The sequence below is a fragment of the Amblyomma maculatum genome, chromosome 3, assembly GCF_055883805.1.
Source record: "Amblyomma maculatum isolate TAMU_Amacu chromosome 3, ASM5588380v1, whole genome shotgun sequence".
NCBI lineage: Eukaryota > Metazoa > Arthropoda > Arachnida > Ixodida > Ixodidae > Amblyomma > Amblyomma maculatum.
In genome coordinates, this window is record NC_139346.1 from 139,329,343 (window position 1) to 139,401,431 (window position 72,089).

The 72,089-nt window shown below is 42.9% G+C and overlaps 1 protein-coding gene across 1 annotated transcript; it reads left to right on the forward strand.

Annotated features, from left to right (window-relative positions):
- The first annotated feature begins 15,854 nt into the window (after positions 1-15,854).
- Positions 15,855-19,665, forward strand: LOC146196188 (uncharacterized). Its single transcript, XM_084598104.1, has 2 exons — positions 15,855-16,697; positions 17,963-19,665. The coding sequence occupies exons 1-2, from the start codon at positions 15,980-15,982 to the stop codon at positions 19,225-19,227; spliced, it is 1,983 nt and encodes a 660-aa protein (XP_084454230.1). The 5' UTR covers positions 15,855-15,979; the 3' UTR covers positions 19,228-19,665.
- The last annotated feature ends 52,424 nt before the right edge of the window (positions 19,666-72,089 follow it).

Genomic DNA, 72,089 nt, shown 5'->3' on the forward strand with positions numbered 1-72,089 from the left:
TTAAATTGTTACAGATGTCGATATCTAATCAGAACTCAGGGAAGACAACAGATAAGCTAATGAGATAAGACAGTTAATTAGATAAGTATGAATGGCTCAACTGTGGAGGCGGTCGAAGGACGGCTGGGAACTCTCAGTTATATTAAGTATCACAAGACATAAGTCACAGCACTTTGTTCCGACAGTCTTGCAGGCTGGAAGCATCTGTGTGATTAGTCATTCGGTAGCATATGACGCAATCGTCGGTGATGAGACGGATTTCGAACTAAATGTTGTGAAGTAAGTAATTTTTACATATTAGGACCAGACGTGTAACATCGATAGTTGATTGGGGTGCTCCGGAGAGAACGGAAGGCGCATGAGATAAATGTGAGTTGTTGTCAGAAAACTGTAAGTTAACCCGGAATCCTCACAAATATTCCAACACAGGTGTATGGAGATTAAATTTAGAAAGTTTCAGTCATAGGTTGCTCAACAGACAAATGCAAACTTTAAAGTAAGAGAGCAAGATGACCGTCACATCTACAATCTTTGCTAAAAACCGCATTGATGACGATAAAAAATAAACCGGAGATAGAAAATTAGCAGAGCTCACACAATCATCATGTTTTATGTTTCGAAGCAGGCGCAAGTGGTGGAAACCGGTCGAAAAATAAAGGCGACCTGCTGGCTTTGGGAAAGACGGGTATTATTTTACCGATCCGCCCATTTGCTATGCAGTTCTATGCCCCGTTTTTTATGTGGGAAAGAGCGTTGCATATAAAAAGAAATATGCATTTGCAAATCGATGGTTATTAAATAAAACACAGAATCAACCCTTAAAGGTTCATACAAAAGCTCTAGATTCGCGATGTCGGTTGTAGAGACGCTACAGCCTTTATTTACTCTGTAAAGAATAATTACTTGGTTGAAAAAAGTGATACACGTGGCAGAAACAGCTTGAAGATTTAAAACCACAATGCAGGATATGCTCCTAGTTTGTACAAGCTGAAATATTTAAAGCTTTTAAATTCGAAAGCATGCGCCTTGCGCGCAAAAAATTCTCCAAGTCATAACGGGTGCTTTGCGCTCTCAAACCGCGTGCTGGACAAAGGCAAAATCCAGACGAAAAAAAAAAGAAGCATAAAAGCAGACTGCTGACTCAGAATCTCCGCTGTAGCATAATTAGTTTCGGAGAGGAAAAAGAGAAAAAGGAAACGCTGAAGAATGGAGGAGCGCTGGACTGGGCACACGCAACTGTGTTCTCGGTGCGCGTGGGTTTGCTTGAAAAGTTAAATTAAAGAACTATTTAAGCTCCAAAACTAATTTTCAATGCATCAACGATTAGTAAATCAAAAATACCTAATTTTGAGAGCATGAAATATAAAAACGGCAGAAAATTTTACAAGGCTCCGTTTGTTTGTGAATAATGAAACCGGATTACGACACAGTTCTTTGCATTCATTTGACGGAGAGGAGGGAAAAAATTACGTGGGCTTTATGAACGAGCTGGACTGATAGCATTTCAAGCCCTTATATGCATTTAATTTCGTATTTCACGGCTCCGCCTTTTGATTATTAAACTTCATTCGCATATGTTTGTTGGCAGAATACTTTTAACCCGTTAGAGAAACTAGATCAAGAAGGCAGCTTGAAGACCCTAAAGTACTTTTCTAGTAGTAGTAGTAGTAACATGCACACAGATTCATTTTGCCATAACCATATTTTATACGAACTCACCGCACTGAAAAATAACTAATATGCAATCCATAACTACTTACGAAATTATACTTGCTAGCACAGCTATATAGTCGGCAGGATTTTAATGCAGGTTGCTGCTACGTTTCGTGGCTCTGTAAGCTGGTTTATTCTGCAGGAAAACAAGGGATCGATAACTTGTTCAATGTGATACAAAAATTATTTCGCAATTGTACTTATTGCGAACTGCTTCCAATATATCGCTAATATTAATAAATGTCGAAAACATTTTCATTGGTGAAAAATGAATGAAAAAAAAAACGATTTTTTTCTGACGTGATCAGGAAACCTTGGAAAGATGTTCAAGCTCCGCTTCGAGGTCATTATGGGAAAGCATTAAATGTTCTCGCCAGCGGCTTCCATTGTAGATTTTCGGTCGTGTGCGTCCACTATGCTACTGTCTTAAGCAGAAACCACTTATGTTTGGCAATACCTTCCCCGTGCTCATTAGCCTACAGTCATAAACGCCCGCATATGGTTGATACAAACACCAAGGAACAGCGCAAAAGCCAAAAAAGGAAGTCGCTTGAGCTTCACTCTGAGACTACACGCCATAGCGTGCATTCGTTTGCTTCATCTAGTGTTTTAGCTACAACAAAGTGCAACCGATGACGCTGCATTTTAGTAGGTTGGAAAATGGTACAACAAGTAATCACTTTTATTTTTATTTAAAATATTCTACGAAGCAATGACTAATCACAATTTGTTGTTATATTTTTACCTTTAAATGTTTACACTTTAAAAATGAAACACAAATAAAATTTAATGTTTAACCTTTCAAGACAAATTTTATTTATTGATAAAGACACGATCAATTATTGCTCTAATGTTAGCCTCTAATTACTGATCGCATTCCCTAACCATTACTTAGAACATATTTATCAATAACAGGACTGCATTTTTATTGCTAACATTCCTACAACTTCCTGCAGCTGCATGCAACATGTAAACCGAAATTGGGATACGGCGAGAGCTCTTGCACCGAATAATCTGTATACGCTCAACACACAAAAAAAAAGAACATCCGTGTCAGCAGGCTCTCACATTCTTGCTTGACGCTACTACTGGGGACTCTGAAGGTTCCCTTTTTTGGCGCTCACCTAAGGAAGTTCTTTAAGGTGTAATATCCAAGACTACCTGAATTAGAATAAGGGCGGTTTTAACTAAGCTCTACAAACGTGACTGCGTGGTCTAGAGGCAGTGTTTTGACTCGAAATCTAAACTCCAAGCTTTGAGCTTCGATTCATGTCTCAAAGAAGTAACCCGAGCGTGCAGCTTTTGCGAACTCGACCATGTCATGGACCAGTAAGGGCACAGTCATGTAACCCGCCAACTACCACACGTTAACGACATGCCCGTGATTTTAATGCGAGAGCACTGCCACCCGTACTTTGTAATCTCGTCGGGGGGTCCAGGAGCCAGCCTTCGATAAAACGCCCACAGAAACAAAACTTACGCAGGTTTATCCCCATTAACCCTGTTACCCGAGCATCAGCTCTGTTAAGATGACTACGCGCTCATACTGGCTTTTGTTTTTTTATGCGAGCTTCTCTCTCTTCGGCTGATTCTGCTACGAATCAATCACGCTTTCTATTCGTTACGGTTTCTCGCCCAATTATATCGACTGGATGATCAGTCTCATCTTCCAGTCGATATAGTGCACAATCCAGCGAAAGTTAATTGTCAATTAATAGCCGCATGTGTATGCTGGTAGGTGTTCTCGGCGGTGTGCCCAAACACGCGTTTTCAATTCTGCCGGCTCTGCAATGCGAAATGCACGCAAGCAATTGTGCAACTTGAGTCACTGATAAACACATACCATTTAGCAGCTGGCCGCGGCCGGCACCTGGCCAATGACGCTTCACCACTACCGAATATTCCGCGACTAAAACGTGAATAGGACAACCATTCCTTCTTCAGTATGCCAGAGACGATTAGTGGAGTCGTGAAGTGAGGATCTCTAGCACCTGACCGTTTACCTTTGGAAACGAAATGGCTTACATATTTTAAAAATAGGTCAAATATTTTATTTAAATAAAATTTTAATGTTATTTATTGAAAATAACTGAAATATGATATAAGCTAAAATTTAAGTTGACGATTTAGTTTCCACAATAATAATGCAGGGCTGAGCAGCTAAATAAATACATAACTGATTTTTCTCGAATAGAATGCAGCTATTGGTAATGCTCGGCTTCAGCAAGAACAATTTCTGAAGAGTGCTACACAGCAATGTGTGCTTGGTGTACACTGACGAGAAGGCATGAACAGAAAGAATTCAATATGGCTGCGATGATGAAAAATAACCCTCATCATGTGAACAATAACCAGGACTGCTTGGCCAGGCCCTGTAGTCGCTTTCCCTCAAAGGTCCCTTCGCATATCCTTCCAAAGCAGCTATCTAAAAGAGGAACAGTGCGGTACTAAGGACGATTGATTGCGAAGTAACTGCTCCGGACGTGACGCGGACTGCAAACATTGGCATTGGGGAAACAACGTCCTCATGGAGGTCATCGGACCTATAATCGAATTGCAGCACGGACCCCTCAGGCTACGGCAAATGACGAGCTTCATCTCAGGGGTAAACTAAAAAACTTTTTTTTTCTTACTTCAAGCCAATATAAAAAAATATCCTTCGATTGCACCAACGAATACACAAATGCAATTGCTATGAATCAATTCCTCTAATTTTAGGACTTGCATTAGAAGAACATATCTTAGTTTTTACATTATAATAGTGCTTTGCTCACGCTTTCTATCTGTCTGAAGAATTCGAAAGTAAACATCAGCATGGCATCCGTGCTCGTGGTAATGTCTCCAAAGCGTTACAAAATAACTTCTGCGTCTTCTAACATAACATTTGACCTAATAGTAATCTCTAATAAATGCTAGTGGCTTCAATCTATATATATGCAATACAGGAAATCCAGCTCAACCAGATGTTAAATTAGTATTCTTGTAGTGCGATTTTCGAGCCACATTGCCTTTCAGAAAATTATAACCTCGTTATCATTTTATATTGAAGGCCTTCGATTTCGGTACAAAATATTGTCGCCCAAGATAAAAAATTTATCACTTCATTTAAGGGTATTAATCGCCTTGCCAGAACGTTCTGTCTCGTACATGATATATTGCCCGGCTAGTTGCACATCAACCCTTACGGACTGCAGAAGTGTAGACGCATATTTATTTAAGTACAAACGAGAAAACATTAGAAATTAAATCGTATGAGACAAAAGTTTGGCAATAAAAAAATTAACTGCTGTTTTCAACAGTTCCTTGTCATAAGCGTGGTCCGTTGTCACCGGAAATATTTGCAACTGTACAGGTGCAGGTAAGTCAAGAGAATGAGTTTTGATACAATGCCCAATATTATATATATCCTTTAATGCAACTGTCTCTATGTAAACTATTTATTATGGCGGCTAGCTACTGTAAATTTTCAATCACAGATTCGTTATAAGCAAGATGCGGCAGCTACATTTTCCGAACTTTGAATGGTACTGGATGCACTTACTTTATTTTCTCACCTGAAAAGTTTTCAAACAAATTTTCGCTATCAATCACCAGAGCATGACACGTAAGGAGAAAGCCTGCTCTGAGGTGAAATATAAATCTTTGACGTGGTAGTAATTTTTCAAAACAGAGAAACAATTAGCAATTTTTGATGGGCCGAAACGCAAACTTTCCTGAAAATTTCCAAACAATTCCTAAAGGGGCAGTTCACCTTCAAGGATACATGACCTATTGCTGGGTAGGATAATTATAAAATAAAGCTGAGTCAGAGTTCCAGTAACAGGGGCACTCTAATTCAAGTCAAAGCGGTTCAAAAGCTCACCACTGGTCGTGTGTAACAACAGAGCAAACGACGTTGGAGGCAGCTACTGTTCACACGTTATCGGTTTTCCAGCTAAATTTGCGGCATTTTACAGCGTTTGGAGGGCAAAACTATTGTACCCAGAAAGGTGGGATTTTAGCGATTTTTATGCTCTGTTGGCGATGGCTTCAGTTGATTTTCGGTGGTCCTAGATATTCCGCTAAGAAAAGGCCAGGTTTTTGAAAATATATATTTATTTCTGAAAACCAAATTCGCTGTGAGCGAAGGCCGTCAGTGGAGGACATGATGACAAATATACTAGAAACAGGTGAAATACGCCTTTAACTGATTCATGAGGCATTTGTTAATGCACTAGGGGCGTCAGTTGAAGCTGAGCATGGAATGCGGACATCTAGCACCTGTGAAGTATTTGCCGGAGTTAAGTGCGGGGTCATATGTTTCGATGCAGGATTTTGCAAGTTCCAAAATCAAATGAGCGCCCTCCGCTTAGTAAGACGCGTAGGCACCCCTTATAAAATCAACTGGTGCCGCGAGAAATATTCGCTTACATTCAGCTGCGATGGACGAAGCTCACTCTGTTCGGCTGGAAGAAGTGTGGGTGCACAGCGGCACTCTGTGACAATGTGAAGAAACGGGAATGCTTCCGACGAAAATCATTTCGAGCAGGACGAGTTCCTCCTACTCGTGCTTATGCTGCTCCGTCTGAACGCATGTTCATTCATTTAAACATCATAAAGCGTAAACAGGGAGCCCAATGTGAACACTGAATGCGCATTCTATCTAACTATTTGAGCCGCACTTCTAAGGCATAGTGAATACTGCTCAAACTACGGGAGTCTCGCAAATATAACCAAAACGATCAATACGATAGGAATTTGTGCGTTGATAGCATTGCTGAAATCCAGCATAGAACCGGCGATAATAGAGGGTAATCACCCGTAGAGTTCTCGGCAATCCAAGATAACATAGGGCGTCTTTTTGTGCGCGAAAGTACCTGTAATCAGCAGTCTGTTGTAAGGAAAGAAAGGTGTGCTTTTGAAACGTTAATTTAATTTTACAGAAGCCATCTAAAATGGAAGAACGTGCTTTCCTATCATTATCATAATCATCATCAGCCTGACTATACCCACTGCATGGCGAAGGCCTCTCCCATGTTTCTCCAATTAGGCCAGTCCAGTGCTAGCTGCATCCACTTGACCCCTGCGAACTTCTTAACCTTACCCGCCCATCTAACTTTCTGCCGCCCTCAGCTACGCTTTCCTTCCCTTGAAATCCAGTTTGTTACAATAAGCGACCATCAGTTGTCCTCTCTCCGCCCTGCATGTCCTGGTCAAGTCCCTTTCTTCTTCTTGACTCCCACTAGAATATCGTTAACTGGAGTAATTTCTCGTACCCATTCCCCACGCTTCTTATCCCTTAACGCTACACCTACCAATTTTCATTCCATATCCCTCTGGGTTGTCCTCAACTTAAGTAGAACTCTCTTGGTTAGCTTCTACGTTTCAGCCCCATAGGTGAGTACAGGTAAAATCAAACTGTTATATACTTCTATTTTATATGATACCGGTAAGCTGCTATTCATAATCTGCGAGTACATGCCAAATGCGCTCCATAACAACTTATTCTTCTTGTTATTTCCTTTTCATGGTCCGGATCTGCGGTTACTACCTGTCCTAAGTAGACATATTCTTCTATGATTTCCAGTACTTCGCTACTTATTGCAAACAGTTGTTCCTTCCCGAGGCTGTTGAACATTACCTTAGTCTTCTGCATGTCGATTTTAGACCTACCTTTCTGCTTTTTCTGTGTGTGTCATCATGCCCAGAGTTACTTAGCAAAGCAAGGTCATCAGCGAATCGAAGATTACTGAGGTATTCTCCATCGACTCTTATTTCTAACTGCTGACATTCTAAATCTCTGAATACGTTTCCTAAGCAGGCTGTGAATAGCATGGTAGAGATCCTATCTGCTTGCCTAACACCTTTCGTTATTGGAATTTTGTTACTTTCGCTAGGCAATATTGTGGTTGCTGTGCAGCCGCTCAGTGCTGTGCATCCGCTGATATCTTCCAGTACTTTCACATAAGGTTTGTCTATACCCTGAGTTCGCAACGCCTGCATGACTGTCGATGCTTCTACTGAATGAAATGCTTTTTTGTAGTGAATTAATGCTATGTATAAGAGTTAGTTGTATTCCGAGCGCTTTTCTACCACCTGGTTGATCGTATGGATATGATCGATGTAGAGTACCCTTTCCTGAAACTTGTTTCTTTGCTTGATTGAAGTGTAATGTTTTCCTGATTCCATTCAAGATTACCTTAGGAAATACCTAGTACCTAACGGGCAGTAAGTTGATTGTTCTGTAATTTTTCAAGTCTTCAGCGTCCCCTTTTACTTTAAGAAAGGGGCGATTTCTTATATAGTTATAATGTTATTTACATTGATACATGGCAAAAACCAAATTTATATCAGAAAATTACATTCCCGGGAAATACAGAATTGAACACATTTTTAGCGCCTTTTTGGGATGCTCATCGTAGGTGTATTTTTTTACCTTTGACAACAAGTTTTTATTTTTTCATTCTCACAAATATTGTTCTCATCTATATGGCCCAGCGCTGTACCGTGGCCAATGGAAGTATTGAGCGTGGACACTACGTTCGACCACAGGATGAATGTGGAGAAAACCAATCTTTTATCAGTGTTGGCACATTGGCCTAAATGACCCGGTTGGAATAAAAGCTGGGTATAGATGATGAAGCGAAAGTATGGAAGCAACAGTGTTTAAGGACGTTTTTGTAATTCACGCATCTGTCGTTGTCAATATTTTGTAACGGAAAGCTGAGTGCATCCGAGAACATTTCGTAAAATATGAAACGGCGTTTGAGCGGCAATATATTTCTGAAATACTGTAAAATGTGCACATTGAAGACATTCTCGTTTAAGATTACAGGGTGGAAGCACAACCCATAGAAACACGTCCCAGGAAAACTTTGCGAAATAATTTTGCAGTTGCAGAAGGTACCCATGTATGTGGCTCTGCGACAAAAATATAAATACATTGAAGAAAATATGAGAAAACTATCAACGTCATCTACATTCTATCCGTTTAACCAGCAACTTAACTAGACCCCGAATAGAAATTTCTTTAACTGCGCATGTTTCATCATTGCATAGCATCTCATGGAGCCCGTCGTCTTGCGATGGGCACTACATTTGATTACTAACGCGGATTGAGTAACTTGAGATCCTACTAACTCCACCTTGGAAGACGCCTCAAGGATCCCTGAGTGCCCGCTATGTTTTAAACACACCAACCTGGGGCCATTTCTTAGTCACTGAAGCTAACATGTGCTTATCTGAGCAGACAACAGACTAAGGAGCAAATGTTCCAGCGTGTGTCTCTGCCTTGGAAATATGAGCGAATGTCCTAAAGCTACGTACACTCAAGGAAGACACTCCACGCCTGAAAAAGATTTGTTCGCCTCCCGAATACTTAAAGACGAAAAGGAGCTTTTCTACTCTCCTGCGATTAGCATATTTTTTGCAATTTAAACAAAACTTCCGCGGAGCTTTCATTATTATTGGGTACCTTAAACTGAGGCCGATATGCGTAGTGCTGTCGTAATGGCAATTAGATTTCGTATCATGTTTCTAACGTGCGTGTTGGTGCATTTTATATTTCGCCTCTTCTAGCACTTGCTGTTTTGGAGGGCGTGTGTGCGCAATAAGAGGAAGGAGCGTAATGTAATCGCTGGTGTTTTGTCTGCTTACCTAATTGCACAGAGAATATGGCAATAAAATGGAAAGCCAACGTCGTGAAAAACCATCATTCAACAGACCTCATTAGGGCAGCTGCATGGGCTCCAATCCGCAACTATACGCCGCTCGTTTCATGATAAATGGCTAAGAGCGGGTAACTAGATCCAGCATGCGAGCCCGGACCCATACTTTCGCAGTGCTCTGAATTTTATTACAAAAGGTACACTAAACATAGTATCCTGCTCTCGTAATGATGATAGTCAAGGGCCTGTTTTATTATCTGACAAGGTACACTGGGTGCCACACATACTTCTATCTTTTGTTATTTCCTCCAGAAACACTCCCCAGGGGACTGTAAAACACCTGTTATTGTCTTCCAATCTCTTCATTGCAAGAAAACCTGCCTCAAGTGAGGCACCCCATTGTCAGGCCATTTTCTCAGACAGCAATAATTCTCCGGAAACCGAGACAAGCTCTCTCACCCCATAATCTAGTTTGTTCTTCGTTGCTACAGCCGCGTGCTTTTTGCACTTGATAATGATAATTGGTTCACAGTAAGGGAAAGGCACAGTATCTGTCACACTTGTTTCTGTGGACACCTGAACCGCGCCGTAAGAGAAGGGATGAAAGTGGGAGTGAAAGTGGAAAGAGAAAAAGGGGAGCCGTAGTGGGGGGCTGCGAAGTAATTTCGACCACCTGGGGATCTTTAACGTGCGCTGACATCGCACAGCACACGGACGCCACTTCGTTTCGCCTCCATCAAAACGCAGCCGCTGTGGTCGGGTTCGAACCCGGGTACTCCAGCAGAGTAGTCGGCGTCTTACCACTGCACTACCCTGGCGGTGCATGCACTTGCTCTAAATGCTCTTTCTAAATGCCCTTTTCCATAGTCTTTTCCTCAGTTATAAAATTCTCAGACCCTTCAGATTTTTACATCGACTCATTGCATGACATTCATTATATGTAAGCCTCCTTAATTGGAGTTTAATAGTGACAAATCCAAAATGGTCAATAAAATAAGCATTTCATGAACTCTTCGTTCCATTTTCGTTTGACAATAAATAAAGACAACGATAAAGTTCAGCATCAAAAGGTATAAAGTTGCACAACCAAATGGCCCCTTTTTAGCTTTGTGTTCCGTATCAGATACTCGTGGCATTTTACAGCCCTTATCTGGCGGTATGGTAGCTGCAGCTTCCAATTCACTGCACATATTGTTTTTACAAGAATTAGAAACCTTTCATGGTGCTTTTGTTTACCATGCAGTCGCCCATGCATCAGGAACTTTCCGGCAGACATGTTTCGTACATTTCGAGTCGCCTTCCAGCCCCAGCTCTTTTAGCGTGCAATACAACGCTTCTAGCGCCTTCGCAGAAAGCCTTACATGAGTTTTATTTCATTGTCACCTCCTTACAGTTCCTTGTGCATCAGCCAAAACGTCTAAAACAAAATATAATTGGTATAATGAGCGCCAACTAACAATATCATTATCACTGTTTATTCCCAGCATCGTTCGCACGCAGAAAAGCATATAAATATATTTAAGCAAGGTGTTTTAAAATGCGCGGCTCCATAAACAGACTAGCTTCAAAATGAGACAACGGATTCGATAAGAATCTTTCCACCTTGTAGGCTAACATAGCCCCAGATTCAATTATAGTAAAATATACAGACAAATAGTGAGACGCGTATTATGCTTGTTTTGACGCGGGAGTGAAAAAGAAATTTTAATTCCACTAATGGCAAGCGTGGCGTGCTTTTGAAAAACTTCGTATATGTACTATCAATTTAGAGGACAAGAACAACAAATTCAGCACCCTAACTTGGCCCAGTCGGTGCACATTTGGCCGAAGGAGGCATTTTGGGAGGGGGGGGGGGAGGGGAGGGGAGCAGTTCATATTGTGGCACAACACAAAAGAGACAAAGGACTTAGGAAAGACAAGACAACACGGGCGTGATGTAAAACTGCCGCTGAGTAAACAGACCACGTCCGCCTGACTGAGGAGAAAAGCTGTTCCTTCCTGCTTGATTAAAGCTTTCAGGCTTATTGCGCTCTGTATGTAAATCACAGTGTTCTCAGTTTGGGAATCTCTAGTGCAAAAATAAAATTTATAATCTTTATTGCAGAAGGCACGTGGAGCCTTCGACTTCATTCGAAAGTGTCTAATACGTCTGCGAAATTAGTTTCCAGCATTTTCCTCCAGGTCCCACACCAATCAACTTCGAGATCAATTTTTTTGTCGCATTCGTTTGCTGCGCGGTACGTTACAACATAGTCGCTCAGCATACTGATGAGCGGTGGTTTAAACTGGGGCGCATTTCACTTCCTGCCAGGGTTATATGATTTCCCAGAATAAAATGGCGGAGACAATTTCAATAAGAAATCGAGCTAAAATAATGAAATACCTAGCGGATCATGTAGCTTTTCAACATCCCTCGGGTACAGATCAGAAAGGAAATGAAGAGAATGGACAAGAACCATAAGGTGACAGATAATACAGATCTTTAATTTTTTTTTTGCCCCTTCCTAGGTAACTACTCATTTCGGGCAGCGTCATTGCATGTTTCCATGCATGCGGAAAAGAAGGTTTTATTGACAGACTTTGACTCACACTGTTTGTCATAAGAATACGATATTTCAGTAATATGGTTGTGTCGTTCCTCTACTCTTTTCCCCTTCAGTATTCCCTCACTGACATACATGAACCGAAAGGCTTTAGGTGAAACTAAGATCTCAGATGATTGCGTAATTTATTTTAGGCAGGTATACATCCTTTCAAAGGCGCTATGCTGATTGCAAGTGAACAGTGAAATTGTACTTGGTGCGCGGAAAGAAAGAGCAGCTGTTAAATGTTTTTAAGGAAATGAAAAGCGTGAAAAACGTAACCTGTTCCGAGGTATAAAAGCGTAACTTACCTTGATCTGGCATTGTCAACGCTCCCATGACAATGTCAATAATTTCGCAATCTCTTCCTCGCGAAAAGGGCTGAGCATATATATACAGGCTTGCTGAACGTGACGGCCCTGTCAAAAATTCCAACAGCTAATGGTCTGAAGGAACCCGTAATTTGGGCATGTTGGTGACGGCCTGATGGTGATGGCCTGAAGGCGACGGCCTGAAGGCGGCGGCCTGAAGGCAGCGGCCTGAAGGCGGCGGCCTGAAGGCAGCGGCCTGAAGGCAGCGGCCTGAAGGCGGCGGCCTGAAGGCAGCGGCCTGAAGGCAGCGGCCTGAAGGCGACAACCTGAAGGCGATGGCCTGAAGGCAATAGTCTGTTGGTGACGGTCTAGTAGCGATGGCTTGTTGATCCCGTCACTGTTCGGATATTGCTAGGCCTACTTTGAAATACATTATGAGCACCTGAGCAGTGTACTATACAGAAAAGCATGCTATCCCATGAGCCCACGTTGTCATCTGGTCAAGAGGGGTAGAAATGCTCCACGATACACAGACTTTATGCAAATAAACATTTTATTACAGTAAAGCGCAGAGTTCAACATTCGGTGGAAGAAGCAGAGCCCGATCATTGCACAGACACTACAGGGGAATTTTAAGCTTATGTAAATGCAAGCACTGACTATGAGATTTTACATAATACCATCATAATTGTCCAATGCTTCCTGAAATATGCCAGATATGTTCATATAGAACAGGAGCATATGCACCTTCCTTCTCTAATAACAGAGGTTGTTACCATTCGTGACGGTTTGTCTGCATTAGCAGAAAGCCTACATGTTGCACCGCTGACCATTTTGATCTTACATAGAGAATCCACCAAGGACACAATATTGTGCAAGGAAATGTTTGCACAATATTGCAGATATCGATGATGTCAAAAGTATTAGCTATACTCTGTAAGGCTCGGACTGCCTGGGTGGATTCTCTCATCATCATCATCAGCCTGATTATACCCACTGCAGGGTGAAGGCTTCTCCCATATTTCTCCACTTAACCCGGTTCTGTGCTAGCTGCATCCACTTGACCCCTGCAAACTTCTTAATCTCATCCGCCCACCTAACTTTCTGCCGCCCCCTGCTACGCTTTCCTTCCCTTGGAATCCAGTTTGTTACCCTCAGCGACCATCGGTTATCCTCTCTTCGCACTACATGTCCTGCCCATGTCCATTTCTTCTTCTTAATTTCTATTAGAATGTCGGTAACTTGAGTTATTTCTCTGACCCACTCTGTACGCTTTCTATCTCTTAATGTTACCCTTATCATTTTTCGTTCCATAGCCTTCTGGGTTGTCCTCAACTTAAGTAGAACTCTCTTGGTTAGCCTCCACGTTTCAGCCCCATAGGTGAGTACAGGCAAAATGCAACTGTTGTATACTTTCCTCTTGAGCGATACCGGTAAGCTGCTAGTCATAATCTGCGAGTGCTTGCCAAATGCGCTCCATCCCAATCTTATTCTTCTTGTTATTTCCTTTTCATGGTCCGGATCTGCGGTTACTACCTGTCCTAAGTAGACATATTCGCCTACTACTTCCAGTATTTCGCTACCTAATGTAAACTGCTGTTCCTTCCCGAGGCTGTTTAACATTACCTTAGTCTTCTGCATATTGATTTTCAAGCCTACCTTTCTACTTTTCCTGTCTAGGTCATCAATCATTATTTGCAGTTCATCCCCCGAGTTGCTTAGCAAGGCAATGTCATCAGCAAATCGCAGATTACTGAGGTATTCTCCATCTATCCTTATCCCTAACTGCTCCCATTCCAAGTCTCTGAATACTTCCTCTAAACAAGCTGTGAATAGTACTGGGGAGATTGTGTCTCCTTGCCTAACACCTTTCTTTATGGGAATTTTGTTACTTTCTTTATGCAGAACTATGGTTGCTGTGCAGCCACTATATATATCTTCGAGCACTTTCACGTACGGCTCGTCTACCCCCTGATTTCGCAATGCCTGCATCACCGCCGAGGTTTCAACTGAGTCAAATGCTTTTTCGTAATCAATGAATGCTATGTATAAGGGCTGGTTATATTCCGAGCATTTTTCTATCACCTGATTGATGGTATGGATATGATCGATAGTAGAGTACCGTTTCCGAAACCCTGCTTGATCCTTTGCTTGATTACAGTCTAAGGTTGTCCTAATTCTATTAGCGATTAACTATTCTATTAGCGATCGAAAGCCATACTTGCACGATAAAAAAAATTATTACAGCGCCCATTGGCAGTTGCAGCCGCTGGGAGCTATTACGTGTGGGTCCCCTTCCGCTTCATATCACCCAGCTTCTGTGAGAGGTGCTTCCGCACCTGCTTCAGCCTCTTGCTTTTCTCCTCGCCTTCCACGTCGCCCATGTAGACGTGGAAAAGTGCTGCACAGAAGAACAAAAGTCATGGCACATTAGAACATAACTTTGTGAGCAACTAGTTGGAAGAATGATAAAGGCAAACTTTATCTGTCATGTAAAGGTGAGAAATAATCCATGTTTTCGCATTACCTGTGCAAATGATATCAAAATGGGCACTGAGGCTCATATCCAGTACACATGAAAATCAGCTCAAGCTTGTTTTGCTTATTTTTTCAAACATTAAAATGACACCAAAGAGGTACGCTGAGAATGCTATTCTTAATTCAAGAATACAGAACAGCACAGGTGAGGGATGCTCAGCATTACCTTCAAATGAAGCGTGATTCAGTGACCAGCTTAGTCCACACACGACCTGAACCAGTGTTTCATGCAATGCAGCACAGGGTCAAAAGGTGCTACTGAATGCCTTCTTTTGAAAAAAGGTCACATAGCCGGAGAGTCTGTGCCCGCAAAATGCTATTTATACCCACAAGAGGGCCGCCGCACTCCGGTAAGGCTTATACCCTCAACTAGGTAGCTGGCAAATCGAGCAAACAAAAAACATAACCCAAAGGAAAATTCTCAATAATTAGTAGCAGTCAAAATATTTCATAACATATGCTGGACAAATTAAAAGGTGTACCCCATGACCATCAAAACGCATGCACAGTCTTTATATACATATCGCACATCCCAGGCTAACACAGAAAGGATATACAGTAGCCGACGGGTAATTCGGACTCCAATAATTCGGACTTGTAGGATATTTCGGACTTCAGTGAGGCACCGTCAGTCACCCCATAGAAGCGCATACATATTCGCGACGGATATTTCGGACTTTAAAAATCCAAAAGTTCGATTTTTAGGACTAATTTCAGTCCCCTGCAGGCCAAAATCTGCCATCTTATCGGCTTTTCGCCGGCGCAACAAGTGGATTGGCTCTGCAGTTGGATTGGCTTGACATGGTTTCGGTGCCCCATTTTTGCCAGGAGAGGCCCCTGCAATCTCTGCCACTTCGAGGTGGCAGTCGGATTGTCATCGCCGTCAACCTGCTTTTGTCGCCAACGCTGACGCGGGCAGCTATCTCTTTGTGCTTTGTCTCATACGTCCGCCGTGTTGTCACACGAGTCTCTCCGACCGCGTCAACCGAGTGGCGCGCCGTCAATCCTTTGGCCGTTTTGTTTCCTTTCAAAGGAAACATTGCCACATCAGCCAACTACTAAAGCACAAGCACTGCTGTTGATTTTGTCTTACATTGTCACGGCAGGGCTTACTTGGTCGCAAGTAAAAGGTCTTCTCATACTTTTGAATGCCCTCTTTGGAAAAGAAGTTGTGCCACCTACCCCGTATATGCTGAGAAAGTTATGGAAAGACAAAAAAAAGGCACTGAGGCTACACTTATTCTGCCAGCGCTGCCATGAGTATCATGGAAGCACTCATGAAATATCCAGCAGCAGTGAGGTCACTTGTGGCAACTGTCACATCAAAACTACTGTAAAAAATTTAATAGGAGTTGGAAGCTTCTTTGTGATTTTCGACCTCAAGCAACAGTTATCAGATTTGATCAGGCGTTCTTGCTCCGTTCTTTTTCAAAATCTTCAGAATTTGTCTACACTTATCCGGGAGCCAGGAATATACAGAGATATTACTGATGGTGACCTGTACAGGAGTATTCGCCGTCAACTCAGCATGACATGGAGTGACATCACTCTTACTTTCAACACTGATGGAGCACCTGTTTTTGAGTCATCAAAAAGCTCCATCTGGCCCATTCAAGTGATGGTGAATGAGCTTCCCTTCGAGCTTCGGTGGCGAAATGTGACCCTCACGGGACTTTGGTTCGCAAAGGAACATCCACCAATGCACATTTTTATGCTGAAGTTTGTTGAGGAACTGCAAAATATTGGCACAATTGTGTGGTCCCATACAGGCACCATCGTAAAGTCTTCAGTCCATGCGATTCTGTGCTGTGTGGATTCACCGGCAAGGGCATCCATCCTCAACATGAAACAATTTAATGGTTATTATGGGTGCAGCTGGTGCCTTGAGGAAGGTACATGTGTCGATGGTAAGTTTCATTCATTATTATACTTCATAAGGGCGTTTCATTTCCAATGGGTCCACAGTAATAACAACAATTTGGTGTCATAATGACACTATGAAGCTGCAAACTTATTGGTAAGCAAAAGCAACACAGCAATAAACACCGATATACCAAATAAACCAACCCAATGTATGCCTGCCTACTAACTGTTAGGTACATATAAGTGAAGGAAGTTTATTTTAATTGCATGCTTTTTGAACATAATCAGATGGTGAGGATGAAATCGACGGTTGAAGAGTCAAAATGCACTGCTATATTTCAGGAGTGAAAATTGTAATTTTGCTGTAAAAGAACTGCAGACTGGGCTAGTTGGTGTTGCTTCATAATGGTGGTTTAACAGCGCAGAACAGACACAGACCAAGAAAGAGACAAGCACACGAACCAGCACTAATTTTGCTGCCATTTTCCGAACACTTGTAAAGATTGGAGCCGTGCCTGCTGAAGGATGAACATTTATTGCTACCTTTCTGTGAGGACGTAGCAGTCTGCTTAAAATGACCATTAGCCATGCAGTTTCATGTCTTGATTTTGGTAGTACAACTGGCTGTACCTGGCATGGCACTCTGCTTCCATCAGAGCGGACAAAATTCTCGCATAGTATTCCAAAGTGCAGCTCTCATGGGCCTGTTGCTGTGTTGTGTTGATGGTGAGGGGATAATAGTCACAGTGCATGCGGAGGAAACCACAGGAGTAGGGTACAATGTTAGCATAGGAAAAAAATCGGGGCATTGCATGAGTAGGCAAGAGCAGTGGCGACTCCTAGTTCCCTTGTGTGCAGCCAAAGCCATGACTCAGCATTTGTCTATAGCATTTATGGTTTGAACACAACACTTGAACTCAAATATCACATTGTAGAGAAGCATAGTCATTGACTAGTGTTTTTTTTATTACCTTTATCTTTATTGTGCTACTCTGGGATGTTTTAACAATTTTAGTGATAGGTTCTGTGTTAAAAGTTTTTAGTTTAGGGGAAGCCATAGAATGTGCATTTGTGTTACTTTGTTGAACGGCAGTTTTTGATATTTGACCATACGAAACCATCCAGAGGCAATAAAATTTTAGCTTGCAATCTGGCCTGATGCTTAGCTTAAAATTTTACTTTTGTAACCCCAAAATCTTCAATGGTGGCCTACTTTGTATCATGAGGAATGCTGCATGGCGGTTAGTGCAGACTTGGGTTGTATCTGACTGTAGTAGATGGTAATGTAGCATGTTTTCAATTTTTACAGGCACAGTCAAGTACCTTTACAATGGCCAGCTAGCCTGTGAACGCACGCATAGGGCTGTGCTTCAAGCAATGCGAAATGCAGCACAGTCTGAAGACACCTTTGAAGGCTTCAAGGGGCCATCCCCAGTGTTTAAACTGAAAGGCCTTGACCTCGTATGGGGTCTACCTCCAGACTATATGCACTGTGTACTGGAGGGCGTTACAAAACAGCTGGCTGACCTGTGGCTGTCAGTTACAGGATCACAGTTCTACATCGGGCGACACATCAGACTTTTGGACTCTAGACTACGTGCCATTAAGCCTCCCATAACCTTTTCTAGAACCGGACGACCCCTCTCGGAGCGTGCATATTGGAAGGCAACTGAGTGGCGGTACTGGCTCTTGTTTTATAGTGTCCCTTGCCTATCAGGGCTCCTTCCTCGGGCCTACCTTGTGCATTTTGGACTCCTTGTGAAGGCAGTGTTTTTGTTGCTGAAGGACACTGTGAGTGAAAGTGACATTTGTGCAGCTGAAAAATTATTGTTCTCGTTTGTGCAACAGATGGCTCGGCTGTACAGTCAAACAGCGATGACGTTCAATGTTCACCAGCTGCTACATCTGCCTAAGGCAACGCGCATGTTTGGCCCACTGTGGGGCACATCAACTTTTCCTTTTGAGGATGGAGTTGGCCGTGCACTGCGGCTTGTGTCAGCAGCCAAGCTTGTTCCTATTCAGGTGGCTGAACGATGCATTATGCATCAAACATATCGAGATTTGGAAAGCCAGTTGGAACTTCCTGCTCATTTGGCTTGCGCCAAGAAAAATATTGGGGCTCAGTGTAAAAGGACCTATCAGACATGTGCTCTCGGTATACCGCATTCTATTTCTTTTTCTGAACACCTTGGAAATATTTTCAACTTAAAATTTGGCTGTATACCACAAATGTCAAGGTACTTTCGTGCTCAAATTGGCAGCATTATTGTGCACAGTTCAGATTATTCGACACCAAAGAAGACTTGCTCATGCTATGTCAAAATGATAGATGGGTTTTATTGCTGTATACTTGGAATTTATGTAATCGGAGGCTCTGTGTATTTACACACTCAAAGATTACTTGCCACACCACTAGTGTTTGATGTGCCTCATATTGTGCAATGTCAACATCCACCTGCTGCTCAAAATAATTCTCTGTATTGTTCTGATGATGTGGCTGTGCAGTGTGTGTTTTTTTATGTAGATAATGTTTCGTACTTGTGTGAGGTGCCTAATCAGAAAGAAAGGGACTGATACTGGAGTAATGCATATTTTGTTTATTTTATGGGGTTTGCTGTGCCAAAGTGACCTGGGATATCAGGTGTGAAAGAAGTGAACAAGGGTTCAACAGGGTGTTGACAAGTTCCCTTGTCGAAACTCGAAACATGGCATGGCTTGTCAACTGAAGCTCCCCATCAATCTGTGTTCATTTCTGTTTTGTACTGTATAGCCATCTTCCTCTTGTTCTACCTTGAGATATGAGAGACGTTTAGTTTGGTTTGTGGGGTTTAACGTCCCAAAGCGACTCAGGCTATGAGAGACGACGTAGTGGAGGGCTCAGGAAATTTCGACCACCTAGGATTCGTTAGCATGCCCTGACATCGCACAGCACACAGGCACCTTGCTTTTTCACCTCCATCGAAAAGTGGCCACTGCGGCCGGGCCCGCATCCTTGGGCACAGTAGTTGAGCACCCTAACCACTGCACCACCACGGCGGGACAGGATATGAAAGACATTGTAGTTGTGGGCTGCAGATATTTTCGACCAAATGGGAATTTGTAACATGTGCTGGCATTGCACAATTCATGAGTTCAAATAATGTAAAAATGCTGTTGTGCCCATAGGCTGACATGAAATTCTCTGACGAAACTTAAATGACATGCCTTTTTGCATTCTCATAGGATGATTATGCTTTTCTCTTGTTTCTTTAGTGTTTGAAATGTTTGCTGCATTTAGTATAATGCTAGTTGTAGTAGTAGTATAAAACATTTATTTGGGCTACATAAGTTAAGTGGTGTAGTGTGAGGTTGGTCGGGTCCTCAGTCCAGGACTCCGCTGACTGCTGCCGCTGCCCAAGCTCTCGCTAGCAAGATTCTTTGTGTCGCTAGGTCGGAACTATACAGGGCCACCTCCTAATCTGCCCACGTTGGGTTTTCTTTGCGAGGTATGGCTTGGTTTTCTTGGCAAGCCCATACCATATGGTAAAGGTCTGCTTTCTGGCCGCAAAATGTGCATTCAAGTGACAAAGTACCCGGACTAATTTTGTGCAGTCTAGCTGGGCTATTTTAGGACGTTTGTAAATTCCTTAGGTGACACTCCTCTGATTTATCGAGTCCTTTAGCAGGTGCTGGGCATGTTTGGCTCGCTAAGTGGACATGTTGCAGTATTTTGATATGTGGTCATGTGGGTGGAGTGATGAGGGATCTCGTGAGAAGAATGCTCGGGCTGTGGCATGTGCACACTCGTTTCCCTGTACCCCTTGTTGACCAGGCACCCATATTAACTAATACTTTGTCTCAGGCCTGGTGTTTGGCTCGAGATAGAATTTCACAGGCCATGGGAGCAACCTGGCCTTACATGTGGTTTCTGTAGGTTGTTTTGGAGTCTGTGACGATGTATATAGAATTGGTATGTTTTGCAGCTAATGCAATCACTATCTCCTCCATTTGTGCGACGTCTGAATTTCTAGCCGTCGGCCCCACTGCCGTATGACCTAGACAAATGACGGCTGGTGTTGTGATGCCTTCGCAGGGATCCGCAGCATTCACAAGCATTCACATTTGTCCTTAGAGTAGTTCGTATCCATCGTCCCAGCTCATGCTTTGCGTCGTGCCTCGTGATATTAGGGATGAATATTGTGTGGTAGGGGCATGGTGTGGAGTTTTTCCCTCCATTCATATGGTATGTCCTGTCTCTACTGCATGGTGCAAAGAAGGCTAATGCTGAGCTGTTCAAGTACTTGCAGTCCAGTGACGGTACCAGAGAGACGGAATGTTTGCGTTACAAGATGAGTTTGTTGATGGTATTGTCCACGCAAAGTTTAAGGATCCGGTCGCTAGATGCAGTGAGAGGTAGCCCTAGTCCGCCCACTTGTAGGCCATGTAAAGTATAGTGTCGAGTTACTTGAGGTCGTTCTTTCGTAGCTTGAGGTATGGGGTTACTTACGCGTAGGTTATGCGGCTGATGACAAAGGCCTGGATTAGTTCAGCATGTGGTGTACCATTCTTCTTGGTTGTAATATGTGAGATCATTCTGCTGGTTTGTTCACATGTTGTCCGAAGCTTAGCGATACTGTCACGTTGATCCCTTTGTTGCTAATGTACAGGCTGACGATGTGAATGGTGTCTGCTTAAGGAATGGGTGTATCGTGGATCGTAATTTGGATCGGTTCGTTGTTGCCACGGGGGTGCATGACTAGATGTTTTGACTTAAGTAAAAAAAATGAACAAGTGAAAAAGAACAGCAGGTAATTCCGCAGTCGGTGACACAGTTTTGCACAGTGTTGATGGCTTTCTGGAGGGCATCCTCGACCTGTGCCACATTACCTCTTGGTGCCAGATGGTGATGTCATCTGCATGCAGGGCATGGTGTATGCCTTCTATGGCGTTGAGTCGGTCCGGTACATGCAAAAGGGCCAGGTTAAAAAGAAGCGACGAGAGCACTGCCTTTTGGGGTGTGCCCTTAGTGTCCATGTGGATATGAATGAGGTTGGATCTTGGATCTTGTATATTTGACTATTTTCCTGGAATTCCTTCACTTAGTTGTAGGTGCAGACTCCAGAGTGCATGCTTTGAAGGTTGTCCAAGATTTTGGAGTGTCTGACATTGCGGAATGATCCCTTTAGGTCAAGTGCCAATATGGTGCGAAAGCCTCGTTTACGGGCTGAGTCAACGACATCATGTTTGAGTTGCAGGGGGGACATCTTGAGTTGATAGGTGGCTTCGGAAACCAAACATACTGTGGTGCAGTAAGTTGTCTTCAAAGTAGCTAGGGAAGCGGAGCTGTACTGCTTTCTCCATTAGCTTGCCCATGCATGATGTGAGGGATATCGGGCGGAGATTAAAGATTATGATTTCCTTCTCGTGTTTGGGTATGAAGCTCACGTCTGCGGTTTTCCATTCATGCGATAGCGTCCTGCAATGCATAGTATGCATTACATATTGTCATAATTTTTTTTATTTTTTTTTTTATGTTTATTTCAGCCATTTATTACACCTTCTGCTTTGTTGTTGTGGTCCAACATATGTAATAAATCAGATTGCTGTATGTGACAACCTCAAACTGACATTTCTTTATGCTGTGTATGCTACAGGGGTGTAGCATTACACAGCATAAAGTGTATGCTGTGTATGCTGTGTAGCATAGGGTGTATGCTACAGGAAAGCTGTGAAATAAATTCTTGCCTTTACCCCTACAGTGATACAAATAAATGCTGGAGCAAATGCCTCTTAACGGAGGTCTACCAGCCTGTCAGTGATGACTAGTTATTGTGACAATATAGTTAATACTTTTTTTGAATTGTTTAGATATAGTGATGCACATATCACAGGCTGGAAAGTGAGTGCAAAAATATCCACCACGGATTAACCCAGCATCATGAAAATTGGTGGTTGGGGACCTCCTTCAACAGACATGTGTTACTTTTTTATTCAAAGTGCCTTAAATGCTGCTCTTCTGAATATTCAGTAAGGTAGTAGCAACATCATATGTATACAATTCCAAGTAAACATCATCCCTATTTTCAGCTGGATCATTGAACTAGAAATTACGTCCAGCTGCTGTGTCTGGTTCTTGTTTCCAGCTGGGAAATTTTGCACATCCAGATGGACTCCTGTCCTCATGTAGCATGAAAACAGCACACTAGAAATTCAGCTGTAAAACTGTTTATCCGCCTGAAATAAGTGCCCTTGACAAAAGTCTGCCGATTGTCACTTTTATTTTTGATTTGGTGTTGTGTCCAGTGCTGGATTGAGATGAAGACTAAGGAGGCCGCAGCCTAGAGCCTCGTCTCCAAGGTTAAGAGGAGGGGGCCCATTTATTCTGACCTCCTTCATATATGTGAAAAAAAACAGAGTGAGGAGATGGGCCTCGACATAATCTGATTCTATTTAGCTTTTGGGGATACCTTGTCGAGCTGCAAAAACTAATTCCCCACCATATGAGAGGTTCCTTTCTTCTGACGTGATCTACACTTGCTTGAGAAGGGCTTTTAATGGTTTTCTTTAAAATGTGTTGCCCTGTGGCAGTGGGCAACCTAAACGAATATGTAACTGGAACACCAGATAGCAGGAAAACCTTCCTTTTCAACCTTCATCACTATCACCCTACAGCTCTCAAACAGGCCATCATCCTGCAGATTTAGAAGAGGGACATGTCAAGAGTAAGAAGAGGTTGGAGCCACATAGCGGCTCTGCAGTGGCTACTCTTTTTTTTACCAATTTATAAGAACCACCTGGTCTGACTATCTGAGTGTGTTAAGGCCGGGTATTGCCCCTGTGTTCTGTGTACTGCAAAATGCATCAATTTCACACTATGATCGCATCTTGTTCCTTTTTAGTTATCTGTAGTCAAAATGAAATGGACTATATTGAAGTATAGAAGTGCAGACGGGAATGGGGGAGGGTGTTGCATGTTCATTCCGCCCAGGGCCCCATTTTTATTATTATAGCCCTGCAGTAGTTATCCCAGTGTGTATGTTGTCGATCACGCGGTAAAATTTCAATGATATATGTACAGTTTGGCTTCGCGTGCGGAGTCGCCCAGTGTCACGTACGTGATTAACTTGCTGTACAGGTGTACATGCGCGCACTCGCCTTTCCGGATTGTCTTCAAAGGGCGCTGTTTCGGAAACGACGTCTGCTATACAGCTCGATCGCTCAATTCGCGTACTGCGCAGCCCATTTCCGAGATGGACGATTAACAAAACGGCTGTGGTTGAAGGTATATGTCGGACAGAACCGCGGTACTTTCGATCGGGAACGACTATAGGGAAAACCCAAGTTTACATTGTACAATTAAGTGTGTGTTGCGCTGAGGCTATCTTCCCGCTTACTGTCCGGAAAGGGGCGATTGACGTTCAAGTGCGTGAAAAACAGCATGCCTTTCGGTTATACACTTCTTGCCACAAGTCGCTGGGCTGCAGCGTTGAACTGCAAATTTACTCCTATTTTTGTGCAAATTGGCAATTTGCACGAAGTCCGGCGCCGCATAGCTTCTGCTCCTCCCGGTCCGAAACGGCACGCGTAGCAAGCGGCTTTACGATATATATATATTTAAGCCCATACTGACGTCCGTTGTACGTGCCTTTCCGAGAATCAGTTATGTCTTTAGACACTTTGTTAATCAATACGCACATGAGCAGCAATGTTTACCTCACACGTAAATATGTAAATATGCTAGTGCGCGTCCGTGTCATACATATGCGCACTCAGCTAGGACACGTTTCACATGATTTCGGGCCAAATTCAGTCAATATGAGAGCCTGCAGTTAATCTGCTACAGCATTGGGTATGTCTCCTATACAAACTAGCTGATATATGCACGAATCCGCGCAATTAAACTTCTTGCTAGCAGTATACATGTTATTTCCGCGTCAGAGTGGATACACAAGTGTGGGGCTGACGGAGCCTCAAAGCTGCGCCCACAGGCAGACCGAGCTGCAAGCAGGTTTCTGCAGGATTCCGTCAAAGACACGCCAATAAGAACAGGGCTGCCAACAGACTCCTTCAGCCCCTTCAGACTCACGCCAGTAAAAGCAGAGCTGCAAGTGCCGATTCCTTCAGAACTCTCACAGTCGCGCCGATGCAAACAGGATTGCCCGTAGCGAGGCTGACGGCACCTTCAGAACAGCAGCGATGCGATCAGGCTTACCTTCAGAGTCATTCAAGTGCATGTAGAGGTGCATTCAAGAGCATTCAAAAAATCTACTGGCGCCCTCAAGAATCTTGTTGGTGCCTTCAGAATACTTTGAAGGATTTTTTGACTGGGGGCTAGAGAAATATTTCGCGAAATATATTACCATTCATTTTGAACTACCCAGTGTCATCAAAATGAAAAATTAAACATTCTGTTATACTGCTCTGCTCCTTTCCTGCCCGATTTCCTTCTCTTCCCGCCTGTTCTGATTGTTTTTTTAAGAAATAAAATAAAATTTAAACCACTGAATGTGACCTACATTTAGGCGCTTCTGATTTAGTGGCCCAGCTTCCTTACACTTCTTTTAAATATGCAAAAAAAAAAACGAATTTACATCCTGACGTACCTCATCTTCACGTCACATTGATTGTTTCAATCCTTACGGGTTGTACCACCCTTTGACAGTTACATTTCCAAGGAAATTTCCCATTTACTCTAGACAAGGAAGTAAAACCATTCTCTCCCGTTATAATACGGAAAGTGGCTTGTCACTTTGAGAAGCCAAAGTGTAAAATATCCCAATGCAATGCACAAGTGCGCTCTGAGCAAACGTTTGAAAAAGAAGGCATTTATTTGGACCATTTCAGAGCACTACACAACCTACAATGGAGAATTGCGAAGGCATGAGCGTTGTTTCTGCTGTGGTTGCCACACCACAGGTTTCTTTTTATATTCTACTTCTGTAATTTTCTTGTACAGTTATCCCAATTTAACATATTTAAATGTTCTCTTTGTTTCTTTTCATCAACGCCCTTCATAGTCCTTAATCTTGAAAATGGGAATTATGAACACGTTCACAGGAATGTGGCGTAGACTAGTGGTTAACGTGTTCGGCTGACGAACCGACTCAGCATTTGTATGAATTCATACAGGATCTCTGTATGGTGATGGAGATCTTAGAAGCCATTCATAATTTTTGTTTATTACAGAAGCCTAAAAATATGTCGAAGACGGTTGGCTCAACATCGCAGAAGTTTCTACAAGGTGTAATCAACACGGATATATTGGCACGAAGCACGGACTGAGCACATTATAGCGAGATTGCTATCAGCGTATCTGCCAAACCTCACGAAGGAAGTGCGTGTTGAAATCATTAATATTCCGCTCAGTAATCCGCTTCACCAGAGTTGTTTTCTTGTAGCTTCAACAATAAACAGTTCCACTCCTCTTCACTTACACTTTCCTCTGTTCTTTTACAGTTTGTGTTTTTGTAATACGTAGTAAATGTTTGCACTGTTGATTAGGAGATAGATAGATTAGGATAGATAGGATAGATAGAGGATTAGGATAGATTAGGAGATAAATAGATAAGCACTGTGGCATTGCATCGTGTAAAATAAAGCTATATGGTAAATGCTTCATTAATGCTGATGTACGACAAGTTCGTGATCAAATTAGAACTTAATGAATTCAGTATTCCTTGAAGTTGGTTGGACAAAAGTGAGAAATAAGGAGTAATTGTGCAACATGGACTTATGCAAATTACAAACAGGAAAGTGTGCTGCCGTTTTCTTAGATTAGTATAACTAACAAAGAAAACAATGTGGATTTTTTAGTATTTCGGAATTACTATAAAGTAATTTAAATTACCATATTTACATCTATATTGCCTTGACTATGACCTGAAGACATTTCAACAATTTTTTGGAAGAGGTCCCAGTTTGCATAGTTTGTTTCAAAATAACAAATCCTGGGCGGAAAAATTATACCTGTGGATTCGACAAATATGCACCGACACTGCAAAAGTTTATACGAAGTAGTGAATTAACGCTAACCCTTTTGTTACTAAGTGCTACACAATTTAGTTGCCTCATGGCCTGCTAAAGCAGACGAGGAGCGTATATTTAAGATGAGCAGCACAACAGAAATCAAGAAACGTCATAAGCAGTGCTGCAAGAAACTAATTAGTAGTGAACTACCCGAGCATGCCTTTTCGAAAGGGTATGAAATCGAACAAATGAGGCGAATGTCCGCTCTACTAATTTATGAAATTCGTTGGACGGGCAGTTTCAGTATGAAGGAAAAAAGCGAAACAACAAATTATATATCACTCGTGTCAAATCGATGAACTTCAGGTGTATAATACCACCGGTTAACATCCACTGAACTAAACATAATATAACAATATAAACCGAAAGTTATTCACGATACATAACATCTTGCCAGTGTGTGTAAAGCTTCAAACTGTCGTAATGATCTAATTCAGAATTCTACAACACATAATGCTGAAGTAGCTTCAAAAGTTGCAGGTGTTGTTTCATTATCGCAGTTCGTAAAATTTTAGATGGGCCTTCATTCCGATTGCAGACCTCTCCCTCCTTTACCTGCAGTACTCGCCAGCGCACCCGATCAGTAACGCTCATCCCATGCGCACACACACACACACTTATACACACACACAATCGACTAAGTGAGACGCACACACTGGGCCTTACAACTGGTTGAATTCGCAGGCATTTGGCCGGAAAAGGCTTCTGCGAAACGCGAAAGAAGTCTGAGAAAGAAAGACAAAAACAGAATAACGGAATAGCACGGAGGTTAATTAGACGATACCCAGGAGGTTACTGTACAAATGCATAGGGGGATAAACGCGAAGGAAACGGAAAGAAAGCAAAATATGTCTGAGGAAATCGTGGCATGAAGCAGGGGCGTCGCCGCGTGTACGTATCATTTTCTGTAGGAAAGGTAAAGTGCAGAACAGTAAACAAGATTATTTTCTAGCTATATTAAAAAAACACTTAACACAAAAAGTCACTTAACAACATGATATGAATATAGCCTGTCCTCATGACGTATTCTGGAGTAATTATTTTTGTTCTCTTCAAATATAAGCAAACAGCGAGTCTGCTTGCATATCTGAGCAAAACGTTACCTGAAACACATCACATGTGCCATATGCATGGCCCAAAGATTCCTTTATTAAAAAAGAACCTGTCAGTAATTGTTATCGCTTCTTATATCAAGGCAAGGCTTATTTCATCAACATTGAAGGGAATGCATAGTGCTAGACAAAAAAGGCAATGTTTTGTGCCGATGTTTAAGGCAGCGTTTGATGATTCCTCGCCGCCACACCATATGCGTCCTCAGGTTGTCGCACTCACGAACCATCCAGACAGATAATTCGAAAGCATTGCGATGTTATCTGGAATGCCTAGTTTGAAACAGATGAACCGCCTGCGATAGCAGACCGCCACGGCTGCGCTTGGCAACAACCGCGCGGATGGGTTGTTTCTTTATGAGCGCAAATCGTTTTCAACGTGAGGGCAGCTAGTGCATTCGTGCGGCTGTAAATTTGGGTCTTCATTATTAATCCTCTAAAATCTTACGCAGATAAAAACGTACCGTTATGACTGCGTTTCAGTGCTATATGCAATTATAACAAGACGTCCACGCTTACTTCCCCAGCAAGAGCAGTTGTCTACCAAACTGTGGCAACCATACTCGCCATTTTTTTTTTGCGCTTGCCTCTATGTGGTCCAAAATTAGGCGCCCAACTTTTGCCATTTACTGCAAAGGCAACGTATTCTATATGTCATGAAACATCATTTTGACATCACCATATAATATGTGTGCATGACGCATTAGCTGCTACACAAAGTCAGCTAATCAGATCTCAGGAAACGCTCCTTAATAGCAAGCAGTACATTTGACCCCATTCGTAATACAATGTGTTTAACCAAAGGCAAAAACTGCGCTAAATATTAGACAGAACACACAGAAAGACGAACGGGACACAGACGAACGGACACAGAACGCACAGAAAGAGGAACGGGTGTGTTCTGTCCAATATTTCGCGCTGTTTTTTTCTTTTGGTTAAACACAATGTCAGACCAACTAGCCCAGCAAGAGATACTGTTGTCGTAATACAAGTACAAGTGATTTCCTCTCGCATGCAGAGTGCCTGCCAGCCACATTTCACACCGAACACGTGCCTATATCGACTAGCCGCTATAAAAGAGCACAGCTTCCCTCCATAAACGCTCATTCTCTTCCAACCTGTCTTGACTGTAACATGGTGTCAGAAGTGAGCCGGCTGTTAGCGTTTCAAGCAGTGCCTTGAATTAGAAACAAGAAGACGCCCCTAACCGTCAAGAAGGATGGAGCTAAAGAAGACGCCGAACCAACTTATTCTGTCTGGGAACATATCAAAGAAGTGGACGCTGTTTAGACAGAAGTTCGAGCTCTTCCTGTATGCTACAGCGGCGACCAAAGAACCAAAGACAGAATCCGCTAAGACGTCTCTGCTGCTGAGTGTTGCTGGGGATGAGGTCCTTGAGGTATTTAATAGCTTCACGTTTTCGGAGAGAGAGCAGAGATGGATATGCAACAGTCGTAAAGCAGTTTAAAATTTACTTTCAAGAACAGCAGAATAAAGTTTATGCAAGATATGTGATTCGCACAAGAATCCAGGCAGAAGGCGAACCCTTTGAACGTTTTGTGCGCGACCTGTGAACGCAAGGCCAGAGTTGCAATTTCCCATCTTTGAATGACTCGATGATCCCGGACAAAATTGTGGTCGGCACAAATAGCCCGAAGCCCCTGGAGATAATGCTCAAAGTGAACGACCTTACGTCGTTTAAGGCAGAACAGATCTGTAAAGCTGCTCAAGTGTCAGTCCAACAGAATGAGGCCTGGGGCCAAACAGAAAAGCTAGTGGCTTCAGCTAAACAGCATCCATGATTCCGTTGCAGCAGATGCAATCAGACGCACGAGTGCAACAAGTGTCCAGCGTTTGGAAAGAACATGTGTTGGGGAGCCATGTGATAGCATGTCATTTGCTCGCCGACATGCTATCAAGATCATCGCCAAAGGAGTGAGTGTACATCGCCGACTTCCCAAATGACGTAGAGGTGCATGCAGTTGGACTTGTCACGGATCTGGTGAGCCGCAAAACAATGAACCGACTTGTTGAGGCCACTGCAAGATATCTTGATTTCCAGTCTGTTATATGTTACATATCAGATAGTGGTGACCTTACCCCACCGGGGTGACGCAGTGGCTACGGCGCTCGATTACTGTTCCCAAGGATGCGGGATCGACTCCCGACCTCGGCGGCAGCTTCTCAATGGACGCGAAAAGCAAGGCGCCCGTGTGCTGTGCGATATCAGTGCACGTTAAAAAACTCTAGGTGGCCGAAATTTCCGGAGTCCTCCACTACGGCGCCTCTCATAGCCTGAGTCGCTTTGGGACGTTAAAACCCCACAAACCACAAACCAATAAATAGTGGTGACCTGATTGGCAGCATGAAGCTATTCGCTGCTGAGTTGTCTCTCGTTGAACGAATTGTGTTAAAGGGTTCCAAGGTAGTCATCCCAAAGTCGATGAGGGCGGAAATGCTTCAACGTGTACATGAGGTTCGTTTGGGCTTGAACAAAAGTAAAGCAAGAGCTCAGCAGCTAATGTTCTGGCCTGTACTGAACTCCGATATTGAGTGGATGTTAAACAGTTGCGCTCTCTGCATGAAATACGCGTACTAACAACAAAGCGAGTCGTTCCTAAGACGGCCAACACCCTATGACCCTTGGTACAGAAACAACGTCGATAACTGCCAGCATGGCGGTAGTTCTTACCTGTACGTGTACAATGAATGCCCTGTCCAACTTTCCAGAAATTGAAAAACTTAGCGACCCCACAGCTGGTACTGGTATTGACAAGATGAGCGCAATCATTGCTCGTTATGGTATTCCAGTAGAAATTTACAGCGACAATGGTCCGCAGTTCTTGTCTTATAAATTTACTGCTTTTGCCTCCAGATACGAGTTCAACCACGTACCTTCAAGTCCTGGATTTCCATATTATAACGGACTTGCGGAAAAAGGGGTAAATTGTAAAACAAATCTTTAAAAAAAAAACACGCAGCAGATACAGCAGGACTTCTCGCTGGGACTGCTATTCTACCGTTCGTCTCTGATGGAGGAGGGCCGTTCACCGGGTGAGCTCCTGCAAGGCAGAAGACTGCGCACACTGATTCCTTGCTTTATTTTTTCCTGACTTTATAACTTTAATTCGTTGGATATCCTTTTGTGCGGAATACAGAGAGTTACCTTAAGGCTACCTCGACCTAAGTGGCTGTGCTTGACCTGTTTTAAAGCCTCCACAGCTTTCCTTTTCGTACCTAGGCATTTGAAGCTATGGTTAAGGGCTACCTGTTAATCTCGGCGTATTTAATAGGCATAGCGAAGAACACCTGTCGGGACATCGATTCAATCTAGCAACATTAGTGCGATGCCATCCCGGAAAAAAACGCTATGTTTATTTTTTAATCTTTGTCCATCCTGGCCAGGACAAATTGTATTTCTAAATTTGGTGGCCCATTATATTCAGCCATTTGCTACAAACTGAAGAAAATATGCCTAGTTTGTGTGCCAAGAAGTGCAATACTAATTAACTGCACCGATGAACCTCAAAGAAGTAGGCTTTCCATCCAGAACTGTTTTTTCGTCTTTTTTGATCGCCAACTTAAACTTTTACACAATATGAGAGACAGATAAAAATTATTGTTAGAAGAATAAAAGCAAGCTAAAAATGACAATACTCTGCCTGCACCGCCTAATATACCCCAGACGAGACTACAGAGAGAGAAAGAAATTTGAAGTTAATATTTAAAGAAATATATAAAATAAAACGGAATCAGATATTTGCTCTAGTTACTCAGAAACCATGGTTGGATATGTTTCAGAAAACAATGCAAGCTTAGCGCCACCACTGTTCTTCTACTCCTGTATGCCAATGCGCAAATTTTATAACTGTCTTATTTTCCTACGTTAAAAGGCCAACTACATTTTTGTTCAGTTTATTGAAGCCGCTTCCCGAAATAGTAGGATTTATTACCTGTTCTGAATAAATTTGTTTTCCGTTTCGTTATTTGCGGTTAACAAACAAATCATACGCCTCGCACATCTGACAGAACGATTTTATGTTCTTACCTCTTGCAACGCTTTTCGGCGACGTGCAGAAGCGGTTCTGTATAACTAATGCGCAAACTTTGCCCAGGTTTTGCTCAAACTCGCTTCATTCTTTTTCCAGCAATATGGCGGGACGGTAGAGTTACCAATCGTAAGCTTTGGAATATTGCATAGACTGTTTTCAGATTTTTACGTATTCATCATTGAATGGCTCTATGCAATAAAACTCAATCGAATGTAGAAAATATATAGTGGGAAAGTAGCTGTAAACTACATTTCATTTTATTTAAGAAACTAATGAACCTTCAAGATGGCAGTGCTGCTCTGCGTGCATGGGCAGCCGGGACTCGACATTGGGTACGCATCGATCCCATCTTCAAGAATCTCCTCAGGCGGTGGCCAGCAGCTGGAGTTCCTGGGGAAAGCGGAAGCAAATGGAAGGTAAATAGTTCTTCAACGAGCAGTGGCTCTCTCCTAAGGGAGAACCATCAGAAGCCTCTTAGCAGTGGGAGCCTAAAGACCAACAGAGAAGATAGGAAAAGCTATCAATCAAGCTGATCGACCCGGATCCTCGACGGCAGCGATCTTCATGGAGAACGAGGATTTTCCTGCGCAAGCGAGTCTGTTCATGCAGGGGTCTCAACCCAGAGCTAAACAGCCACAAAGAAGAATGTAGAAAGGAGTGAGGGATCAGCCTAAGTTACCTGACGACCCGGTATATTGCAGGTGCTATGGCAAGGCTGTGGTGTCCTGCCTGATTGAACTTGACTCGCTGGTCTTGTTCTACCTTTCCTTCGCCGATTGAGTTTAACATCCTGGAGATATTAATTGTGATCATATTCATGCTAATGTCGTTTTATGAATTAGAATAAGAATGCTTTGTTATGCGAGTAGAGAAAAATAATAATAATAATAATAATTGGTTCACAAGAAGGGAAAGGCCCAGTATCTGTCACACTTGCTATGTGGACACTTGAACCGCGCCGTAAGGGAAGGGATGAAAGTGGGAGTGAAGGTGGAAAGAGAGAAAGGGGAGCCGTACTGGAGGGCTGCGGAGTAATTTTGACCACCTGGGGATCTTCGCGGCTCACCTCGCCGACACCGCTGGCCGCTATACTCGGATGCGTGCACAGGGTCCATCGACCTCTTTGCGATGATGACCTGACGACTCTGGCGGCGGCTGTTCGAATGAATGAATGAAAAACTTTATTTACACAAAGGGAATTCTCCCGGCGTTGGTGGGGCCCTCAGTCCAGGGCCCCAGTGGCCTTTGCCGTCTTGCGCGCTCTGTCAATCAGCTTGAGCTGGTCGTCAGGCGTCGAGCAGGACAGCGCAGCCTCCCACTGCTCCGGTGTTGGTGTGGTGTTTATTGGCGCTACCTGTGTTTTTTGACAGGCCGATGTAACATGGTAGAGTGTAGGGGGTTCTCCGCATAGTGGGCATTTATTTTCATAAGTAGTGGGGTGGATTTTACTGAGTAGACTCAGATTGGGGTATGTGTTAGTCTGTAGCTGTCTCCAGGCAACCGACTGCTCTCTATTGAGGTCTTCGTGGGGAGGTGGATAGATCCTCCTTAAGTCTCTTTGATGTTCAAGGATGGCTCCATAGCGTCTAGTGACTGCGTCCGGTTCCCCGTCGTTGTGCGCACCCCGGTTGGCGTATGCTCGGGCATTGGCGTCGGCACGTTGGTTACCTTTGACAGTCTCATGGCCTGGTGTCCACGTTATGAAGCATCTCGAAAAGCTGATTTTTCTTGTCTTGAGTATGCGGATGGCCACAGTGGATATGCGTCCACTGCTATACCTTCTGCATGCTTCTTGCGAGTCCGTAATTATTTTTGTGGTAGCCTCCTCACCCTGGTGGGTGATAGCGAGAGCGATTGCCGCTTCCTCAGCCTCGAGAATGTTGTTGCTCTTGATCGAGGCGCAGTTGACTTCTTTAAGCTGGTGATCAACCACACTGGCTACCGCTCCGCGTTGTTCTTTGTATGTGGTCGCGTCGACGTACAATATGTTTTTTTTTCCTGCGAGGCTTCTTTCGTGTGCCTCGGATCTTGCCTCTCTTCTGGCCTTGTGTATTTTCGGATGCATGTTTTTCGGAATCGGGTTGACCTTAATGATCTCTCTTATTTCTTTCGGTATGCTCCCTGTGCTGTTTATTTCTCTGCAAGCATCTCTCATGCCCAGTATATTTAGCGTGTTCCTTCCCGTTTGCGTCTGCATGAGTCTTATTTTCTGCGCGAGAAGGTGGGCCTCGATGTGCTCTTGCACTGTGTTGTTTATTGAATTTTTCGGTCGAGGTGTTGACCGGTAGTCAAAGAGCGCATTTGTAGGCTTTCCTCAGGATTGCCTCCAGTTGTTCTTTTTCCTGTTCGAGCGGAATTTGGTAGAGGACGCCATATATAATTCGGCTTACAACGAGGGCCTGTACAAGCCTACATGTGTCCTCCTCGGACATGCCTCGTATTCTGTTGGAGATTCTTGCTATCATTCGCGTGATCTGCGCGGTGGTACTTGCTAGCTGCCTGATTGTTTGATCTAAACGGCAATTGCTTTGTATCCGCATGCTTAGGATTTTTATTTGCGATACTTCCGGGATCTTCTTTTCCCCTATGTAGATGTCTATGGAGTTGTGCAGATCGTACCCTCTTCTGTGGACACTGAGCACCTCAGATTTCTCCGGAGAACATTCAAGGCCGCAATGTCGAGCGTATGCGTTGACAGCGTCTGCTGCTCTCTGCAGACAGTCTTGCTTTTCTCCTAAGAATCCCCTGGTCACCCAGATCGTGATGTCATCAGCATAGATAGCATGTCTGGCTCCTTCAATTTCCTCGAGTTTTTTTGCTAAGCCGATCATAACAATGTTAAAGAGCATAGGGGATATCACTGAGCCTTGCGGTGTTCCCTTTTTGGGGGTCGGGAAGGTGTCTGTCCTGATGCCGCCTATTCCAATGGTGGCGGTTCTGTTACTCAAGAAGGCTTTCACGTAGCTGTGTATTCTCTGCCCGCAATCTAAGTTGCAGAGCCTGTCTAGCACTGCCCTGTGACTGACAGTGTCGAATGCCGCTTTGAGGTCGAGCGCGAGCAAGATGTTTTCTCCGTATTTCGGGACCGTGTTAAGCACCTCCTCCTTGATCTGCAGGAAGATGTCCTGTGTTGATAGATGTTTTCGGAATCCGAACATAGTGTGGGGCGTGAGGTCACTGTCCTCCAGGTGGGTCTGCAACCTCTGAAGCACAATTCTTTCGTATACCTTCCCCAAACATGACGTCGATGAAATAGGTCGTAGATTTTCCAGGCTGGGAGTTTTTCCGGATTTAGGAATCATTACTATTTCCGCATGAGACCAGTCTTTCGGGATGGTCCCCTGCTCCCAGTGTGTGTTGATGAATTCAGTAAATCTGTGGATTGAATTCTCGTCCAAGTTCCTAATCATGGCGTTGGTAATGCCATCCTTGCCTGGGGTGGTGTTTTTTGTGGCAGACATAACAGCGTGTCAGACTTCTTCTATAGTAATGGGTTCGTCAAGAGTGGGATTTGCTTCTCCCGTGTATGGCGAGCTGTAGTCGGCGCCCGTTTCGTCACCGATGTATCGCTGCTTCATGTTCTCTAGCAGTTCCCGGTCTGTACCTTGGAATTGGTGCGCGATCCTTTGGATTGTCTTATGGTTTTCACATTTTGTCTTAGTTGGGTCTATGAAAGCCCTTAGCAATGCCCAAGTCTTGGCCAAACCTAGAGTCCCCTGTAGATCGTTGCATTTCTGGTCCCTGTGCCGTTTCGAGAGCTCCATCGCATATTCTTCAGCTTTTTTTGTGACCTCGGCGATCTTTAGCTTGAGCTTTCTGTTGTGCTTCTGCCTTTTCTATCTCTTTAGCAACCCCCGTCTAGCATCCCAGAGGTGTAAGAGATGTTTATCCACGTTGGGCGTTTTGTTGGTGAGAGTGACCTTCTTAGTGACTTTTTCCCAGTCGGATTTGATACCCTCTACCCAATCCTTAATGTCCTTGATCTCTGTATCCTCGGACTCCGCCCTGGTTTTTCTATAGGCTTCCCACTGTGTGAGTCTAGCTTGGCCATAATTTTTGCTGATCGGAAGAGTTTCTATCTGGATGCGCAAGATGCAGTGGTCACTGCCTAGCGTCTCCCCGTTGTTTTCCCATCTTGCCTGCCTTATTCATTTGACGAACGCTAAGTATGGGCACGAATCGCGGTTGATGCTATTTCCCACTCGCGTTGGTTGGGTGTGATCTGTGATTAGGCTGAGGCTTCTGCGATCAGCTTCTCTGGCTAGATCCTTGCCTTTCGGAGTTTCTCTGACATAGCCCCAGCTTTTATGCCAGGCATTAAAGTCCCCAAGGATGAGAAGGCCCCTCTTGCTTGCTGCTTGTTCTGCCTTGCCCAGCAGGTAGCTGAAGCTAGCGTTCTTTTGGCTGGGCGGGCTGTATACGTTAAGTAGGAAGATGCTTTCTTGGCTTCTCTTTTCGGTAATGACTTCGATAAGAACGTGGTCAATGTCCGTTCCGTCGATGTCGTGTCTGATTGCGGTGATAGTTTTGGCAACCAGCGTGGCGACCTTGCTTTCCCCCTGCCCCTCATATGCTGAGTAACCAGGGAGAGTAGGTGAGCAGCCGGTTTCCTGTAGGGCGATTATGTCTGGCGGTACTGTACAATTTGTGATATGTTGTTTAAGAAGACCCCGCTTTTTGCTGATCCCGCGGCAGTTCCATTGCCATATTTCAAGGGTTTCCAACTTGACCGAGCTCTTACGGTGCCTCGCCATGCTGGGTCAAGGCCTATCATAGGGTTTGCCTCTGGATTTCATGCTCGTGAATTGTACTAGGCGTTCTCTATCTCTTTGCGCCTCTGCCTGGATGTTAGAAATGAGATTACTAAGATTAGCTAGTGAGTTGTTCATGGCTGCCACGGCAGTTGCGAATTCTTGCCGCCCTATGATTGGCTGGCTGAGTTTCATCTGTCCGCGCGTTCGTGTCAGTCTGCCCTCTTCTCTGGGCTTTGAGCTCTTCTATAAGGTCGTTAAGTTTCTGTTTCAGTTCAGCATTTTCCGCCCTGAGTGTCTGAATGGTTTGTCTTAGTTCTTGCACTTCGATAAGTTGTCCACTAGTGTTTTTACTGAATTGTGCCTGCGCGTTCGTGTTCTTAACAGTGGGAGAAGTAGAGAAAAGCTCCGCTGCCCAGCTCAACTTACTCTCTTCCTCCTTTTTTATCTTCTTCTGCTGCTGCCCCTTTTTTGTTTGTGGTGGCTCCCTGGTCCTTGATCTCGAGCGCGACGCCGACCTGGACCTGGATGGCGAAGTAGCATCTGAGCTGAACCAGCGTTTCCGAGCCCGGCCGCGTCCGCCCGTGCCACCATCGCCCTTTGCTGCGCTGTCGGTTTCCTCTTTCGTTCTGGTCCGTGGACTCCTCGGTTTTCTTAGGCGTTGCTTGCACTCCTTTGCCCCTGTGGGATGCGCTTCCTTGCACAGCGCACACCTGGGCTCACACGAATGACCGTCCTCGATGACTGGTTCACCGCAGTTCGAGCACACAACGGCGTCAGGTGTCGGGCATACGTCCGCCCTATGCCCAGGCTTGAAGCATATATAGCAAACTTGGCGCGATGATCGGTAGAGGTAGCAACGCGTCTCACCGCCGTAGTAATAAACGTAGCGGGGAACGATCTTGCCTTCGAATGTTATGACGGCGCTTTGAGATTTTCCAAGCATTCGTGCATAAAGGATTTTCACTCCTTGGGTGCGTACCCTAAGATGCGACAGCAATTCGGTAGGTGTTGTACCGACATCCAGTCCGTGGATCACTCCTTTGCATGAATTGTCCGGCGCGGCAACGTAAGCCGTCACAGCGTAGTCTTTTGCACCGAAGCGTAGTCTCGGAATGTTCTGTACAACGTTGGCAGTCTCCTTGCTTGGCGTGCTGATTATGGCGATGTTAGATCCGTTGTGCAGCCGTATAAGTAGGCTGCCTTCGTTGCAGATGTCTGGGTTTCCACATGCTTTAGTTATAGCCCGGGCCATCTGATGCGTGCTCAGCTGGCTGATGTCGAGCCCATTCCTTGGTCTAATAATGATTTTGAAGTCTGCTTTCGGCAGTGGAGGTAGTTTGTCCTTGCGAATAAGATTTTCCTTTTGTTTGGGCTGGCTCGGTGGTGGTTTGCCTGCCGCTTCGGTACCGGTCTCCGGAACGGCAGTCAGCCTCGATTTGTGGTATTTTGCGACGAACCATCCTCCGTTGTCGAGTGTCTTCTGTGAGTCGTTGGTAGCGTTCTCTTCGTGTACTGTCTCTTGAGTCGATGTCGTGGCTCCGGTCGATGCCGCTGCGTTGTCAGCAGCCATCCTTGGAGGCTCCCGCGTGGGCTTGAGCAGCGTTTCGTCGGGCCGATGGCCCGAAGCTGCTAGGCTTAGCGCGGCGTTCTCCGCTTCGGATCTGCGAACGGCCAGAAGACGGTGAAATCTGGACTTACAGATGAAAATCTGTTATCAGCAGATTCAGCTTGATTAGTGGAAGCCGATGGAGTATCCCACTTTCTGTAACGTTGATGTCTTCCGGGTAAAATACGGCGTCGAAGCAGGAGGTCATGTGGAGCGCGTCCGCTCCATCTGGCCCCCTAGCGGAGTTTCATCGCGGCTGTTCGAGTGGCGCGTCGTCGTTTCAGAGTGCCTCCTTTGTGTTGTGTGGCCGCAAGGAAACGAACGGATACGATTAACCTGCCCTTCAGAGCTCATGTGCATGCGTGCCGTGATAACACAATTTTCTTAATTTCAGCTTAGGCAATGACGTACACCATGCTGTTTGGGTATTTGTGAAGGTTCTGTGCGGGCGGCTGAACCAATGGACAACTCCTAACGTGCGCTGACATCGCACGGCACACGGACGCCTCTTCGTTTCTCCTCCATCGAAACGCAGCCGCCGAGCTCGGGTTCGAACCCGGGAGCTCCGGACAGTAGTCGGGCGTCTTACCGCTGTACCACCCCAGCGGGGCAGAGAAAAAAGGTACAAATGTCATTTTAGCATGATGGGGAGAGTTGCCTTCTTAAGGACTGATTGCCGCGGAAGTTTACATACCTTCTATATTCAAGCTCCGATTGCAAGTCGCGATGCAAGGGCAAAGTAAAACTGACCACCAACAAATATGTTAATATGTTTTTTAGTTTCATTGCATATTTATAACCATCTTGACACCTTCGGAGCAGCCATGAAATGGTCTGAAATGTTTACCCTTAGGATGACATGATAAGGGTGATGACATGATAAGGGTGATGACATGCCCGTATGCTTGGCCTCTGACATCAGTTGCTAACTGTTCAAATAGAAAAGCCTAGTTTGCTGGCCATGCCAAATTTTCAGATCAGCAAAGCATCAATGCGTGCAAAAACAATCATTAAGAAAACAGAAAACGACACTCAATATAAATTGTGTACCATTTATTATGCCATTGAAAAGATGGAGTAATCTACCGGTATTTGAAGGCTTCTTTAGATCTGGCAGTTCATTTGAACAAACGTGTTCTTATCACTGCGCATTTTACTGTGAACACAGATTCCTTAAGCTACAATTTTTCAGCCGTAATGTAAAATGCAGGTTATGCGCACAAATAATATTCATTCCACTTTTCTGTGTAATCTTATCTTTGGCATTAGAAACTTTTATTCTTCTGGGCTAGTCTACGATAGTTAATGATGTACCATGTATCAAAAAGAAAGCTCCAATAATACGCAAGGACAAGGCTCCGACCCACTCAGTGCGATTAACTGAAACATAAATTGTCCTGTTTCAGTTACCACCGCCGAGGTGCTTTCCATACCCGATGTCTAGTATTTCGGTGGAAGATGATTTTTTTTTTACACTTTGAACGTCACATGGAAATACGTTTTGACTCTGAATCTTTTGTTGTTTTTTCACGGACCAAGAAAACATGTGCTCATCTTCTGTTATTATTCAGGGAAACAGACGAGCCGTTGTTGAAATCAAACGATCGACACTATTAGTGCAAGAAACAACACTCTTCTTTTTTGTGGAATAAAATGAGAACAATTAGATTCAATCTCTTGTGACTGCAACGCATTAGTGAAGAAAAAGAGATGGTAGTCAATTTTTTTTCCATTAAAACGAGGCCATCACCACTGCGCTGGTGACACAGAGGAGCGTTAAGAGAGGATTTAATTTTATTTGTGCCTTGGGGTTACGACAGCTGTCTTAGGCATTAGTGGATCCTTTGTTCGGCACTCATCTCGGCCCTGCTTCGTATAGGACAGAGGCGTCAGTGCGGGAGCATATGCTTGAGAGCAAGGTTTATAGTCACACAAGACACAAAAGAAGCGGTTTGATGGCATTATCTGTGGCTAATCATAGATACATCTAATTATAGCTAGCTTGCACAATTGTAGATGTGTCATGAAACCCTTTCTGGATCTTATGATAGATCGTACGTATTAAGACATATTACGAATATGCCTGTATCATGAATCTATAAACGGAGGCCGATATGTCATTGAGCCTGTTGGTCACTGTTGATTCATTGAGACTGTTAATCTTTGATGTTCAAGCATAACAGCAAAGCTGAGCAAGATTTATGTTTTTTTTTTTTGCCCCGAAGTGATTTTTGCCCGTATGTGTTCCCGCTACTACCAGCCAACGCGCTCTCCGCGTGGCGTAACAACTTCGGTTCATAGTTATGTGCATAAATAAACGCCCTGGGACCTTGCGTGAGCAGCGACTGTGGGCAATGGCTTTGGCGATGACGTATCTGACATCGCTTAATCAATTAAATGCCAGAATACATTAACTTACACTTACACTGCACTTACCCAAATACATCCAGAGCGTAATGGCATCCCCTAAAGCATATCTGCCTGCAAGGGTACATTCGTCATTGCGGCATTCCAAAAGAAGTTGAGATGACAAAGTGCGGAAAGAGCGTAATGGAATCCCCCACAGCATATCTACCTGCAAGATTACATTCATCATTGCGGCCTTTCAAATGAAGCTGAGGTGTTAATATGTCGAGAAAATGCGCTCCTTCTGAAGTAGAGCCGGTGCAAAAGGAAATAATCAGTTACGGCATTTTTTATGTCGTTGTAGTTGTAGTCATCATTGGCAAAACGGCATCCGTGTTTATGTGAACTGCTGCGACATATATTGATTGAAGCGATTTAGAAGAGGATATATCAAAGATTTGTCGACCGCAGTCGCCCGTGTTTCGGAAGAGTTGCCCCAAGCGCCATGTATGTCACGCGATGCAGGTCTAGTATTCTCGCTTTAGTTTGGCTGGAAAGCTGGAGCTCAACGACTCCATCGGTATGGTGCTGTGAGACAATTTATTTATTTATTTATTTATTTATTTATTTATTTATTTATTTATTTATTTCTGATGCCCTCATGACCCATAAGACATCACTGCGAGAAGTGGTACATTTATATAACATGAAACTGGTAAGAATAACAACATTGCGCATACACACACACGTCTACAAAAATGATACATATAAAAGCGAAACACTCAAGCCAGCTTCAAGCCAATACATCTTTCAAAATGCAAAAAAGACAACACAAATTAGGAAGACTACTAAATCCAAAATAAATAAATTGACAGAAACAGTAAAGCAACAGTTGCAAGTAAACACAAAAATATCAACCAGAACGCCCTCATATGTATAAACATTGAACAAGCAACTGGGTGCATTGGCAGAACGCTGAACACAAAGACCAAACTTAAAAACAAAATTTATAAAATTCAAAACAAGCAGAACATATTGAGGCTATGGTAAGCCATAATATAATGATAACATTGATAATCATAACATGAAAATATATTAATAGCGTATAATGATAACACAATATAATAATAATTATTGCAATTTCGCGGGTAACTTTATTGAGGAGGGTTTTCGGCAATTAGATTCGTGATTTTTTTAAGAATCACTGACATTTGCGCAAAATAAGAACACGACTATACTTGTGAGAACAACTCTACCCAAAATTTTATGTTTTATGTTTCTGTACAGACTGCTCTGAGGCTTTTTCGGTGCAAATATAGCTGTGTTGTCTTCTTACCTGCACAACAACAGCAATAGTGGTTGTTTGGTTGTGTTTAACACTTGCAAGCTAGGAGCAAGAAGTATTCATTTGAGAATACTTGTTGGCAAATTTGAGAATGCTGTAATAATATACGTCTTTACCGCGTGTACGCAATACTAAATCTGCAATTTCTCGTTTTACTAATACCAAAATATAGAGTTCACTCACGGGAAATCTAAATTCTGATAGTTTCTTGACCACAGCCATCCGGGTTATAAAACATGATGCAACACAAGTAAGTCAGGGCAGGAAAAATCAAAACAAGCCATGCGCAGCTTGCTGCTCTATATTCATACAATGTAATATACAATATACAATATATTATGCAGGAAAAAGTGGGCCAGAGTGGAGAAGAGAAACCATGCCTGCGCACGAGGGCAAAGCAATACAGAGCAGAAAATGAAGCCACATACATTTATCACAGCCCCTGCCTGCTGAGGCCATCCTTATGTTTAAAACCACTACTGCTTCCTTTTTTTCATGGTGCAAAACCATGCCCGAGGCAGCCCTATAAGATATACAGGTAGATTTTCTGAATTACTTTTTCTCCTGGCAAATGCTAACTTCTTCTCTGCCAAAAATTTTTATAAAACGAATAATTCAGAGTAAACAAAGAAAACAATTTTTATTACCGAAAGTACGCCGTAACTGAGAAAAACAAACCAAATCATTATTAGCAATGGTTCAGTTTGCCATAGTCGGTAAAGACCACAGTGCCGTTATCTATGTGATGGCTTTTTCGTGGCTACCGTGTGATCTGTAAGTGCATGACATGTTTTCTTTACCAAGAATGTTTCTTCAAATTAATGTGCGGCTGCAGGAATTCTGACACCGCAACAATTCGTATAGCCTTTGTGGCTTAAGTCAAACAGTGTCATTCGCAAAAGTATTGTCCCTACATTCAGCGACATAAGGGTATAAAATGGAAGACCCCTGAATGACAAGTTTACCATTTTTTTAAAGTTCTGATGAGTTAAGCTTCAGTTAATAAGGCGTACTTGCACATGTATTTTTGATATATCAGCAATTTCTACAGATAATGAATGTGCCCACTGCCATTAGAACGTATATCCCTGTCTGCATTTTTTCCGTTCATAATGAGAAGTTATTAAGGCGTACTTGCACAAGTGTTTTTTGACATACCAGCAATTTCTACAGATAATGAATCTACCCACTACTATTAGAACGCATATCCCTGTCTTCATTATGTTCATTCATAATGAGAAGTTATTCGCAGTACTGGCCTTCTAGAATACCATAGTTTGAACGCATTATTTTCTTGTCTGATATCTTTTTGCCTCATACTTTTTGCCTATTTAGTTACTGAAGAAAAAGTAAGTATATTGAGATGGCGATCGACTCGTGTTCCCACGTAGTCAAGTATATTAAAATGCTTTAGTGGATAGCACAATTGCTTGAAGCCCTGCGACAAGATTTCAATGGGCTGTTTACCGAATTTTGCGCCTTTTAGAGGTTGAACAAAAAGTATCAAAGTTACAAACTCGACATGAAGAAAAAAATTAGACAAAAAGCATAAAACTGGCAACAAAAAAAAAATCAGGTATTCCGGCCTGATAACGTCGGCGTTTTATGAAGCAATCATTATGTACACAGAGAAGATTTGAAAGGCTTTACTCACCTCTCTGCTTTAGGCAACATTTTTGAAAAGATCAGAACTTAATATAGATTCTATTCGCGCACTGCTTTAAGAGAACTAGGTACGGGACTCCCAAATGCATGAAAGAAATAGCAGTTGCATGCTGCATTCAATACGAAGTTCTAAAAAGCTCTTTCTCTCCCAATGTACTGCACCCACGTGCTCGCCTTTCTATGAATTCGGATCCTTTACAACCTTGAAGACAAAACACCCGATTATCTAAACCTTGTTTGAAAGCCTTAGCTGCTTTTCTTTTAATAGCGAGCAGACAGTTAGAATGAAACCCCTCAAACATAACCTAAGAAAAATCACATCAGTAATATATTCCGATATGACTTGGTGTAACGGACGTAATTGACTACTTTTGGTGCTATTTTAGGACGCAAAAAAAATTCCATTTGCAGAGAAAACGACACAATGTTAGCCAAATGCACGGTCTAGTCCATTATCAACTGTATATTATTTCAATATTAGTGCCGTCCCCTCGGTGCACCGACTGGTATTGGTCCTCTTTGGGGTCCACTCATTGCTGTAATCAATATATCTCACAAGTAATTGCTAAATACATCTTGTTTGACATGGGATGGCAAGAATTTTCCAACTATAGATTTTTTTAGGTAGGAGGGGGTACTTTTTGCCTTAGCAATGTATTCGGTGGTCCGCATCACATTACGGCTAAGTCGCGTTAAATAGCAGGCTGCGGAATGAATTTCTAGTAAGTAAAGTTTTTTTTAGGCTTTGGGACATGTATGAAGGTGACATAGAATACTGCTGCCGATTGTGCCGTAATCATGACGTGGGCTGCGGCTGGTAGGGCCATCATATAGAAAACGATGGGCACTACTGGAAGTGGGCGTCCACTCTGGGTACTGGTGATCATCTGGTAGAGGCTGGAACTGGTTTGAGACGCAAAGGCGGCATTTTTAAGGAGAAAAGTATGTTAGTGTGGTTGGCAGTGCTTATGTATTACAACCCCAAACTACTATTGGTGATGTGTATTGACGCATCACCCTATAGGGTAAATGCGGTGTTAGCACACCAGTTGCTGTCGAACATCAAGAGGCCAACATTGTTTGTGTTCCGGAGGTTAACAGCAGCCGAGAGAAATCAGAGTTAGATCGATAAAAAAAGAATTGACTGATTTTTTGGTCTCAAAAATTTCGCCAGTATGTGTGGGGGTGATTGCTTGACATTTGCTCGGAACATTAACCACTGCTGGGGTTGCTGGAGTCTCACAAAGAAATCCACAGATGTGCTCCCCTCGCGTCCTGCGTTGCGCCTTGACACTAAGTAGTTGTAAGTGCAGAACGATGCAATGGCCTGGGGAGCAGTTGGGAAATGCAGATGGACCCATACAGCTACTGTTGACAGCACGGGCAGGAAAAAAAAACAGATATCAGCTCAAGTCATTGTGCTGGAAAAGTGCTATCCAGCCTTATCTTCGGCCGCGGCATGGGTAAGAGTTATCGAACTACAACATGTCCTTTTCATTATAAGGGACGCACTGTGGGCGGAAATGCGGTTGCCTGAGGCAGCGAAATGGGGTCTGTTCGCGAGGCGACTGCTGGAGAACTCGGTGCAAGATGTCTGCTTGCTATGGGGCTACTCGCTCCTTAGAGACATCAGTGTCTCTAAGGAGTGAAGTTCTGACCATGCTGCATGAAACACATCTGGGAATAGATAAGATGAAGATGGTCGCACGAAGTCACTTGTGATAGCCGCGATTAACAGAAGGAATAAAAACAAAGTCGCAAGTTGTGCGACCTACCAAGCATGTCATCGGGACCCTATGCCGTCCAAACAAAAACCGCGACCATTTCTTGATAAGACTTGGTCGCGACTGCACGGCGAACCGTAACAAGGACTATATATTTTATTTCTCGTCCATGCACTTACCATGTGGCTCGATGTGCTACGGGTGGTGACTCCAACGGCCTGGCAACAGTGGGTTCAGTGTCTGCGATGCAAGGGTTGCCGGTCATCATCGTCGGTGACAACGGTCTATGGTTTGCTCCGAGTATAACGAACTCCTACCAGAGAACGGAGTTATAGCGATTATGATCCCTCATCCCCCAGCGTCTAATGACGCAGCCGAGAGAGTAGTTCATACATTCAAGAAAAACGTAAAGAAAATACCTGCGAGCGATTTTGAGACCAAACTAGGAATAATCTTGCTTAATTACAGAACGTCGCTCCTTTCCTCAGCAGCCAGACTCCTATGAAGCTGCTAATGGGCCGCCACCAGGAGACGGTATTACACATCCTGCGCACTGACCTCTGAGCACGTGTGGAATTCAAGCAACTTCAGAAGTGACATCGGGGTGACAGAGCAGCACGCTGTGGGAACCTATCCCAGCCAGGTGATATCGTGCGGGCTCGGAACTTCAGGTCAGGGAACCGATGGGTGCCGGCAAACGCCTTGAAGCCTACAGGTGCGTCGGGTGCGCGAGTCGCCTTTGTTGACGCAACCGTCTAGAATTGGCACGGGCACCATCTCCGCCATCGCGTCTCTCTAGAAACAGGAGACAGCAGCAGATCACTCGCTATATAGCATCATACAGCGCCGCAAGTTCCGGAAGCGGGCCTTGACCTCATCGAAGCTGCGAGAGAGCAGCCGCTGGAGGAAGGCGGCCTGGCGCTGACAGAAAATGGGGGTTAACCAAGCCCGCGCCAGACTACTCATGAGCATGCGTGTTCCAGCTACACCCGTACCTCTGCGAAAGATCATTACGAGAAGGGAGATCGGTGCGGCGCTACTCTCCGTAATTCCAATCGCCAAGGGTAGGTGGACAGAATGTGCCATGGTCGTGGCCTTATGTTGCTGATTAACATGTAATTATAATGTGGGCTACTTCTGGTAGCACCATCAAATAAAAAACTACGGGATGCGATCGGGCTGGCAGTGTGTATCTAATCTAGGGATTTAGGATCATTTCGTGAATAAAGCCGTTCTCGTTTCCGTCATTAGGCGAAGTTATTGTCTTAAGGTCTTATAAGGTCGATAATGAAAGCGTAAAACCATCAACAAGGAATATAAAAAAGCAGATATAGAGATGGCACGCTGGCGGTCCTGAACTTTCAAAAAAATAAACCCGTGTCCGCTTGTCGAGGAGAATGTCGGATTCAAACAGACAGGCTAACTTGGCAGCCTACTTGCCATGTGTTCTGTGGTTCACCGTTTTTTTTTATCGACCACATTCTACACTTCGAGTACTTCGTGGTTCCTGGAAACAGCCCGAATATGAAATTGCATTTTGCACCTGGAAATAGCTGGACTGAAACAGCAGGCCATGGATGAAAAAATATGGGGGCAAAAAGAATTATGAATGGACCAACGTTTAGTTTCATAAAAAAAAAACCCTCTATGTTTTTACGCTTTACCTCTGTAAAAGACTCGGAAACCGCAATGCCGAAGCCCTTTTAGCAATAGCTATAAACCCACAAGCTTTTATAAAGCGTGTTAGAACAGCTGTAATCTACTTTATTGTAGAATGGTTATTTTGCTCACCGGCGCCAAAACCCGGCATTGTCCATAAAAATTGAAGTCCATAAAGCTGGTCATATGACCTCACGCGGGAATATCAATGACCTTCCTCAACGACCGCGTTAAATGCGACGTCATGCCAGGAGCGGAAATGAATAAACACACCTTTATAAAAATTAATTTCTCTCAAACATAGGTTCTGTCTTTATAAGTAGGATTTGCACCCACGTTCATGAAGTGGAGAGCCACTAGCACTACCAAGTAGGGCACGCAACACAGGCTTATTCGGCTCGGGGAAAGAGGAGTGGCGTTTATGCATATGTCTTGTGATCAATTAACCAAGCAGCAGAACTGACGATCAGACAATATTGCATTCGCACTCACAGCAAACGTGTTCTGTCAGCTACTCTCGTTAAAGTTTGCTTTATGTTTTCATGACTACTTCTCCATGTGATCCCTGCCCCTGCAAATGCTTTCGTGAAGAAACGCTTGCATTTGGTTGCCGCTGTCATTGTTGTTGTTTAAGTTGCTGCTGCAGCTTGTCGTTAGCGAGATATTTAGCATAGCCTGAGAAATGCGACCAAGCTTTTGTAATCAGCATTCTCAAAATAACTATCAACACAGTTTTTCGAAATACTCTTTAAAGCAAGAGGACGAAAATGTCATTTTTGTTAAAATATATTCACTGTATTCAAGAAAGCCTTCTGTTGTAGACGAATGTGTACGGTAATGCTGGTCAATACATTGCAAGCTCATGCAGGCATAGCTTTGGAAGAGTTCAACGATATAAAACGAAATTGTCTGAAGAAAAGAGCGCTAGTACTTGGTCAACTCCAAATGCCAGAACATTTATAGAAAACAGTAGGGCCGCAAACCGCTCCGGACAGCGTCACGACGTTTCTGGCCATGAGTGAAATATCATCTAATTGGATTAAGTTCATAGCAACTACTGGGAAGCGTAATTGTGCTTAGGTTTCACCACTCGCTATATCTGTTGCGAGTATTCGCGTAGCAAAGTGATTACTTTGGTGTAAAAGGCTGCATCCCGGTTTCATAGTCACGTCTCGCTGGCAAAGGCCTAAAAAGGTTTCCGCAAACGCACTCATATATTCTAGGCTAGAACTGGGCTCTATCAAAACGCGCCGATTTATTGAGAATGAATACACAGCGAGCGCTTTATTTTCCAGACGAATGAAAGCTTTCTCGGCTTTCCGCTTAGAGGTTTCTTCCTACATCCGCAGAGCTGGCTACTCCGTGTGTGCTCACCCACACACGGCCAAAAAAATAAATTCAACCAAAATGCGCGTGAGCCTGCCGCGATAAGTCAGCGGCGGTGGCGTTGTGCTTTTGATTACGCATTGGATTCGGTTCTGGCTACGGCGGCTATATTTACGATCCATGCAGTATGAAAGGCGGCATTTTTAATTCACTGATCCAAACTAATTTGGATAATTGCCCAGAGCAGTCTCGTTCTTGTATTTGTACAAAATATTATATTATTCAGATATAGAGTTTGTTGCGGTTGCGAATTTCGTAGTCTGCTTTGACAAGGAAGAATCATTCTAATATCATGCGCCTTCTCAAGACGAGCACTTGTCTTTCTACATAATACTATTGTGGCCAGTTGCGCTTTGCGTAGTGATGTGTGTAAATGCTGGTAAACAAAAAGAAACCTTGTGAAAAGTAAAAAACCTCATATCCGGCTAGATGGTTGTTGCCGATTGGCTCTCTTTATTTACTGAGCTGTTGTTTACTTTGCAATCTAAAGCGGCAAACAGCTAGCAATACCTACGTATAGTGAAAGCAGGGCCAAGTGAGTGCATTAATAATTCATTTCTAGAATGGCAAAGCCCAGTAATATATGGGGTTAATTGGGCTAACCCGCACATGAAGTATCAGAGGCGCCGTAGAGTGAGAAGGCACAAGATTGGTTTCAAGCAACTGAGGTTCTTCCGTCCATGCAATCCACCGTGCACCCTCAAGTTCCGCTCATTACTTCTTTCTTGGAAGCGATCGAACGAAAGTTGCGCGTAAATCATATATTCGGAAAATTGTAATTTGGTGGTAAGAAAAGGGAAACCTTTCAAAACATCAGAACGAATGAAATAAAACTTAAGCATGAACATGCACTTTCATTTGGAATCACATATGTTCGCCCTTTCTTATTATATTCCCTAAAGGCCAAATGGTTAATTTTTTGTACTTAGAAGACACAGGAGTTGGCCTTCGAAGCCCATATAAATACAGTCATTTAGAAAAATTTAGAAAAGGCAAATCTAAAGCAGTGCATAATAGATTTAAAACGGTATTGATTGTATCATTATTTCATTGAGTGTCTGAATGAAAGATTGATTGATCTTTTGGTACATTGAATGATTAAAAGACTCACTTATTGATTGATATATTTTTTTCAGACAAGCTACTACTGAGGTGGCGAAATGAAACTAAATTCCCTTTTTCTAAATGAGAAGCTGCCACCAATCACACTGCTTGGCAGGATGACAATAAAACATTGGAAATTAACGTATACAGTAAATACAATGTAAACACGAATCCATAAACCAACAAACAGACAACGTCACCAATACTTCTGCGTCCTGAGGCGAAAAGAGAAAGAAAAATTACGCAATTACAAGAAACAATTGAGAAGGAAACGCATATTCTAAAATCTAAAGATGAAAACTATTTATCAAGCATACAAAGACCGCAGGAAAGGTTTTACTAGTTTGTGGAAGTTACAATGCCCGCAAGGTTGGTGCAGGAGTTAGATAATGTTTAGGCGTTCACATAGTAGACCACATAGTAGATTAGTAGATTCGCAAAATAGGCAACCAAATTTCTGTGCGACATAGTCGTTTCCCCTCGGAGAGTACAGATTTGCCTGCAATCGTATGGTTTGTTCTGTGCATATATAAAGCATAAAATGAAACGTAGCCCCGAATAAATTCATTGTAGACATGTGTTTGCGAACTTCAGTTTAAACACGTATGTCATCTTCAGTGAATTCTGCTTTAAGAAACATGGGTATGGATGATACTACGAATCTTAGTTTTCTGTACAACGCAGTCATCCATTTGGCAATTCCCAAAGCTGGGTAGTTTGTCTTATTTGTAGTGCCCCAAAATAAGAGCCCGCAGTGTTAATGAGAATGTATGCAAGCTGAATATAATTGATTTGGTTTATGGCGTCTAAATCCCAAGGCAACTTAGACTATGAGAGATGCCGTAGTGGAGGGCTCCAGAAATTTCGAGTTTCAGGGGTTCTTTAACGTGCACCTGGCATCGCACAGCAAATAGACGCCTTTCTTTTCACCCCAATTAGAAAGCGGCCTCCTCTGCCAGGATTGGATCCCGCATCCTTGGGAACAGACGTCGAGTGCCCTCACCACTGTACCAACGCGGCGGGGAGCAAAATGTACGTTTCAGCCAGCTCGGAACAAGATGCTTCACTTTACACAAAACGGCAATACACAGACATACCTTTCTTTGTTGTGGTTTATAGGGGTTATCGTCACAAAGAAACTCAGACTGTTAGGAACGCTGCATTATAATGCTCCGGAAATTTGGCCACCTGCACTGACAACGCACTGCACAAGGGCACCTTGTTTTTCGCCTCCACACGGCGAATAGCAGCCGCCCTTTAGCATCTCGAGCGCGGGATCTGATCTCGTGTTCTTTGGTTCAATAGTCTAGCGCCGTAACTACCGAGCTACCGCGGCGATGCTTGAGATTTGGGGTGAATTTTATTTAGATGAGAAGACCAGTTTATTATTTCAGGAAAAACGAGACCGAAGAATTTGTAATCTTAAACGCTTTCAAGGCCCCAGTATTGGCTCTAGATATGTGCATGGAAACTATCTGGTAGATTTTGGAGAAGAGGGAAATATAAAGTATTGATTCCGTATTACGCTTCATTAAGAATTACTTAAAATCAGTCTCGATTTATAAAATAAGAAGTTAATTATAGTTATTGTCCATCTTGAAAGCAAGGATTTTTTCTTTTTTTTTTTGGCGTTACGAGCTAAGGAGACTAAAATAATATGCTTTGCATGCCACATAGAGCATGATTACTGCTTGAATCGCCAGCCTCTCAGGAATAAAAAGTGTTTCTCGCATATATTTCATGTTTTTCGTAGACTGCATCAAAACTGAGTGACATCAGTGCTCCATTACCCAAACAAAAAATTACTGTAGGATTTCTCACCTTCCAGCTGATTTATTGCGAGGCATTCGTCACAGATCTGATGTAGTTGTAGCTTCTGCGACTCAAGCTCTTAGGAGCGTGAACTCACGACCAAGGCCAGACTGGATATTGGCTCGATATCGGCCGCAGAAGCTAGCGTTTGATAGAAAAAAAAAAAGAATGCGCACTCGTGTAAAAAGGCGTATGCGCAATGTAAGAACGTCGAGGAACGAATGCCAACCGTGTGTTAATTTTATTGTGCAATTCCTCATGACTAATGCTGACCTCGCATTAAGTATACGTCATTCGAGCTTGCACCGATATTATTTCATCGTACTTTGCTGATGGTGATCAGAAAATGTGTTTTGAAGTATACAAAACAAAAAGTGACATTGACGCTATAGCGGAACAGACATCCGGGTCCCACCTACGAAAAATTGACTGTTGTAATCTGAGGTCGCAGTGCGGGGCAGGCGTTTCAATCATTTTCCGTACCGCTTACTTGCGAGAAGTAGGAGGCGTCGCCTTTCACTGGCTTCTTTTCTTTGCAATAAACTGGTACAGACAGGTCACCTTTCCGGTAGAAAGCCTTCATCCCGGACGAAGGAAGCGATACATCCTGCGGTCCAAAGTGCTACGCCCGCTACAATAAAAACGTTTCCTTCTCGTATCCACTTCCATTCTTCGCCTTTCACTTCCCAAAGTTTGAGACGCCGACATTACGCGGTTCCGCTGTCTTTAAGTTTTATCTGATCTTCCTCTTACTTTTTTTTTCACAAAAAATGACGTGTCATTTCAGCGTTTACGCTTCGGCCGTGTTTTTCTGCAAGAACCAAAGAGGCCACTTTTTTTTTTCTGCGAACTTTAGGGACCTTCTTCCATTTAGGCACTTGCGCAGCGAATTTTAACTGTAAAGCCACTGTTGTTGTTTGAACGTCAAAACGTTTCTTTAAATATTCCAGTCTGCCAGCGACTAAATGCGTTTGATTAGGAAAAGTTTGGATGCCTTCGTGTAAAAACAGTAGACATTGATGAAGCGAAGCCACGAAGAATGACGCGAGCGCTGTGATTTCTACGTGCCCAGTGGAGATGGCTGAGGTTCAACGGAAGGAATGCCGAGTTTGTACAACAGTGGCTTTCCTTTCTTCTTTGAAATAGTTTGTAATGCAGTTTAGAGTAATTTGTACGCGACATAAAATATATTTAACTACGGGAATAGGCGAACAGGGTATAATGTTTAATTCACCTAACTAGCAACCGTACTAAGTGTAAAGGCATTCCCTAGCCTGCGCTTTGTGTGTATGTGGTCACGCAGCCTTTATTGCCCATAGAAAGCATGTACTACTTCTACAGAAATGACCCGAACGGCAAGAGCGCTAAATTTGAAAATTTGAAAAAACTTATTATCCTCAGTGCTGATTCTGGACAGCGGTGTGTGCTGCGCATACCGGCCAACCACTACGAATGCAGCGCTTTTCTCCTGGCATCGCGACTTCGTCGTGAAGGAGGACAGGCGTATTTTGTTGGCCGCATAATCATGGCTTTAGGTTGCTGTTCAATTTGTTTTGTTGGTATTGTTTGGGAGCTAATAAATTACAGTCAAGAAGTGGCTGTAGATATATATCCAAATATTACCAGGAACGAAGGAGTTGGTTACTGATAATGGAGAAAATCTGGAGTAGTACCTACAAAAGAAGAAAATTTCCTTACAGAAAAGAGAATGCGCTATAGGGTCAATGTACATCAACAAAATGTGTACTTTATTTTTAGTGTCGGAAATAAAACAAAGCAGCCAAAATGCACAAGACATAAACTGTCAAGTATTGGGGTACAACTGAGGCGGGAACTGATGGGAGCGAAATTCAGCACCAGCAGATGCTTTAAAAACTGATACACAACGCGGACAGGGGTGTCGGAGTAACGTTATTTTGATACGGACTGTAATAGTAGTAATAATAATAATAATAATAATAATAATAATAATAATAATAATAATAATAATAATAATAATAATAATAATAATAATAATAATAATAATAATAATAATAATAATAATAATAATAATAATCTTTATTCGACCCTCATGTCATACATGATGACAGGGGGCCCGGAGTAAAAGCTGCTCGTTGGGAGCTTGACAAAGCCCTGGGCCTCTTTGCTTCTTGGCAGCCGCAAGGAACATCAAAATGAACACTTGTCAGGGAAATAAACAAGCACAACGACAGTACAAGTGATCATGCAGTAGCAATACGAGGTGAAAAGTACACCAGCAACAAAGAAAAAGAGAGAAAAAAATACAAAGCGTGTAGAAATGGCACCTATTTGGGAAAAAGCCTGTGTGAACACCTGTCGGGAAATACGCATTCAGATGTGCCCTAAGCGTTTGTTTTAAACGCCCAGTTCTCACAGAAGCGATGTGTCCGTATTGGCTGTGCTTATTTTACGACGGAGCATAAAGGGTATCAATCTTGATCAGCATTCTACTAGCGGCTCTGTGCTCGCGAACGAAGAGTCTGAACAAGGTTTATTACCTGACCGGATATTTTTGAGAATATTTATTCTGCTACAAGCCGCATAAATGCTACAAGCTGGACGATGCTACAAGCTACAAGCTATAAGTGCTAAAAGGCTACAAGCCGAATGAGAAGCACAGTGTTGAAAGCGCTGAAGGAGGCACTTACACCAAACATCTCAACATAATGCAGAGATGCGGGCCTAAAATCAATATATCTGTCGTTGTGCCCCTACACAACATCTGTAGTAATTTTTTTACATATGCATAGTGCCTGGCGATATTTTCGTGGCAATGGTTTATGGCAGCTTGATATTATAGATTAGGAGATATGTGAAACCAAAACATTATGCTCAAAATTAACATTTCAAATCTAGCACGTCCACCTCATCTGGGTGAGAGATGGTTGGTTCGCTTGCAGCTTTCTGTACATAATGAGCAGGAAACGGACAAATGCGCTTTGCGAGAGCGCATGTAGGTATATGGTCTGCGGTTTTGCATCACGGTACCGGCAATGTAGGGATAGACGCTGGCGGCATTTCTCACTTTTTGAGCTTCGAAGCAAAGTGCGAAGTAGCGGAGCGTACACAAGAGTTGTTTGCCCATTGTTCGGTGGCCATTGTAAGGTCAAAGCACATTTCATCTCATATGTAGTACTGAAATCCATCTGGAAGTATTTTATGCCCCTATTTGAACTTTAGCTGGTCGTGCTAAGCTCAGGAGACTCGTAAATCTAGATGCTGTGCTAAGCTACTATAAGCGGCTTTTAGACGACAGGTGTGCTCTTCTTTAACGAAGTTGTATGAAATATTTTCAACCGAACCATATTTCATTTATTCTCGTTAGCCTACAGTTTAAGATTACGGTCCGTAAAACAATACAATGCATAAGGGTATGTATGACAGAAAGGAGTGTCGAAGTGGCAAGCTGTAATGAGATCTTTTGTGCGAAAGAGCATGAAATTAGTAAACATTAGCTTTGAAAGGAGTAAACATCAAATAGAGCGAATAACAAAATAAAAACGGAGTTAACTAATATAAACGTTAATGCAACCGCAGATATCGACAAATAAATATAGCAGTTTTACCACAGTCAGGAAATACACAAATAATGGGGTGTGATAAAAATGGGGGTGGATATCAAGCGGTTAGTTGCGGGTTAAAATGTAATAGCGTAACGACGGTTTGTGTAACATGAGACACGGTAAGCTTTTAACTGTGAACTGTAGGCTAATACGTTGATAAATGGCTGTAACACCAACGCTTACTTTTGCCTGCAGAAAGCTATATGCAAAAAAAAACAAACAGTGATATTGTATTATACAAAATGCTATTTTTAAGGATAATATCAAGAAAATTAATTTTAAAACGAAGGTTACTTTTTCAGGGATATATTTTCGTACAAGGTGTAATCGAAGGAGAAAATCAAACAAATAAAGACAGTGTTAATTATTCTACATTAAAAATGTGTATAAACGGGACAAAACAACGAATTGTAAGGTTTGTACTGCGTGTTGCTCTGTCATAAAAATTACTTGTAATGCTCACAGGATGTCAGGTGCAGGATAATTTTCTGGGTATAACAGAGATTACAGATATTCCTTTTTTCTTCATTGCGCTGAAACATACAAAGTAACCACTCGACTGTAACGTGGGTAGATTGTAATGTAGCGGTTATTAAATAGACGCGGAAAGTGCACCAAACCGCACACGTGGAATAGCCCTGCGTAGCTCGATGAATCGCAACCCTTAGGGTAAAGCACAGCATACTGAGGACCCAGACGTGGGGTTCCCTGTCTCCTGGCGCGGAAACGGTCAATATGGCAGGCGTACTTCGTTCTTCGTTCACTAGTTGGAGTACACCGTTCGTCGACAAACTGGGAGGCGCCAGCTGCGACATACGGCGCTAGGAATTTCAGTTTTTGTTTTTCTTTTGTTGCCTGTGTCTCAGCAGCCGAGCTTGCGCGTGACGCCAGATGCGTTGGACTGCCTCATAAGGCTGTGCGGGAAGCGGGCACCCGGATGCGGTTCGCCCCCTTGCCAGAGATTCCTTTGAGCAGACTCGGCAGCAAGATGACGGTTTCCTACGATCTCGGTGCACAGGCTCTGTCGCGAAGTTCCATCTGACTGCAAATCAGTGCTTAAAAAAGAGCTCTCTCCGTTCTTCCATCTTACTCGCTCTTTACATAAACTTGAAAAGACTTCAAATCAAGTAGCTGGCTTGTAATATGATTGTTACCAAGGCCGAGAACCGAACCCGCTACGTCTACCTGTGTGTCACGATACCAAGGCAACATAAACTATGCCCAAGCGCAAAATAGTATACCAGTGCAATAGCAGAATAATTATTAACGCGGTGAGGCACCACTTCAGAGGGATGAGAATGTCGAGTTTCGATTTCAAAGATCAAAAGCTGCCTTTCTTTATTAGTGCCCGTTCTTTGGTTTCGTTTAATATACACGTCTCTAAAGCTGTGAATTCTAATATTTTAATGCCGTGCTTTATTTCACCCCTGTCTGTGCCTATTATTATTCTACGATGTTTGTGTTAAAAGGAATGACAAAAATTTAAATAATAAACTATTTATTTCGGCTGTAAGCAGGCCCCTTTTTTTTACTCCTTTGATACGTATTGCAAGCACGTAAATGAAGCATATAAATAATATGCGATGTTGGCTTCGACTACCACTTTGTGTCTAAAACATTTGAACACAGAGGTGCTGACACAAAGGCCACGCTATTCGATTCCGGAAGGTGTACAGTGTCAGCAGTACGTGACCGGTAGCGAATCTCTCTTTGGACCTTATTGTTTACACTGGAGAGTAATCTATATATTGCTATATATTAAATAAATAGCAGGAAGTCGACTGTAACACAAATTCAGCAGATTACTCTACAGATCATGAATCAATTATTTTTCTGCTGCTTTTCTTGTCGGGGAAAATTATGGGCCCTCATGGGAATCGGACGTGAAAAACAGGAAACGACGTGCCCAGAATTACAAAAGCACTTTTCTTCCCAGATGCTGCGTGACGCAAGCTTTATTTCCCAATTCTATCTTTTGTTATAAAGCTGATCTGATAGCTTCTTTTTAATCATCTACATGGGATAACATATAGGATATGGGTTATATGAAATCGTATTTCAACGAAGCAGGTAAAAAAGTGTTTATGGTACTGTTCGACATGATTACTAACAATAAGGCACCATGTTATATCTCGATTTCACTTGTAGTGGAAAAAAGCATATACTGTACCGTTTCTTTGAGAGCCACGGCATTCAGAGGATCAGCACTTGTGGGCTTTGAGAGATTTGAAGGCCGAGTAATAAGGTACTGCTGTAGCTTCTCCTCTAAATGTAATTGTTGGTCTCTCAGCAACCTTATCTACTAATTGTCCAATTGAAGTTGCATGGATTATATTAAAATACGCCCACTTGATTCATCAACTGAATTGTGAAAAAATATTCGCGGAGAAGTTTGAGGAGTAAAATCCAACACATTAGTTGAGGCACTCTATTATAGCTTGTGCAAGGATAGAATGTAGTAATGTCGATAGGCCGAAACACCTTTTACCTCGTAGGTCAGCAAGCCGATATTTTTGTAAGTTCAATCTCTGCTCAGCAGGATGCCATCACGTTAAGAACATCGCTTTCGAAATCTGTTTGGAGGGCACGGCTTGTCAAACTCATTGGTGAATTCATTGGCTTCGTTAGAGATGTATTATTCCTTGCGTGAATCTCTGGAAAATTTCAAAACCAGGTAAATGGGGCCTCAGCCTTTCAATTGGCCATCATTGGTAGGTATCGTCTTGAGGATACGTGTGACCAGTTGTTCTTGTCCATTCCTGGCATACCGTGTTCCTTTATGATCTTCATTCGGATTAGATATCTACTTAACGACTGACAAGAGTCCAATATATATTGCGCCAAAGAAGGCCGGATAAAGTAGAGGTTCAGGAACATGGCCCATCCCTACGTACAATTCCGAATTTAAATTGCGACTTTTTATAATAATATCGCCATCATAACAGAACTCTGTAATGATATTACGCTTGTCAATGTTAATATAGGCACATATGCCGCCGTGAAAACTACTACGACAGAAGGCTAAAATTAATTTTCGCTTTGTTATCTTCATGTGGGTCTATAAACATAATTTATGAAACATTGTTTGAATCGTTCGGAAATGTGTAGCGATTTCTTTATTTCACAGAAAGTCATAGATTAAGTGTAGTGTAGTGCGATTTACTGTGGGTGATATCAAGTAGCAAATCATGTATTTAGGGATGCAACGCATCAGGAAGGAAGTTACAACTTGGCCCCTGATGTGTAACGCTGTATTCTATGTATTGTTACTCCCTCCTTTTTTTCTCTATCTAAAACTGAAAAAAAAAAAATAAGTAAAAAAAAGCATTGGTTGACGGTGGCGAGTAAGCCTGCAGAATTTATATTGTGTTCTGTTTTCCTTGTGCAAAATTGGCATCACAGCAGCAATGCAGTCAATATGGTGGCGTTTGTTAATAGGAAATGCCACCTTTCCCCCGGGGCTTTTAGCAGCGCCTTTATCAGACTCCAGCTTTCATCACGTTTCAGCCGATAACAACGTGTACTCCAGCGAGCAAACAGTGCACGTCTGAAAAAATAGTGAACGAGTCTCCTTGCATGTGAAGAGTTTGTCCTCTGTCGAGGCCAATACTTCTGAATGGTTCAACAAAAACGCTTCCAAAATTTGGCACCGATGGCGATTGAAGGACCTTTCTGCGCCGAATGGGCAAACTTCTGAAAAGTTTTTATTGGTTGCTGATCAAAAAGAGCCTGTAAGACGTCTCGCCATAAACGTAAACACTGAAGGGTTTAGGCGTCGAATGCAATATATTTATGACATAAAACTGAAAATGATCATTACTCTATTGCCACAGACAGAAGGCCGGTACAGTATTTTCAGATAATAAATAGTAGGTAACATTTCATGAAGCTCTTAAGACCCTTAGGAACGATAAGATGAAAGCTTTTAGGCCTGGTTGTACTGCTGAATATATTTTGAAGAGCCCCGACAATGAGACAGTTCTGGACATCGGCCTCTTCCGTGCCGTATTCAAAGTGCGTAGCTGCGCTCGGAAGCGATGGCGGGCGCTCGTTGCACCGCTTTAACTTTATAGTTGGCGGAAGATGGTGTGCTCCACGCTTCTTGCTGGAGCGTAGAGTGTGGGCAAAATATTCCTAAAAACACATCTACAGGAATAGATAAAATTCGGATCAAGCTCATTAATAAACTTGGTCCAAGAAGTAAGGAAACGTCGTTAAAAGCTTTGGAAACAGTCGTAACGAATAAGCAAATTCCGGGCAGCTAGCGTCAGAGTAAAATGAATTTGATTTATAAAGGGAAAGGAGAAGGGATGCGCATAAAATCCTACAGGCCGATTACCATAACATCTCTAATGTACAAGTTGGACACGCAGGTGGTGAAATTAAAGATGCAAGCATGGGTAGAAAGTAACAAAATACTCGGAGAAATTCAGAACGGCTTTAGAAATGGTAGGCGCTTGATGATAGCCTGTTCGTGCTTACCCAATGCATCGAAATATCTTGAGTGGAAAATAGACCTTTTGTATTTGGTCTTCCTGGACATAAACGGAGCGTACGAAAACGTTCACATGCAACTCCTGTGGAACATATTAAAAGAAGAAGGTATCGGTTATGAGATAACAGAGTTCCTACAGGAAATATACCGAGATAACAAAGAAGTTACATGGAAAGGGATAAGAAGTACGGAATCTGTCAAGGTATGCAAATGATTAAGACAAGGCTGTCCTCTATCACCGCTGCTGTTCATGCTTTATATGATGAACCTGGAACGAAGGATACAAGAAAGTATCCTAGGTTTTAACCTGTCATATACATTAGGTGGAAAGGCGGTAGAGCAGCGTTTCCCCAGTTTGATGTATGATGACGATATTATGCTGCTAGCTGAGAGTATGGAAAAATTGCGAACTCTAGGTAAGTATTGCGGAAACGAAGGGGGAGCTCTAGGCTTTTGTTGTAGCGCAGTTAAGTCAGGTCCGAAGATTTTCAACTGCTCAACTGATCAGGGTCTTAAAATACAAGGCCATGAAATACCCAGAGTAGCAGAATATAAATATCTCGGGGTATGGATAAACGAAAAGCATGAGCAATCACTCAAGGCCAAAGGGCGAAGAAATGCCGGGATAATTAAGCATAGAGCATTGTGGGGATACAACAGGTATGAGGTTTTGAGAGGTATTTGGAAAGGAATTATGGTTAAATTGGTTCACAGGAAGGGAAAGGCGCAGTAACTGTCACACTTGCTCTGTGGACACCCGAACCGCTCCGTAAGGGAAGGGAGGAAGGTGGGAATGAAAGTGGAAAGAGAGAAAGAGGAGCCGTAGTGGAGGGCTACGGAGTAATTTCGACCACCTGGGGATCTTTAACGTGCGCTGACATCGCACAGCACACGACGCCTCTTCGTTTCGCCTCCATCGAAACGCAGCCGCCGTGGTCGGGTTCGAACCCGGGAACTCCGGCACAGTAGTCGGGCGTCTTACCACTGCACCACCCCGGGAATTATGGTGCCCGGGCTTACTTTCGGTAAGGCGGTTTTGTGCCTAAAATCAGAGGTGCAGTCGGCATTGGAAATAAATCAGAGAGCCGTCGGACGATTAGCACTAGGTTCCCACGGCAAAACCGCAAATGAGGTTGTACAAGGAGATATGGGCTGGGCACCTTTCGAAGTACGGGAAGCTCAGAGTAAAATATTATATGAGGAACGCCTGAGGAAATTGGACAGTAACAGATGGTCAGCTAAAGTATTTAAATACTTATATCTAAAAAGCGTTGACTCACAATGGAGAAAAAGAACTAGGAAACTAACCAGTAAGTATGCTGGTCGCAAGGACGAAGAAATGAAGAGCGTTAAGCAACAGGTGAAAAATACAGAAGGTAAAAAATGGAAAAATTCGATGGAAAAGAAACAGTGTGGAATTATACTGAAAGTGGAAAAGATAGATCAGGAAGGAAGCTTTTTTTGATAACTCAAAAGGCAGTGCCCTACGTTTTGAAGCTAAATCAGGGTGCCTTAGAACACGCAGCTACAAAAAGAAATTTAACAATGAAGATGATGCATGTGCTGTATGTGGTAACTCCAGTGAAACAATTGACCATATTATACTCGAATGTAATGGTATTCATCCGGAAGTCGATGCAGGTGCAGTCACTCTTCCTGAAGCTCTAGGGTTTAGAGATACCAGGGGCCGGGTGAAGAAACCGGCGGTGGAAGCCTGCGAAACACGACTAGAAGATTGGTGGCTTAAAGTCAGGAAATGAAATCATATTAGTAATGTAGAAACAAAAATTCAATAAATAAAATGATGGTATAGTTAACCAATCTAAAACAATTATTAGGATATAGGGAGAAAAATGAGCATGATAGCTACTGCAACCACCCCGTTTCAAAGGAGATGCTGCTATATTCCATCCATCCATCCTTCCATCCTGGAGACGGAGGTGAAGCAGTCGTCGCACCCCCTACATTACCATGAAGCTGGCAGAAACGCTAGAAGAGGAGAATTAGGATAGGTTTCTCGTGTTAGTGTATATGGCCCTTTCCTGAATTTAAACATGTGTATTAAATACCACGCTGAAAAACTTCTTAACGTGGCGTACGGTAGTTAGTGCGCTCGGCTGGTGATCGGAGGGTCCGTATTTTTATTCCCCGTAGAGAATGAATTTTTTTTTTTAAGTTAGACAGTGCATTAGTCAGGACAAGTGAGGAGGACACTTTATATTTCTGTCCACAGATCTTGCGCAAACGCATGAGGCAAGAAGGCTGTCGCCTTAAAATGTGCCGCCAGCGAAAAACAAATAACAGAAAGAACCGCCTGAGCAATGCCGTTGGCGATAATAATTACGCTTTTAATGACACAGAAATCGGCGCACTCGGAGAATATTGTTTTGTTTTTATACGTAAACTTCTGAAGCTAAACGAAAAAGCCTTGATTTTGTACATACAGAACCAGACCGAAAACGAGCTACAAAGCAAACAAAGTCGCCATTCATGTTTGGATTTGATATAGGCACACCTATGGTGCCTTTTAAGCGTTTTACTCCTGTCATGGATTGGCCGAGAGAAGCAGTCAGTGTTGTCTACGAGCGTCTTCATACGGCTCCCTAAAACACACCTCAGCACATTTGAATATGTCTCTATTAAGGCATGCACATACGTTACATACAATTTTAATGAATGCATACACACCCCAAACGATTTTCTGACTCTAACGTGCTTGGCTCGAAACATCTGGGGCCGTAATAAAGGACTCCCGAATTATACTAAAAGAATATCGCACAAAGAAAAATTCGGGAGGATCATAAACTCCGCCTTAAGGATACGACGCGATAACAGTCTGTAGTCCTCTGGTGGGCTTCCGAGTAGTGAAACGACAATGCACTCGTAGTTCATGCTCAGCAAGCCGATTCCAAGCTTTCAACGCGGAGGCGTTATCTGTCTTGAAAACGACGTATCAGGTGCCGTTAAAATTCCAGCGGCCGCCTCATGTCACAAGCGCCGGATTATTTTTTATCAACAAGTATCTCACGCGGTACTTTAAATTTGGGAGTACCGCGAGTCTTTTTGAGCTTTACGAGTTCAATGCTATGCACTATCGCGTAATATACGTCATTTCGCGGGACAGCTCCTCTCAGCTCCTCCCTCAGTTTCACGCCATCATCGGTGGCGCCTGCCGCAGCACGTATTGTGACTGATACGTTGAAAACAAACCGCTGACCGCGCTCCTTCGTCATCGTCGATCGCCTTCGCAGGAGGCTCCTGCTTGAGCTGTCCTTTCGGATTACGGCTTTTTTCGTAATCTACCTCAGCTATCCGTTGTTCTTGTTCGCCATCAGTAGATTGCCTATTCAATGGTAATAATGCTTTCAAGGGCATAGATATTTTTAGCCCACCCCTTAGTTACAGCGGATATCGGCGTCGGAGCCGTCTGAACACTCACCTTGGCAGCGTTCCAATATTCACACAGCATGCGCATAATTTAGATGAGCGAATAAGTGGAGCAGCGCACTCACAAGACCACTTGTGCAAATTCGCTAGGTGTACTTGGCTGGCTGGGTGCCAGGACATTGCTTCTGCCGGCATCGGCAATGCACGCAAGATAAGAAAGTCCCAGAGGCACTGCAGAAAGCTGATGTCCACGAGATTATGCATATAGCAGGAAATGCACTAATGCCATAGACAAATACTCTATAATAAAGGTAATAACACTTACAACTCCTTACTTAGAACATTTAAGGGCAACTAATTTTCATTACACTCTTCGAAATGCCTTGATATTTATTTCACTGTTTCTCCTTTACAGCTACAAGCGAAAATAAACTTTTACATGTTGAAACCAGTTTACAAGCATGAGGCTCTCAGCAAGAAGAGCAATGCTTGATCCTGCCTCCCTTTAGGCTTGTGCTCAAAAGGCGTTTCTAGTTGACTATGAAATATCCTGTTTCTTGTAAACAATTGAGAATATTTAGTCAGATTTATTTGATTCCAGCTTGTCCTAAAATAAATGTGTACTATTTACTTCTAAAAATATCTGAAGGCGCTCACTAAACGGTCTGCCCGTCTTCAACGCATGCGAGTGGTAATTTCGCGGTGTGCGACTATCGACGTGCATTATACTTGATGACTATCTTAACACATTTATAATCTTCCACTCACAGTAGCGCATCAAGCCAAATATGTTCCGGCCGCTGGTTTAGCAGATGGTGTGGCTGGCAAAAGCAACTCTTCTTCAGCAAAACAAAAGTGTTAGAAACACTGCCCCTCGAATAAAAAGTAAATATCATGGTAGATGTTTTGTTGTTTCGCACGTCCAGCCTCTTTCATGTACCATGAACCGTGCGGCACATGTATTCTCTTGGTGGTCACAAGGCCAAAACAAAGAAGGCAATGTCGTATGAGTAACGTTCGCTCTCATTACATGTAACGCACGATGCCACCTGCCCGCTCCCACCTTACAATGCCGGTTTACAGGCAGAAAAAGATTATTTTAAGTGGGGCTAACTAAACTGGGAACACAAAATTCTTTAAGGAATAACAGCGCGGAGACAAAGGACAAAGAAGAAGACAACACCTGCGCTGCTTCTTCCCTGTCCTTTGTCTCCACGCTGTTATTCCTTGAACATGTACCAACTTGTTCAACTCTCCGTTTTATTGAACACATAATTCTGCTAAGCATCTCTTGGTTTCTTTAGAAGCGTAAATGACGACAATCTGGGGTGGAAGTAAGGGGGGCAAAGAAAAACGTTGAATGAAAGAAAGCGTGGTATGTCGCCTGACGCAGCAATCTGGCAGGAGCCATAAAGTCAGCAAAGAATGAATGAAATCCAAGAATTAAACAACGGTGAAAGAACTTTTAAAGGGTTTTACATAAGAAACGCAATGCCACAAAACAAAGGTAAAGACGTTCTGGGATAAATTACATTCAAAACCGAAGGTATGATCGTCTCCCGGAAGAACTATGTAGCTGCTGATCAAAGGAAAATTCAGTTCAAAGACGTCAAAAGAAAATTTATAGGGATGCCTAATTGTAATATTTGTTGGTAATGCAGTAGCATCAGAAGCTTGGCACCTCTCCTGGTCCAATAAAAACTACAGAAAATTTACTGTTGTTACGACAGAAATTCTGAGAAGTTTTTGACGAGAAACCTGTTGGGACAACAAAATGTTCTGTAGTAACATCAGAAATATCTGTAGTTACAACGAAAAGTCCTACAGAACTACAGACAACAATAATATACTACTGAAAACTACATAACTACAGAAACGTACTACAGAAAACGCTGTTATCGTGAAGGCTAAGTGTGTGTCGCAGGTCAGCGACCACATCGTGTACGACGTGTAATTTGAGGCAAGTATTTCATCTTTATTATTCCATTTCATTAAGGCCCAGATGCTCTCTAAAGAGGGCTTCGTATTTTTGCCGCTAGGTTTGCCCCACTGTTGTGCCTGGCTTGTGCAGGACTTTTACGACAGATCTGTAGAATATTTTGTCATGTACACGGTTCTGTAGATTTTTTTTCGACTGGGCTGTGTCGAGTATCCTGTCCTGTTGTGCGCCGCTGGCAGAAGGCGACAGACGCTGTAGTGGTGGCGCCCTTCATTTTCATACATTGCTGGTACTTTCTCTGCACAATTTGCCGTCATTCTTTCTCTGAAATGTTGTTCGTACGTATATAATTTTTTTTGCTGCCGCCGAGTGAGCCATGTTTTAAGATTTTCATCTGTGTGCTCAAGTAATGCCATTAGCTAATCGTCGCTTGACGGTTGATCAGTACGTCTTGTTTTGTAGAGGGGTAGATATCCCCACTTGCCACTCGTAATGCGGATGTTCGATTCCGGGAGAGAACCTCGTTTCACTTTTCCGAAGCTAGAACATTAATCAGAGGTGCCCATTTTTTATGACTGTTTCGAGCTTGTAATGCTATCTTAGTAACACAACAAACACATAAAGCGGTCAAGCTGTCGTATAGGTGGTTGCACACAGAATAAAATAAAAATATAATACATTTATGTTAGTGAAAAAGTTTTTCTGCTCTTATTCTTGTTGATCAGCTTTGTGGGAGGACGATATCGTGCATTTTAACCAACAATAACCAGAAGGTTGATCGTAGTGAGAGAGAGGCTTTGTACAGCAAATTGATTCAAGAGCTATTTTTAATCCCTGCGCAAAGGCATTGACAGTACCATGGGCAGCGTTAGGGCTAGTACTATATCAGGAATGGCTTTTACATTATATTTTTGCCGGCCGTAATAGGGAAGAATAAGTACAGCGCCACTGCCCACTTGGCAGCGTCCAGGTAGAGTCTAGGTATATGCCAGTGACTCAAAGCATGCTCATCATGGCAACGATATTAAAGAATATATCAGTGTCAATGGTTCCGCACTCTTATAAAATAATGGCAGGTTAATTAGGGCGCAGGAAACTTTTGTGCTGCATAGCATAGGTTGAAGTTTGTTGGATGCGAATAATATCGGCGCATTTTTGCCTCCTGCATAAAAACCGCCTTCTTCTTGAACTACATTTTCCCAGGCATTGAAAACTTTTGATGTTCTTGTCCTGTTCAAACCCCAAACTTTTGAGTGCCAAAATAAGTAAAACGTTTTCACGAACAACCCGATAAACCCCGAAATTTTGAGTGCCTAAAGAATTAAAACGTTTTTCTCGAACAACCCGAGAAATCATTTTGGACAGTGGCAGAGACTACATCGACGAGAAGACCCAAAACCAGCTCCGTTAGTTCCCCACCTGCGCGGTTAAGCGCCTTACGTTCATGACAACATTCATATCACGTGAGTTTGGCGCGAGTTATATCACGTGAGAAAAACTTGAAGCCATTAACAAAATCACTATTTTTATTCGTCCGCAATCCATACCATGTGCACCATGCTCATAATTTAACGGCTGGCGTTACTGAGCTCGTTTATTGAAGTTTAAGCTCATACCCATTGCCAATGACATCTCACATTCTATAGAACCTTTAGAAAATAGAAATGGAAACAAAGATAGAAAACAATGGTGTCACTTTCCCTTCATATTTTATTTAGTTTTATTTCAATTTATTTTGGTTTCGCTGCCTTCGTCCCATGAATGACATTGGAACCATAGAAACCTTGTAGTGGTTATCATCCTTATCACTAAGGTCATCACTTCATTGCAAGAACAAAAAATGATAGTCGACGGGAATAAATATTCCAAGCATCGCGGTAGCGCAAACCTATACCTATAAGCTGCGAAAAGTGATAGAGTATGTACATACATGGCTGATTCATTATCATGCCTATGATCGCAACACATATATAATTAAGAGTGGTACTGTCCACCCTATGCCGCAACAGTAAATATTGAGTAGAATACCACTCATCAGCACAACTGTATTTAGATTTTACAGGTTTCCAGAATCTGTATCTTCTTGCTCAAAGGTATCCAGGTTTTCAAGCGATCTAATCAATTCCTAACTGCGTCTCTGCCTGCCGAAATTAGTATAGACATCCCTATTTAGTCAAATTATGAACTCTGGCGGTATACCAGGTGCCATGGTTAGGACCTATTAACCTACATTGTATCTATATGCCCCATGAGTGCTTTGTACATAGCAGCCTGTGGTGAGCCCGTATTGTAGCTGATTTCCAAAATATTTTTAGAATAATAAGGATCTCAGTGTATATGTTCATCGATCTTAAATCTATCGAACCCCATTTACACGAAGTAGCTTTCAAAGCTTATTTTATATAAGCATGGGTCTGCCAACGTAGCTTTGAATCAGCTCTAAACTCTGACATTTCTTTAATAGCTTGCCAGTGTTTTATGAAATCAGCAGATTCTACCTCATCGACATCAGTGCTATTCCACAAACAATAAACACAATAGCTCCGTTGTGATGAAGACAAATCACCAGACGTGATCAGAAATATGACTTAGAGTCTATGTCAGGCGTTTATGCTTTAACAGATCATAATGATATTGCCTAGATAATTCGGCAATTTAAAATGGCTTCGAATGTTCGTTTAAGGTAAACGTTTTAGAAAAACAATAACGTAACGACATTTTTACTGGCATGTAGGCGTATATGTTTTCAACTGATTGTGTTCCATTTTATACGCCCAGAGTCCTTGGTTCGTCCTAAACCATGGGGATCAGTTTTATGATATTACGTGGCAACTCTTGTTGTGTGCGTACCAGTGGTAACTTAGAATTTAAACTTACCCACATTTTCTTCTTCTGTGCGGCATATTTTTGCCATTTTGATTTTTCAAAATGCAGTCCTGGTGAAAACAAACTGCTTAAGCAGTATTGAAAGTCATTCATCCTCCTTACGTCTTCAGGAAAAAATAAAGAAATCCATCTGCTTTGTTTAAAACTGTCAATCCCGGCTCACATAGCACCCTGTTCTGCCGATCTAGTTAGAAACGCTTCATTGTGCGGGAGCTTTCCACACGCTTCAACCTGCACTTCATTATCTAAAGAGTTTGGTCAACAAACTATTCGTTGCTTGAGTTTACTTTCTCGTTAGAGCATGCAGTTTCTCGCGCTCCCTTCTCATTATTTTTATCGTCTATGCTCCTCAACATAGCATGTTTAACCTTCATGAAAATGGTCCTCGTCAGGTGGCTGAAATAGGTATGTTTGTTGAGTCTAGCGGACATGCCTGAAGTAAGGCATTTAACCAGTTTAGCTGTGTGCAGTGTTTGCTGCCTACTGCCCTCAGTATCGCTATTTCGCTCTCCACCCCCCCCCCCTCCCTTCTTCTCCTCGAGCTGGCGGTGATAAAATCCCCCAGGAGTGCTTCCTGTCTTCCATAGCAGAGATTTCGATATAGAGACTGCTTTAAGAAACAAAGGTCTTAACTTATTGAAAGACTATATGAGGCTAGCAAGAAGGTGCAATATTTTGTTTAGAGAAACTCTGGCCCACAATAATAAATAAAGATCTGGATAGCAGAATGCACAAAAAGAGAATAGACCATAAGTAGCGACCACAATACATTAGAAATGTAACTTTATATGGAACGTACTGAGATTGGCCAGGTACCCTCAGAGAAGCAATAGAGGCCAAGGAAATGAGAGGAATAGAAAAACTATCCGTTAACTTTAAGCAGACAGACAAATTTCCAGAAGAGGCTTAGAAAAACACGGAAAGTCCGGCGGTATAGCCAATGCTAACCAAGCCACGGAGGTAAAGCAAAACTAGTAGGTTTTAGGTGAAATGATGTAAATTGCTCTCGGTATGTCGACAACGTAAAATGTGCTGCAACTCACAGTACACCAACTGCACAGCATGAGCAGAACATGATACAATAATGCACCAAACAAATGTAGGCAAATTGGGGCCTTTCTATGAGATACATTAGAAGGAAGCCACCAGCTATTGATGCCGAAAAAGGCATATTGATATTTACTGATGTTAATCGATAGGCATCAATAATGTCACACCTGGTTATTTCACACAATTGACATTAAACATTCCTTATTATTTTCTTGTTGTCGGTGGCTGTTGGCTCCTATATTGTATGCATCTCATAAGAGAGCCCCTCATTTTCTTTCATTTGATTGCTGAGTATTCTTGCATTGAATCCGAATATGACATCTTTAAACTATAGGTAGGTTAAGATGGTTTCCATCACACAACGTCCACTCTTCCCTCTGAACCGTGTACCACGTTACAGTCGAACTAGCATAGAACATTCGTAGTGCGCCGCTAGGGACGATATGGCGAGGGCCGAAATGCGTCTCCTAGAACCCATTCGAGGCAGCTTTCATTAATCACCTCTTACCGTGTATGTGTTTAGCAGTGGTGGAAACGCTGTGTCAGTCACGCCAACCTAAACTATTCCATGAAGCCTACGACATTTCGCTACAAATCACTGGCTCTTTATCAAATTATTCTAGTGCTGAGACAAACTGCCATTCAGTCGCGAAGGGAAGCAGCGAAACCTATTTCACGCCTAGACTACCGCTTACAGCATGGTACAATACGCACATACACGAAACACAACCTCAACACTTTTAACTAGCTGGCCCGTTGGCTAATATTCTGATTCTTATTGCGTACACATTGTCTGCAGTCAATGCAACACCTCATTTCCCCGGAAAAGGAAAAAAAAACGTTCCATAGATTTGTACGCACCTAAAAGCCATGTAAAGCTTTTTTCTTTTTTGACATTGTAAAAGAACAATACGATGAGTGCTACAAGACGCACACTTGATGGATACCGGATATCGTTAAGCTCTGCACCCGTATTGAATATTTACCTCAACAATGATGCTTAAGGAGGAGGACAATGACGAGGAAAGGCAGGGAGGAAAGATGCCTAAAGTTTCTGGAAAGAACACAGCTAATGCAATAAAAAATGCTCTGATGACGCTCATATGTGTGTATTTAGGAAATGCTAGATTAATCAAGCGATGTATTATAATTACGAGTTAGCAACTTGTTGCAGCTGATATATTTTACGGAAATATTGCGCGTCCGTTGTCACAGCGTCATAATGTTTTAGATTTTCGTTTGTTTGCATAGAACGACCACATTATTTCCACTGCTCAGGGCGGACAATTCGGTCTTATGAATGGGAACTATGCCTACGATCAGACACACAAAATGACTGGCACACAGAGACTAGATATTTCGCCCTAGACCTGCACCTTGTGTCGTTGCCATGTGCTCGAGGCAGCGTCAACTCCAACCTAAAGCTGCCGTGGTTGCACGCTATGTCAAAGCACTCGGCTACTGAGACCAACAACGCGGGTCCAAAACCTGGCTCGGTGGTCCCCTTTCAGTGAAGTAGAAATTGAAATAAATATTGTCATCACGTTCTTGGGGTAGGCTGAGCATCTTAGTACGCATAAGGTAGCCGAGTGCTATAAATGAGCGCTCTCCAGAGTAGACGTGTATTGTTATGACGCCTCAATAACTCTACAATCCGAATTACTGTAGGAGTGCGATACAAAGATTCTACCCAATTTTCAGAAGTGCTGATGGCAAGGGAATAGTTTGTTTTTTCCAGCAAAAATCGATTGTATTCTATTTTCGGCTGCTTCAATCCTAGTTCAACTACATAGGCTGCGTTTAATATTAGGAACAATGTTCTTAATTATTTTCTGTCTCCACATTCAAACTCATCCAGTGGACCCCGAAGGTGACCCTACCATCACTACTCTGAAGTGAATGGCGGTTTGGCCTCTTAGCCTATAAGCTAGTTAGTCTAGGCTAGATAGGCTACACGACCATTCCCTTGAGAATAGTGATCATGGGATCGTCTTTGGGCTGGACATGATGAGTTTGAATAAAATGGAGGGGGAAAAATTTAAAGACAATGTTCTCATTGTTTAAGGTATGTGATGTAGCTGCAGGATGAAACTGGTGCCGACGCATCGCAATTTGCTGCACATAGTATTTGACTTTTCTTCTTTCCTAGCTTACAAAAGCCTAATTTTCAGCGAAATTACTGTATTTCTTATTAGATAAAAGTGATGCATGGATATACCAAAACAACTTTATTTTGAAGCGATAGCTAAACTCTGCTACGTAACGACGGGTATCGCCGTGCGTGCAACATTCGTGAGCATGGCCCTGGCCTGCAGTAGCTGGCAGCTCGCATGCAAGACAAAACGCTTCGTCACGTGAGGCATCGACCAAGTTGGTTTTTAGAGATTGCTTAAAGCACACTGCGCATTTATCATCTGCCTCAAATTCAATCTGCGCCCAAAGCACCGATATCCGGTTTGCTTTATATTTGCAAAATAAACTTCAAGCACGTGGACACAACTTGCTGTCAGCTGTTAACAAATACAATTTCTAGCCGATGTGAGCTCGAAAGGGTTCAAAAATGTATGTTGGTAAAATAGGCCTTGTGTGTGCCTCTGTCAAAATGTTAAAACCAATTATGAATTCTGATTTTGTTTTCTTCTTTATGGCTGTTATTCTTGTAATTGAAGCATCACTGTTCCTTTGAATTTCTCATTGTACTCATGACATCTGTTTATAATTTGTCTATGCTGTTTTTTTTCGTAATGTTCGTTTTATCCAGGTCATGCGCAATTTTATGCTGACTGCCAGTTTCAGAGCTTCTTGCGCGCCATTCAAGGTTTTCGTAGCGGCTTTTACCCTTTGAACCACTACAGAATGGAAATGCTTGTTTTGGAAAAATAAAGGATTGAAATTGAGATTGGACTAGATCATACGCCCATGTTAGACTGTACCTGCGTGATCATTAACTGCAGCTTTTCGTTACCGGGCCTTCTCCTATCGCTGCTAGTCTTATACATGCAAATCCGTCTAAAACTGGTGCCATAAAAAAGAAATGAATATGCACACACGGCTGGTCTATGGTAATTCGCTATGAGGTCGAACTATGTGAAGAAAAGGCTTTACTAACATTTTAACAGCAATGAATAGCACACCAGCTATCACTATAACTAAAGCATATGAACTAATATTTGACATCCAAAAAATTTAAAACGCACTATTCGATCAAAACACGGGTAACAGTACTACACTTACGAAATCTGCATATAAGTATCGAAGTCGTATATCGGCATACCATATACATGCCTATTACGAATCAATTGCGAGAGGAACCATGACAAGTGGTCATACAGAACCACTTGCATTGGTTGCATTCGCTTGTTTAACCATGCAGCTAAGTCTCCAAATAGTTTGCTCGATTCCTCGCAAACGCAGTAAGGGACTGTTCCAGGTTTTCAATTCTTATCATTCATACGTACGGTGGACTGTGATACTCCCCTAGTTATAGCATGGGATATGCTCCTAGTTAAATTCTGACTCCTTACTCTA

What these genes read in the sequence shown, in the direction of transcription:
- LOC146196188 (XM_084598104.1), top strand. Translation starts at nt 15,980, where the DNA reads ATGCTGAGAAAGTTATGGAAAGACAAAAAAAAGGCACTGAGGCTACAC. An exon ending in GGAAGGTACATGTGTCGATG is followed by an intron (nt 16,698 to 17,962) that starts GTAAGTTTCATT and finishes CAATTTTTACAG; the next exon opens with GCACAGTCAAGTACCTTTAC.